Source organism: Carya illinoinensis, chromosome 7 (assembly GCF_018687715.1).
Source record: "Carya illinoinensis cultivar Pawnee chromosome 7, C.illinoinensisPawnee_v1, whole genome shotgun sequence".
Taxonomy (NCBI): domain Eukaryota; kingdom Viridiplantae; phylum Streptophyta; class Magnoliopsida; order Fagales; family Juglandaceae; genus Carya; species Carya illinoinensis.
Window position 1 is genome coordinate 17,578,211 of NC_056758.1, and position 72,089 is coordinate 17,650,299.

General features: G+C 37.3%; 3 protein-coding genes and 1 long non-coding RNA gene across 4 annotated transcripts; 2 read left to right on the forward strand and 2 right to left on the reverse strand.

Annotated features, from left to right (window-relative positions):
• The first annotated feature begins 6,952 nt into the window (after positions 1–6,952).
• Positions 6,953–8,383, forward strand: LOC122315528 (F-box protein At3g07870-like). Its single transcript, XM_043131477.1, has one exon. The coding sequence runs from the start codon at positions 7,069–7,071 to the stop codon at positions 8,254–8,256; it is 1,188 nt and encodes a 395-aa protein (XP_042987411.1). The 5' UTR covers positions 6,953–7,068; the 3' UTR covers positions 8,257–8,383.
• A 704-nt stretch (positions 8,384–9,087) lies between these two features.
• LOC122315529 (putative 4-hydroxy-4-methyl-2-oxoglutarate aldolase 2) lies at positions 9,088–12,864 on the reverse strand. Its single transcript, XM_043131478.1, has 2 exons — positions 12,688–12,864; positions 9,088–9,798 (listed from the first exon to the last, which is right to left on the reverse strand). The coding sequence occupies exon 2, from the start codon at positions 9,791–9,793 to the stop codon at positions 9,293–9,295; it is 501 nt and encodes a 166-aa protein (XP_042987412.1). The 5' UTR covers positions 9,794–9,798; positions 12,688–12,864; the 3' UTR covers positions 9,088–9,292.
• Positions 12,865–19,527: 6,663 nt separating this feature from the next.
• On the reverse strand, positions 19,528–25,312 carry LOC122316927 (isopentenyl-diphosphate Delta-isomerase I). The gene is made up of 6 exons (XM_043133788.1): positions 25,095–25,312; positions 21,591–21,646; positions 21,318–21,409; positions 20,470–20,572; positions 20,251–20,388; positions 19,528–19,980 (listed from the first exon to the last, which is right to left on the reverse strand). Exons 1-6 carry the CDS (start codon positions 25,154–25,156, stop codon positions 19,727–19,729), a joined length of 705 nt encoding a protein of 234 aa, XP_042989722.1. The 5' UTR covers positions 25,157–25,312; the 3' UTR covers positions 19,528–19,726.
• A 19,469-nt stretch (positions 25,313–44,781) lies between these two features.
• LOC122316770 lies at positions 44,782–54,155 on the forward strand. The gene is made up of 3 exons (XR_006244300.1): positions 44,782–45,013; positions 45,138–45,283; positions 53,904–54,155. It is a non-coding gene; the product is annotated as an uncharacterized LOC122316770 (long non-coding RNA).
• The last annotated feature ends 17,934 nt before the right edge of the window (positions 54,156–72,089 follow it).

Consider the following 72,089-nt stretch of genomic DNA (forward strand, 5'->3'; position numbering starts at 1 on the left):
ATAGGGCAATGTGGAGAGTCTGGGAGCGATAAGCATCCGACCCATTCAACAGCAGCTATGTAGGGCCCTAAGGGATGGTTCGTATGACCAAGCATAGGGGCACATATCCGCCTAATCCTGACGAATTCCAAGTGACAGAGGGGAAATGTGGTAAGAACTGCTTCAAACCACCCGTGCACACTAAACGAATGGGGTCTCGGCATGTACAAGAAAAGAGCTATCTAGACGTTCCATTATAGGGGTAGGCGAACTACCAGCCCGTCCACTCACAGGTTCGGCCACATGAGGGACCCAACACAACTAATTTCAAGTACTCGACAGCAAGGGAGTGGGAGCGACCCTAGCCAGTTTGTGCCAGGAGCCAGGAAGGCAAGGGCCATTGGAATTCCTATCAAAATCTTCCGATAGGAATTGGCAGGATAACTGTTGGGGAGATTTTTTCCAAAAGTATCAGCCCAACCCAAGTGGATGCAGCATCTAGCCCAAAGCCAGGCTGGGACCCATTTGACTCAAGATAGCCTATCTGCGGGATTCCCAACCCCAGGAGAATAAGGGACAAGCTGACGAACCAGGTGGGCAGTGACCCAGAGAGCACCTAGTCCCCATTTACCATGGAAGGAGCAACATGCCACCTTGATGGGACTCCACGACCTGGCGTCCCCTCCCGGAGACCATGCCACATTAAATGGGTTATGGTAGGAGGCACTCCTAGGCTAGGGGGCAGGGCATGGGTCTCCAACCCCAAGGGCAGGTATAAAGACCACTGGACCTCGGAGTGACTTTGCATGTGCAAGTAACAAGGAAGGCCCGAGCCCTTAAGGAGTCCAACCCAAAGGCAGACAAAACACGAAGTTAACACAAATAATATTTTATTCAACTTTCAACGTTTATCTCATCTCATTTTATCTGTGTAACCAAACAAGACCTTATGTTCCTTATAGATTGTTATAAACATTGTTTGAAGTCTCAAACCCATTTTTGGGCCTTTGTTTTTGTATCTTATAGTTAATTGATGGTCCAATATCATATTTAGCCTATTGTTAGCTCAATCTTTCAGCCTGTTGTTAACTTTATTGTTGGGGAGATTTTTTCCTGGGCCTTAGGCCCAAGAGGACCTGCTCAAATAAGGCATCAGGGGGGTCCCCCACACACTAAAGGGACCGAAAAGCTAGGCTAGGCCAACATGGCCCCTTAGTGACACAACCAGGACCCACAATCCATGTTAGTCGGGCATGAGGATCCGGATTGGGAGATGGGACACTACATAGGGAGTGCAAGTAGCAACGCCAACAAAAGGAAGAATGAAGCATGTCAGATGGAGAGGACTAGACTCTAAAGCAACACCAGGGAATCGCACTACATTAAAAGCACTCACCAAAATATAACGTTGCATTAATTACTTCATCTAGAGGGTTACGCCACATTAAAGAATGCATGGGGGAAGGGACTCTAAGAGGAGACCCCTCAACCTAGGCCACAAGGTATGGCCGCTTGGCTCTCAGAGTAGGGTATAAAAGGACCCACAGCCATCAGGTAAAAGGTGGGGATTTCATTCATTACATAGAACTAGCTTGCTAAACCCTTGCTTTCCACTATTATCTGAAGATCATCGCTAAATTAAGCATTAGAGGCTTCCCCGACCACCATAAGGCCTCTTTTGGCTAACCTTTTTTCTGTGATTGCAGGCCCACAAGAGCAAAGATCTGAATGACTGATAGCCCGGCCCTTAGGTGTACAAAACACGCCCTTAGCCCATTATCTATTTGTTATCAGCCAATTCACTAAATTTGATGTTATTTATGCCAATCACTTCACCACTGCTACTTTCATCAACTCATCAATGATCAATCAATTAATATGAAAACTATACTCTAAATTCAAATTTTAAATTTCAAAATTCTCCAAATTGAGTTTGAGAAATGATGTTAGAAATAATATCAAATCAAAAATCTGAGTTGATTATGTTTTAATTTGATTTTCATAATTATCAAATCAAGTGATTTAATTGGTTAAAAAAGATCAAGTGATTTAATTCTCATAATTATCAAATCAAAAGATTTGATTTTCAAAATGATCAAAATATTTACCTTATCCTATCTTCATATAATTTTTCAATAATTAGAAACCTATGCTCTAATTCAAACACAATTAATTTTTTTTTTTATTGCTTTTGAACTAGTTGAAAAAAGCCAAGAGCGAGAAGCTCCTCCCTCTCTCTAAGGAAAAGCTAGCGCTGTCCAATGGGGAGGTGGGATCCCTCCTCCCTCCCCCCCTCCCCCCTCTCTCTTGTGTTCTGGTTTACTTTCTATTTTGCTAACTAGTTTATTTTCTGGTTTCCTGGTTTTTGGAATAAGATTGCTTGGTGAGGGTCTGTGGTGTTTCCGTGACTTATGCGCATAGCCCAAATCCCCGATGGCTCATTCCCCTCTCTCTTCTTTTTTCGATTATCATAAGAGTTGTTAAGTAGTTATGGCCATGCATGAGAAGTGGTCGGAGAAGTGAACGGAGAAAGAAAGGGAATGAGGTTCTTGGTCGGTTGCTCCCGGTCGGTTGTTTTATTTTTTTTAAATGCTCTAGTTTCAGAGCATAAAACAGAGTATATAAAATGCTCTTGTTGTAGATGCGACCAGCCTGCCCAGTACAAGGCAACCCCATGGTGGACATTACTGAAAAGTAAGACGATCTCAAAAGTGGAGGCATGCGGTGCTGGGTGGTATGGGACCTCGGCCTGGGGGGGGGAGGGGGGGGGGGGGTGGTGACCTGCATGAGGGATAGATGTAGAAATGGTTGACTTGTGGATGTGCAGAAGCCGGTGCTCTTGCCGAAGTGCAGCTCCAGTGAACGTCTGTGGAAGCTGGTGTCCGTGCGCTGGTGAACCTGTTTGAAGAGAGGGCGGCGGCAGCAAAGTTTTGTGATGAAACCCTAGCTCCTCTTGCAATCAGACTTGGGCTTAGTTGTTTAATGGGCTCATGTATTTAGACTGGGCCCATATGCTTTTGTTTTAGATTGGATCATGTATTTTGTTTTTTAGGTACTTGGTTTGTTTTACTTTATAAATAAAAAGAAATAGGCCATTGGACTTGAGGTCCATAGCAATGGAGTCTCACTCCTCTTTGGAGGAAGGTGGATGGCTGTCTCACTCCTTCTTTGAATGAAGGTGGGTGTTTGTACTTCTCCTCTTAGGGAGGGTGGAGCGTGATAGTATCTCTCTTTTCGGAAGAGATGTCGTTTTTCAATTCTGTTTTTTAACAGAACACTCTCTTAATTGATTGTTGTCAATTGAGAGTAGATAGAAATTAAGACAATGTCCGCCATAAAGAAATTTATGGGTGGGGAAGCTCCTCACAATTGAGCAATTTGGCTAGTAATCTAGATTTTCCTGTATTGATTAGTCACAATTGTAACTTCAGTTTTATTGGTTGGAATGAAGTCTATTTCAAAAAAAAAAAAAAAAAAATCAATCACAATTAAAAATGTAGCCTCAAAATTTCCTCTCTTCCTCCTTCCTCTTCTTTCTCTTATTATTTATATTTCTATTTATTTTAACTTTTGTGTGTTGGGAATATAATAAAGGATGAGAATGGTGCAACATGGGGATGACAAACGTAGTGACTCCGGATTACTTGGAATAGATTGCCGTTTCTCGTAGATTTTTGTCAATACGTTCCCAACTTTTGACAATATTTGGATTGGGAATACCTTCCCCACTTGGTACGTTAGTAGAAATTTTTTTTTTTTTTTTTTGGGTAAGGTTTAGTTTGGATCAAATACTTTCAACTTATCTCATCATTACAACTTTTTTAAATTCTTACACAAAATATAAAAAATAATTTAATTTTTTAAAATTTTAAAATAATAATAATATTATAAAAAAATATTTTATTCAATTTTTAATTTTCATCTAAAATCATGTCATTTCATCTTATTGTTTAGACTAGAGGTAAGTTTCAATAATTGTGATGTTTTGGAAGGTACGAATAGTATTCCTTTAAAGAAAAAAAGAAAACTTTCACATGACATTTCCTTCGAAGGCCATTCCCTTTACTCTATTGGTCCTTCGACAGGCCGGCATCAAGAAAATGATATCTCGACTTTAACCTTGGGCTAATACTGCCACCAATCCTTAGCTTTCATTGGGATGCAATTCCTTCCTTCTTTTTTTGAAGCTAAAAGTTAAAGAAACAATATAAAAATGAATACTTTTTTTAAGTCAAAAAACTAAGAGAAATTAAAAAAATAAAATAAATAATAAATAACTTTTATTTTTAAACTATATTAATTAATTTTTAAAAAATTAAATCTATATTGAAAAATATTATTTATTTTCCTGAATAATATTTTAACATTTTTAAATAAAAAAAATCATTTTATTTTTACTAAAGGTATTTTTAGTTTTTAAATGAGAAATGATATTTGCAGTCATGGTTGTGCAAGCGGCGTACAGTCATTTTGAAAAAAATAAATCAATATAGGACCCACATGAAAAAAAAAACTAACTTTTTAATCGTGGACTTTACTTTTTTTCAAAGCGATTGTGCAGCGTTTGCAATTCTACGACTGTATGTAGCATTACTATTTTTAAATAATTAGTATTAATTTGTCTTTTTAAGGGCAAAAGGGATACATTGCAATTTTTTTATAGTGTCGGGGTGAGAATTGCAAATTAAATGATAGTTTAAGGAGTTTCATATAGTTTCCTAACTTATTTTACAATGTATATGATATAATTATATATATGCTGTTATTTTATCATTTTCTTGTCTAATTTAAGGATAGTTATGTATTCCAAACGCCCCTTCTCCCCCGCTCTCATAATCTACCAAATCGTAAAGAAACATTTACACGAACTCTTTTGTTGGTTGATTTAACACAAGTTTCACTTGTGCTTTGAAAGGACTAACAATTATTATTATTATTATTATTATTATTATTATTATTATTATTATTATTATGTATTCATCATCCAACATTTTGAATGATTCTTTATTTACAGTCAATATTTATATATAAAAAAAATCTAGTTACCAGCACATATTCTACCACGTCCTTGAGTAAAACTCGAGGTGTTAAAGTATTAGTTACACATATTCTACCCTTTTCTTATTTAAAAATGATGGACATAAAATTATTTTTTACAATCATTTATAAAATTATGTTTTAAACGAGAGGTATTTTTATTAATAACTTACAAAAACAACATCACTTTACATAAGTATGCTCATTTTAAAATATAGTTGTAAGAAAATTATGCATGGATCATTGTTCTTTTTATTTATGTGTCTTATTCATTTTTTAAAAGTAAACCATCATCATTCATTCATTAAGAAATTTGCATTTATGATAGGATATATTATGGGATGTTCCATATCAAACTTGACGTCATAAACCAAAAAATATATTTGGAGCTTTACCAGTATGTTATTTCTTTTTGTGTTGGTCTGGTTTTTACTATTGTTGATACTTTTTACAAATAAATTTTTAAAAAATAACTCTTTGTCTAAATAAAGACTCAACATCATTTTTTACAGAAAGAGATGACTCAATCTCTATAAACAAAAGTCTGAGAAACAAACTATTTTCTTATTTTAGTTAACAATAAGGAAATTAAAAAAAAAAAGTAAGATTTATGCGAAAAAGAATGGATTGTGCTTTGGACCAACTCCTATAGAATTTGGAATCTGTGACGATGCATGAAGGCAACACACTTATCTTTTTCAGCTTCAAAAGTTAAATCTGAAAGATTTGGTGGTAACGAGTTTGATGATCTAGCATGTGTGACGAGAAGAGTTACCGGAAGGAGTAACACATGAGGATCGTGAGTAGATGTGGGCAGCACGGGAGGACCACCCACGATGATTTTTACAAAACCACAACTTTCCTTCTAACGATCTGCAGCTTGAGAATCTGCTTGTACTATGTGTTACTCAGAAGTTGATGGAAAGTTATAAATTTATTGTTTGACCTTGAATGAAATAAAATAAAATTAAGCAAAAGAACTACCTTTATAAATAAGATAGATGGATGGAGGAATGGGAGAAAAGAAAAGAAAAAGGAGGTGAATTTTTACCCTTGAATTTTTACTCGAGTTGTCTTAACTCTTATTTATTTTGAACTTAAAAGTCTCAACTACACGAGGGGAAGTAGGTGAGTAGAGTCGTTGAAGAGCTTGATGGTCGTATTACACCTTTGCCATTATTTAGATGTAAAACATTAATAAATTATAATTATTATTGAGAAATCTTTTTCATATTTATTTATTTTTATTTACAATTATATCTGCAAATGTAATATTTTTCAAAATCAATATTTATTTTTAACTGTTTAACTTATAAAACTACTTTTAAAACTTGCACATGTGCGTAGATAGACATAACAATATTAGGCCTGGTTTGATTATTTTAATGAGATAAAATAAGATAAAAATTGAAGGTTAATTCAAATATTATTATAATTTAATTTTTAATATTATATTTATTTTGAGATTTAAAAAAATTAAATTATTTTTATATTTTGTGTGAAAATTTTAAAAAAATTATAATAATTATATAAAATAAAATGAGATAATTTAAACTATGTAACCAAACCAAACCTTACTTTTTTATACTAGATTTTTAAATCCTCAATCATATTGATTGATGTGATATATTTTTAAGTGATTATCTAACTATTTAAATAAAAATTTATATGAAATGTGATGCATAAAATGATGCTCACGCTGATTTTTAATCACACATAATTTTAAAATGATTGTATAATAAATTAATTATTTAAATTAAAAGATTTGACATAAAATGACGTGACCAAAGAGGATAAAATTCAGAAAATAGATTATGGCTTTACATATATATTGGTGTAAGTGATTGCATTAATTATGTCATTATTGAAATAAAAGTAGGAAAACGAAAGAAACTCTTTTGGTATTTTGATATTAGAATATTCTAACCATGCGTAAATCATACAACTTTGCCATTAAAAAGTCATTGATTCTTGGCTGAGGACCTAGCGCCACGGGCAAGCCCTCAGACAAACACAAGGCTGTGTCTCCACGAGGAGATAGCACCCACCTCCATGGAAAGCAAGCACAGTAGCAGCAAAGCAAAGAATGTTGTTCTCGAAGACGAAGGTAACCAAAAAACCACGGACGGCGCCGGCGGCCGTGGCAGATGCTATTTTTCAGAATTGCCGTGGCATATCATGCTGGAAATCTTGCTCAAGCTCCACATCGAAGCAGTAATTCGATGCAGGTACGTATGTAAGGCATGGCGGGAACTATTTCTAGATCCTAGTTTTGCCAAGCTGCACTGTGCAAGCACACCCATGGGTGTTGTGCTTCAATCCAGCTTATTTCCCCATGGCAATTCCGGAGGGCTCTACTTGCTTGAGCCTCAAGAACAAGAGCCTTCTTCTATAATTGCCAAGTTCAATCAATTCCCATACCTTGAATCCACTCTTGTGAATTCATGCCATGGATTGATTTGCTCGTGTGATATTCTGATGGCCGATCCCATTTACATATCAAATCCCATCACGGGTGAGTACTTAATCCTGCCAAAAGGTGAAACAAAGCCTGATTTTGGTCAATTTGTATCTGGGTTTGGGTTCAGCCCCAAGACTAAGCAGTACAAAGTGGTTAAATATTCCGAGTCTTTAGAGATCTACACTCTAGGAAGTGGCACCACTTGGAGAAGAACTGAGCATGTTCCTCCCGCACGCCATCGGAGTTTGTTTGGGACTTTTGTGAATGGAGCTCTTCACTGGCTTGTTAAGCTTCCCAATGGTTCTGTTCTTATCCGTTCTTTTGATCTGGATGATGAGAAATTCCGAACAATCCCACTACCTCTATCTAGATGTTCTGATGCCAGCTTTAAAAGCTCAAACCTTGGGATATTAGGAGACTGTCTTTCTTTGAGCTCCATTGTTATGGACGCGTCTGGATGGGATATTGAAATTTGGGTGATGAAGGAATATGGCGTTAGGGAGTCTTGGATCAGAGAGCTTGTGATTAAATCTACAAGTCCATGGGAACAAGGGTGGAATCCTGAACACGTTCAAGTCATCAATGTCTTGAAAAACGGAGAAATTGTCATAAATTGTGCAGGCTGTCTGGTCATTTATAATATGGGACAAGAAAGCTTCAGGTTGTTGAAGCCTAATGGTATATTGTTGACACACGTTAACGCAATTGCTCATGCTTCAAGCTTTGTTTCTCTCAAAGATATTGCATTGGGAGATGGCTCAGAAGTGGGGGAGTTTTAGTTGGGTGGCATGTAATTCTGATTATTGGTTTCAACCAATGTGAATACATATATTTAATGCGATTTCTTGTGTAAATTGGGTTACATCATGTTCACTTGAAATTATATCAAAAGAGAATTTGAGCCAATGCTTTGTTTCAACAATCAACAATGAAGTCTAGAAATTGATTTGTATTCCAAGCTTTGACAATCCTCCTTTGTGGGGAGGAAAACCACACATTCCAATTTTCTAGATGAAACCCAATTTTCCACGAAAGCAATTCATGCAGTGATTCCTAAAAGCATGATACATAGTTAAGTCTTTGGTCCTTGGCAACCATTATTCTATAAAATTTATTCCGAAGACGTTTCAGCTTGACGGCTGAAACCCTTCGAAAGTTGGAAAGTATCTTCAATATTCCATGCTATTCTATGGATAAACGGGAGTTTTGAAATAGTCTTTCTTTTGTTCCTTTTTTTTTTTTTCCCTGATATTTTTTTTTTTTTTTTTTTGATATCCTTGGGCGTCCGGGCCAGCTTACACGCACCTCGACTAATCCCACGGGACCCTGAAGTTAACTGCTAGGTAAACCTCCAGTGGCCCTGAGGGAACTCGAACTAGTGACTATTGAGGAGTAAACCCAAGGCCTGACCAATTGAGCTACCCATCAGGGTTAAAGTTACAAAGCGGGATTAAAAAAAAAAAAGGATTTTTTCTCTGATATTTGAAGCAATGTCACCATCTTTGAGGTTTTCTCATTGTCTTTGTTTTCTCTTTTTTTTTACTCTGTCTTTGCTAACAATTGCATAGAACCTGATGATCGCAAATGAGATTTGAAGATGGTGAAGTTGATTTCAGACGGGCAAAGACATAAGCATACATTGACTAATGTTCATTGAACACCACACAGTCTAGGCAAAAGTCCAAAACTGAGCTCCAGAACAGCTTACAGTAAGAAGCAATACAACATAAATTTATTTTTATAGGTGAAGCAATAGAACAGAACTTAACCAACACAAATATCATCCTGCACATACTGTCTTTCAAGGAAATGCCTTTAGACAGATAACTCAGTTCGGGAAATCAAAATTCCATCGGTGTCAGCATAAAGCCATTCCCCATCAGAGATCCTAGTCCCAGAAATTGTGATTGGAACGTGCTTCTCTCCCATACCTTTCTTATTGGCTTTCATTGGATGAGAGGCTAGAGCCCTCACCCCAATGTCACAACCATTGATCTCATCAACATCTCTTATACAACCGTTCACAACTATTCCTGCCCATCCATTATTCTGGGCTTGTACCACAGGATTGCCCCCCAATATTGCACACCGCAAACTTCCACCACCATCTACCACAAGAACTCGACCATTACCCTTCTCCTCAAGAAATTCACGAACCAAAACATTGTCTTCAAACACCTTGAGGGTAACTATCGGTCCGGAGAAGACCTGGCGACGGCCATATATTTGAAAAATTGGCTGGAGTGCCCGAAGCTCACCACTTGAAATCAGCTGTGGGTTTGCATCACAAACTTCAGCAGTTGTAACCAGGGCCATCGATCCTGAACACATTCAGGTTAAGACCAGCATCATATATAGACAGATGGGTGTAGGAAATTTACCCTACAAAATTTCGGGAAAATAGGCTCGACAAAAAAAAAATCAGCAAATTAGTGATGATATTTTCAAATTCTTCATTAGGCTAGTTGGCAGGGAACATTTGGATCGAAGGAGATGATAGGAAAGAGGTTTACCCAGCATCCTGTTCAGGATGTTATTTTATGCTTCTAGGGAATAATACCACCTAAAACCCCTTATTTCAATTTCTTCAAATTGGGGAAATCAGAGAATGTCTAGTTCTAATGGGTTGTTCCCTATTTCCTTTTTATACCTTAAAAGTTATTAACAACATCTAAACTAACTTTTATCGTTTACCTCAATCTAGTTTCAAAAAAAAAAAAAAATTTAAAAAAGAAGCTCATAATAACATCTGCTTTTCCTTCAGCCAAACAACCAGGTGAAGGAAGGGGGTAATTCCGATTCTTGTCTCCCATACTATTATTTGTTTGAACATCCAAACAAACAGAAAGATAACTATTCCATCTCCTCTCCTCTCTTCTTTACTCTTCAACCAATGGCTGAACCATCCACCCTATTCTTGGAATGGGAGAAGGTGCTACCAACTCCCAACATAGATTTGAATACTAAAAATGCTCAATCACAGATAAATAATCCAAGCAAAGCAACCAAAGGTTCATATTCCTAAGAATTGAAATAAACTAAAAAGTCCCATTACAGTGGCTAGCATGGAAGAAACAAGGTATGTGTCAGGTATGTTTCGTTCCAAAAAGAAGGATTGGGAATATACCAGAACCGCACACACAAACATGCTACCCCAGGAAGCAAAAACACACTCTCCATAACCTCATACCACCCCTTTCAACTTACCACTACATACGTTATTTCACAATTTTGCCACTGGGCTATGCGACACTAAATAAAAGAAATGAAAACAAATCACTATTATCCATTCAATAACTCGCATGACCAAACTTTCTCAATTTTTTTCTTGCCTGATATCCATTCAGTGCCACCTGAAATTTCTAAAGAATGCATACATCCAAGAACAATGAAAATTGTTAATACAGTGCCAAGAAAGTTATATAACAAAAGGATAAATAATATAATTCCATATCATCCAAAAGGATTTTAATCAAACACTAAGGCTTGTCCTGGTAAAGATGATTGAATCAAAGCATGGGGGAGGATTAACTTTTAGGGATAATTGATTGAATACAGCAAAAGTGTGACTTGTATATATATATATATATATATTTGATATTAGTAGGTGTCCGGGCCAGCTTGCACGCACCTCGCCTAATCCCATGGGGCTCTAAAGTTAACGGCCAGGTAAACCTCCAGTGGCCCTGAGAGGACTAGAACTAGTGACCATTGAGGAGGAAACCCAAGATGTGACCAACTGAACTACCCCTCAGGGTTGTGTGACTTGTATTTAAGAAGACGTAGAAATCTACACTAAATTAGAAATATGAGCCTTATTTAAAGATTCTATCAAAAATGAAAATTCCTTGTTTTGAGAACATTAGGGATTTTGCCTAGCATCCGATCTACACTTAACTAAACCTTGGACTCGTCTATATCTTTTTGTCTGGTTCATAAGGCTATTTAACAAGTTCATATATTTGATAAAATAGACTGACAGAAGAATAAAACCAGATGCAGACTATCTTTGTTTGTAAAAGAGATGAGTGATCAGAAACGCAGGAGTGAAGGAGAAATCCGACCATGTCCAATTCATCACAATGATGGCAAAGCTTGAGGTACAGCTTACAGGGGCTGAAATTTTAAGGCAAGATGTGAACCATTCATTAACGAAAAAGCAAGCATTGTACTGGTACACCACAATTCCAGAAGCCAATCACATATAGTAGGGAAAAGGCTTCAGTCAATAACAAAGCAAAAAAGAAAAACATTCATTTAATCCAAAAAAGTCCTGATAACGATCACAGCACACATATAACCAATCTGAAAGCTTTCCTTAAACTGGTGAAGAAGATGAAGCATTCAACCAAGTAAGAAAATGCACAAAATACTTTCATGTCAAACTGAAGTTGATTTCTTTGATTTCTCTAGCCCATGATTAGTAGTAGGTCAAGCAAGGGAGTAAGATGGCATATTTAGATTTGAGATTCATATCTTCAGAACCACCGCATACACCAAACATTGAGAATAGCCACAAATCCCTGGCAGGCAGGCAAAATAAATTCACCGTTTATCATCACTTAATCCTAGCAGACATTTACGCATGATCTGTACATATAACATATGCTACTCTGGAATAATCCTTGTTAGAACAGCATAAATTCAAAACTAAAATGCGGTGAAGTATTGAGCATACAGAATTCGTCGCCATGTCACAGTGGCAGATGAAAAGACCGTAAAATTTCACCCAAATCTCTAGTTTGGATCCAGACCCCTCACTGCATTTTTATTGACTGACACAGGTTTACTTATGTTGGATAATAACTATGGTTAAAAGCTAGTCCCAAAACATAAGCGCATATAATGTTTAGTTTGATTCCTTTAACGTCAACAAGCTCAGAAAGTACGAAAACAATGCATAATTCAGCATTACGGGATTACGTACTGAACCAAATATCACAAAGCTCAGGAAGAGTGCTTCCTACATCAAGATTTTTGGACGAGTCTAAAGTTAGATCAGTAAGAATTGACGACGTAAGATCAGAGAAATAGATAAGAAGTTACAGTTTCAAAGGCTTGGGTTTGTCTACTCGATTTTCTCAGCAACCAAACAGACAGAAATGGAGAAAATTGAAAAGTTCAGATCCATAAAAGGAATAGATGGATAATAGCGGCAAGGTGAGGAAATCGAAAGAGATGAGAAACATCAAACAAGATCATGACTGTACCTCCGATTGAATCCGAACAACAGACCACGAAGCTCTGCGATTCAAGAATATGCAGAGTCTGCAGAACACATAAAAATTGCGATTCACAAGTGGGTTTTCCCACTCGCAAAATATATACGCGTAGACTTTCACAGTCTGACAGAGAATCAATTCTTATTTATTTTTTTTTTTTTTTCCTTAATTTTTGGACCGTGGAGAATGTTGAAGAACTAATTTTCAAAAAAAAAAAATATAGTGACAACGCGGAATCCCACTAACAGAGCCTGAAAAGCGAAGATCACTTCGTCGGAATTTCAATTAGAAAAAATCTGTTAATTATTCATTTACACGTCATCTTCTTATCATGTTATAATATAATATTAAATGATATTATCAGCAGCACCTTCCATCCCTTTTAGATTTTTCTATTGTAAAATTAAATTAAATTCAAAGTTTGATCTTCTTTCTTATCATATATAGAATAATGATTCAAAAATGAGTTTTACTTACAAGTTTAATGTATCACATATTACTAGTAGTGAAATTTATTATAATTATAAAAAAAATTAAAATACTAATATTTTTTTATTTATTGTAGAATCCACTTTAATAAAATGCGTAGAAAATATCAAAAATATCATATTATATTATATCTATTAATTAATTTCATTAAAGTATGATTTTTTGTACATTTTAAACTTGTTATAAATATTCCAATGGAAGAAACATTGAAAATATTCTTAAGAACAATGTGAAAAAGAAGATAATAGAAACGGTACCCTTACAAAATAATTTTAATCTAAGGACTGGTATAGTTACATAAAAATAAAATCATCTCATATCATCTCATATAATCATTATAATTTTTTTAAATTTTTATACAAGATATAATAAACAATTCAAAATTTTCAAATCTCAAAATAAAAGTAATATTAAAAAAATTATATTATAATAATATTTTATTCAATTTTCAACAAAATATTTAATCTTATTTTATCCGAACTGTGTAATTAAACGAGACCTAAAAATCATTATTAGGGATGTAAATTAATCGAATTTGAGTTAAGGCCCCATTTGGTTGTAAGACTCAGTTGATATCCACTCAATTCAGTCTAATTTTAAACTGAATCTAATATCCAAATACTCAACTCTTAAATTACTAAAATTATTTCAACTCAAAATCTCTTTACATATAAAACTTTTTTTCAACTTAATTCATTTTTATCTAAAAGTAATTTTAGATAATTTTAAATAAATGGATCTCAAATGTTAACTCTAGGTAAATGCTTTTTTAATTTTTCTAATCTTTTAGGTAAATGCTTTTGAGTGCGGGAGACAAGGACTTTTACATCACATTACACGACCTAGGCCGAAACAAAAGAAAGTCCAAACGATGTTGGACGGGCAAGTGGTGACTAGTGAGTGGGTGATGGGACACCACATGCCTCCCATAATAATTCCAAATAACTCATTGTTATCTTGAAAAGAAAAATATTATATTTATGAGAGTAGACTTTCGATATGTTATAATTCTTTTATTTAATAATTAAAGTAATATTTTTTTTAATGATGTTATGACTTTTTTTATATATATATTTAAGATGATTAAAAAGATATATAAAAAATAAAAATAAAAATATACTTATGGAGGCATTATTTCAAGACATTCAATCGATATTGTGGTGCCACTCTCTTGAAAATCAACTAATAAATTATCGTCTCTAAAAGTCCTCACTGCATCATACGACAGCCCTAAGATTGTCGTGTTTTTTATCAAATAATGTGACTAAAATTTCTAATGGATGGGTCTAATTCAATGCGGTATATACATTGCTCTTTCCTCGATTACATAAGAGTAGCTTGGAGCGGTTGCTGTAGGACAAAAACCAATGTTTGGAGCACCAACGCTTTCTCAACTAATGAAAAATAGCATTATTCTTACTAAGAAAATGCAAAGCATATTTTCGTTGGTTGAGAAAGTGTCATCTAGTTAACCTGCAACTTCTAGTCCCAAAGAAATTATAGATAGTGCTTGGACAAGGGCAAATCGATATCTATATACACTCATTGCTTCAAAAAGTGGTGTAAGAAACAACTCTACATAGTTTTATCCATCATAAAGGTCTAGGCATTAGTAGCAGTACATCAGGCTATTTGATTGAGGAAGTTACCTCTGCACTTATATTTGGATCACACGGTTATTGGCCATTTGATAACGCTTAGAAATGATTTCAACGTCAGAGGTAGCTGCTCTACATGAGTATAACTATGATAGCACCCTATACACTGGAAGCCAGACCGGAGGGGCCTAGACGGCAGGAAGCCATAGACGCTATCTCTAGTCGAATTTGAGTCATAGCATAAACCCTAGTTATACTTGAAAATTCAATGAATCTCAAGGAATTAAGCTAATACTAACAGTTTAATATGAATTTATAATCGAATTCGAATCCAAAATTTAGTACATTTGAAACCACATGAGAGTAACCCCATGACTCGAGTCACCGCCATAATGGAACTTGAGAAAAGCATTGTGAGCTGCAATAAAACTGAAACTCAACACTTGTAATATATTTTTTAGAAAAATGCTATTTATAAGCCAGTGTGTAAAGCACATTATCCATACTGTTGACATAGCAACACTTGATTTGCAAGAAAAATCTCTTATATATCAAGTCTTACCATCTCAACAGCATGGAGATTGTGATTCATACACCAACTTATAAGTAGAAGAACTCTAATTTTTATTGACAACTATGATGTATCATAGATGAATAATTATGTATATAGTCCCAAGTCAGGGACTGCATGCGCACGTCCAAAAATGAATCATTTCATCATAAATGAAATAATTCATTTCGAAATTCAAACCAACCATCGAAGTCTAAATTAACCCATCTCCCCTTCCCCCTCCCTACCAATTGAGGTTCAACCATCATATGCTCCTGATCTTCGCGCTTCGACCATCATATGCTACTGAGCTCCATTTGTCTCCTTGCTCTCAAGCCCTAACTTCATCCCCTTCCTACAAGCGCCTGAGACACCCATATCGAAATCTCCCAAATCTAAAATCCCTTTCTCTCAAGTTCATCCTCCCCTTCATCCTGAGCCCTACTTCATTCCTTTCATGTGAAAGTCCCCTTCCATCTGAGCCTTAAGCAAGTCTCCTTTGTGCTGAAAGTTTTTACATTGCTTTTACACTTTATTTTGTTTTTGCAATGCCATGCATGGGTTGGTTTTGCTTCTAAAACTTGAATATTTCTTTGTGTCCTTGATTGATAGCCGTAGCTGAGAGTTTTGCTCTTGGATTTTATACTCTTTTGTTTTTTTTTATACGATTTCTTCGTAATAATATTTAGTTTATATTTTTGGATGTTGATAGCCGTAGCTAAGAGTATATGTTGCTAATTTATAGCTTCTTATAAATATTTCAGAGCTAGATGTTGTTAATTTATTTCAAAACTATATGTTGCTATATGTAAGAGCTATATGCTTCCTATGAAGCTTTTATTCAAGTTAATCGTTCTGACAATACACATGATTTGCTCATACATAGGTACATAGCAATAGGATTGTTAATTTACAAATTGTTATTTTGCCCCTTGCGTTCTCAAATGTATTTTTTATTGATAGTCTCAATGCATTTGGAGGTTACTCTTGTGCATGCTAGTGAGACATTCTCAAAGAGAATACTGTATCCATTTCCTAACCCTCATTTGAAGCTACAGTGTGTAGGACATTAATTTCCTAACAACAACTCGGATGTTGGGTTCTTGATAGAATGAAACTTGTTTGTCTGGCTTTATCTTACAACATCTCAGATATTTGGTACTTGATGAGATGAAACTTTTTTGTCTGGCTTTATATTTGAGCTTATCAAAGTGTCTGCCTTTATTTTCTAAAAGAGTGTAGAGAAGCATATGATTTTTCACTTTCTATTCTTTCATTGTTATATTACCCCCTAGCCTATAAATTAATTCATATATTCTTGAGTAGATACTTGTACTATATGTTTACTTACCCAATTCATTGGTTGCCAGATGATCTTTATAAATCAACTAGGATAGTGTTCTAACAATATTAAAAAATAATATTCTAATAATATTTTATTCAATTTTTAATATTTATCTCAACTCATCTTATCTCAACTCACTATCCAAACAACATCTAAGTCTTTAAGTATGTAAGGTGATTGAGCTATAATATTGTGATTATTTTGCACTTAAATTCGAATCAATCACACTTTTCTTACTAGTAATTGAATGGATTATGCCTAGATAAATCAATTTTAACTCAATTGATAACAGCTTAATTTTATGATCTTAATCTCTAATTTATTATATAAAATTGAGAATATTAATTATTGTGCAAATATGTAAGTGAGCCACACAGAAATTTTCAAGACTTTACGGATGGACGCAATTCACGCCATGCCCTTATAGACTCACACACAAAAGTGTTGCAACTTCAACAACACGGAAATGGGCTTTTCGTATTGATGAAAAGTATTGATTTTGCTACACCAATGTGAAAGCATGCTTTAAAAGCATTAATGTGAAAGCATTAACTTTACACGGAAATAGACTTTTCAACGCCAGTGTGAAAGCATGCTTTGAAAGCATTAATGTGAAAGCATTAGTTTTGCCCATGCTAAAGCCTTCCTTTTCTCTCCTCAGCACTTTTAGCGTGCTTTTCACTCTGCAAATCCCAGCCAATCCGCTCGTAGCAGAAACAGGGAAGAAGACTTTTCAGTAGGGACATTTCTCGTAGCAGAAACAGGGAAGAAGACTTTTCAGTAGGGACATTTCACACTCATGCTCTTGACACACTTGCTCTTCAATTAGATGGGAGTGGACCGCAGACGACCTTGACTCTTCAACTTAAATGGGAACCTGCTTTCAATCTCACACTTTTGCACCACACGAAAATTAGAATCATTGTAGCTTGCCCTGCTCGATCCATGCTTGCATCAAAAGCAAATTACGGAAGTAAATCACGCCGCACCTCACGGAGCCTCAGTTCCTTTATGGTACAGCCCCTGCACTTTCAAAGTTTAAGGAAAGCACTCCACAATCCAACCAACCTTTCACTTCACGCATTTTACTCCACGCTATAGCAGAGCATATTTTTGCTTGTCCAGGACATACGATTACTAAAGATAGAAAAGCTCTCAGCACAGTTGCTGCTAGAGGGAATTCACGATTACACAGTAGGAAAAAAAAATCACGCTTGCTCCATTTCGGGGGCTCTTGGTCTGTGTGCATAGAAAGGAAACTTTTGTTACCTCAAAGATGGGAGAAAATAGAAGGAGATGGGAGAAAATCGGTCGGTTTTGGTTGGAGAGTTCACTAGGACTTCCGAAGACCCATTTTTCTTTTCTATGTTTTCAGTTTTTACAGTTCCTTGCTTTGTGTTTGATTCAAGCCTTTGTTTCCATTGCACTTGCATTTGAATTGTTTTCACTTAGTTTGTTTTCAGTTTCAGCTGAATACTTTCAACAGTTATTGTGTTTGGGTTCATTTTCGGTAGTGTGCAATTTTTCTTCCAATGATTTTCAGTTACCTTCAAGCATATTCTTATTTGATTTACGTTAGTTGTTTGGGGTTGTTTGGACGTGCATTGGATTATTTCCATTAGTTTTGATTAGTCTAAGTGGTGAAATTTGTTTGGGGTTAGATTGAACTATGTTGAATGGAAAATAGTGACTTTTTTATTTGCACACATAGTGTTTGATGAAATGTCCCTTGGAGCGTAAGTCTCATGAACTTCTTTTTATTGCTTGAAAACATTGGATTAGATGACATTAATGAATGTGGTTTAGTTTATTAAGTGAGGATAATTACAATTTAATCAATACATGTTCACGAATCCACTTAATGTATGAAAGCGATTGAAGTAACGTCAAGGTACATTAGAGTAGAAATTTCTTACATGTTAGCTAAATATTTCATATTCCCCACTCGTGTTTAATACATCATTTTATTCATTTTTCTTGCATATTTTTAGCACTTATTCACCATCTTATGCAAAAAGAAATGAGGGTATTTTTGATAATATTCAAGAATCAATTCTTATTGTAAATATCATTGTAGATAGCCTTAGTTAATAATTTTATTTTATTTTCATTAGTGAATGAATTTGCATTTTAAACTAATCATTCCTTGAGGAAATGACTTAGAGATTTTCCTATTATTACTTAATAACTCTTATATTTGGGAGTAACTCTTAAAACAATTTTTAAGGTGAGTCATAAGGACTAAAAATCACACTAAGTGAAATTTAAGGTTTTAAGGGTCTCGACCTTGATGGGTTTCTCATATCGGATGCATGATTTCTTAATTTCTCAGTTAAAAAATGAATTTAGAATAGAAAATACATGGGGCTTGTAAAATTTGGTGAAATTTGGGGCCTGTTGCAATTACTGAAAGTTTAAAAGTTTATTTGTAAACTCTCAAAAGTTTAGGGGCAATTTTGCGAATAGTGCTCTAGCAGTATTAGATTATAAACATTTTCTTATTGAATGAGTTTCTTAACCTTAGTATATCTTTCGTTTCAGCCCGCTTGATTATTAAACACGAGCGTGCAAAGCCTTAATTGGACATTAAAATACAAAAAGTATGACTCGTTAATGGTGAGATGAAGGCTCCACTCACCCTTAATATGAACCTAAAAACAAAAACTCCGGAAAAATTTCTTAAGCATTCGTATGGTATAATGTTATAGAGTCACTCGAAAAAATTCTACTAAAAAGTCACTAAGTAGGAAGCATACACTGAGCTCACATCGTTGCATATTATATTTCGAACATATCCATAAAACAAATAAATTCGAGTTAACAACATATAAATCCCACCTCACCAATTAAACAACAGCACAGATTCTTATTGAGCTCTCTTAAATCGTGACAGATTGCAACTCCTGTCTCAGCCAGTTCAATACAACACAAAAATAGCAATCTGTAAATTGTAACAAGATTTGGTTCAAAACAAGATAGAATTAAGCAAGACAACAAGGATATGCCTTATTATTTGGAATTTTATTCGTATATGCCCTGAAACTTTCAAGTCAGCTTATGAATGGTTTTCATGTCAGCAGCTTCCTTGACAGTTCCTTTCTCAACATGATCCCACCACTTGAACAAGAAATTGTCCACGACTAGCCTGAACCAAGGGGACAGCTTCAAACCTTCCTCACCAGCATCTGCTTTCCTCAACAGCTCTTTCAATTTATCTCGATTCACATATTTGACATCGGCTACTTCATCAGGGTTTGGATTGACAGTAACGTCTTGGACAATGAAAAGGAGGTAATCAACTGCAATTACAGAAGAGGAAAACAGAAGGTCAAGGTGACAAAACCCGGTAAATTTGCCAGCTATGTTGACCAGCTAGCTGAGTTACAGTTTCAAACAAGATTACGAGTGATGAGTAATAATGGTCAACTTATACGTGTAGTTTTTCCCCAACTTATGCATAAATTATTCCAACACTAGAATCAGGACATCATGGTCGCCAAAGAATAATAGAGACAAAAAAAAATTAAATTAGAACACAGGACAAATGAGTAACAAGTTGAAATCATTACGTTCGTGCTCCCCCCATTTGCCATCAGAAGGTGCCTTGTACAGTATGCGGCCCAGTGGGATGAACTGATCAACCGGCACATCTTCAGCAGGAATGCCCAGTTCATCCAAGAGCTTTCTTTGTGCAGCATTCCTTACACCTGGGGTGATAAAGGATTTTAGTCAAAATGAAAGGATACAAAAGGCGCCCATTAGATATGGAGCATATACACATTACATACCAAGGGCATTCTCCTGAATAAGCTCAGATTCACGGTATAATGGATGGCTGCAGCAGGTATTCGTCCACACAAGAGGGAATGTTACCTTTGTTGCAGACCGTTGCTGTATAGACAACAAACAGTGTAAAGCATGTCACCATCTATATTAACATTTACGACAATAAATCATGCATGCAATAACACCTACAAACTTTCAACCAATGTCCAGGCACAATAATGTAGAAAGAAGCGAAACAAAAAAAAATGTGGAAAGACATATAACCATCACTTAGATTATGTAATGTTGCGTGAAATATCCAATGACATTTCATCCTAAGCACAAAGAGACTTAATGGAGATAAATGCATTTGCAAATAACAAAGTCTAAGATCAAACCAAAGTAACTAAAACAGCTAAAGCTTCATATTCAATTCTCCGTTTGTGAAATTTTCTGCTAACCTCCCATTTGAAAGGCTTAAGAACTTTTTTTTTTTTGGGAGCTGAAAAGGCATGGCTGTATAAAAGCCACCCTTCGTTGCCTTTCCCAACCTTTTTCTTCAGTCTTGGATACTTTCTCTTTTATCTTCTTGCTCAGATATTATAAGAGGCACCATATCGAGCATAAAACAATTGCAATAACAGGCTCATAGCCAAGTTGCACATAATGGCTTCTAGCCTTGCTCTAATCATTGAACATCTTCAGATGCCATTCCATTGAAAGGATTTGTACACAGCCGTACAAAATGCTATCATTGTTGCTACATGCTTCATTTTTAACATAAATTGTACACTTTAGGTTCGAATTAACATTTGTACCCACAGCAAATAAGCCTGAGACTTCGCTTTCAAGCTCCTGTTCTATTGCATACCTGAAGAAGTAACTCATATTTTGAGTTAAAAAGAAATACACTGAAAGCTCTATGTAGCATATTTCCGGATTGAATTTTTTCCCACAAGTGACCTGCAGATTTGTAGAAATGCAAAACAATAAATAAACCAAGCTTATTGATCCAAAGAAGAAAAACACAACAGTAACATACACAAAGGATTCTACTAATTGTATATAACAGCAGTTTTTTAAGAAAAGTAAGGGATGGAAAGTACAATGAATACAAAAGAGGTAGCAGAAAAAAATTACTTACAATTGTATTTCGTATCATGACCAACAACACGATCATTCTCATCTACCAAGATGCATCTATAGAAAGTTGGAATATGACAACATCATCAGCTAAGCATGCACAAAAAAAAATTGATGAATGATAAGAGTACACATGAAGCTTGAATATTAAGAGAAGGAAAGAGGAAGGCAGCTCCAGTTGTGCTTTAAACATCTTCATAAAATAATATTGAATATAATATGAAAGTTAACAAAAGACAAATCTGAGCAAAAAATTACTATAAACCAACAGCAAAGAACAAACTCGTACAATCAACAGTTCACTCCAGTGAAATAATTTTCATGCACATTCATACTTTGTTATACACATCAATTTTTTACCCCTTCCCATCTTACTTAGAAGCATTAACATAAATCACGTATATTGAATTCAACTAGGGCTGCAAATGAACAGAGCCGCTCGTGAACAATTCGAGATCGACTCGTATAAACTCAACTCGGACTCGGTTCATTTAATAAATGAGTTGTTCGTGAACATTAATATTGGTTCGAATATTAAACGAGTAAAACTCGTATAATCTCGACTCGATTCGGTTTAGGCTCGTGAACAATATTCGTATAAACTCGATTCGACTCGTTTTGAACTCGTCACAATACTCGTAATATTTATATATATATATATATATATTTACATATATACTTACATGTATTCTTTTATTATATATATTTTATATGCTATGTATATTATTTTTTATACTTTGTATAAGTAATATATATAAAAAATAATATATGTTGTTATTTTAAGTTTATGTATAAGTAACATGTTTTATTATTTTACAATAATAATTTATCTAGTTCATAAAAGAATTATTGAGTCAAATATAAAAATTTTATAAAAATAAACAACTCTAATTGATTGCGACACTTTCTTAACTAATCATATTTTGATTATTTGGCCATATTTAATATTATATCAATGTAATCGAATATTTAATATTAAATTAATAGTTTAATTATGTAATTTTTTAAATGACTTTAATGTATTAGGCATTCTTGATGCCATATGTATTGCAAAGTGACAATGAATCAATGTTACATTGATATCTAGTTAAAATTGATTAAAAGAAATAATCTCATTTATTTATAAATAAATAAAAAAATCTCATTTGTGATTCAGCCAACCAAAAATAAAATAAAATTGTGGATCAGATTTTAACCGAGCTCGAGTCGAGCTACTCGAGCTCGTATAAACTCGTATATTTTTTGTACTCGAGTTCGAGTCGAGTTCGATCATCATTTATTTTATACGAGCCGAGCTCGATCAGAAATTTTCAATATTTTTCGAGTTCGAGTCGAGTTCGAGCGGATATATATGCTAAACGAGCTCTTGACCCCCTGCTCGAATTCGACTCGATTCGGTTCGTTTGCAGCCCTAAATTCAACTATAGATCCTCAGTAGCAGGAAAAAACACAAAGAAACAATACTAGCAGGGTGATCATGCATGGTGTGTCATACTTTCTCCTTTAGCATTAGAGTCATAATGCACTCCAATCTATGTATTGGTTTATTATTTACAATAACATCAACTAACATTCAGATAAGCAACTAATGGAAGTAAAATTTGAATACTAGTGAAGGGGAAAAAAACACAATTCCTCAATTGAGAAAAAAAAAATACGATTCCAAGACGCCAAGAGACATTCAGATAAGCAACTAATGGAAGTAAAATTTGAATACTAGTGAAGGGGAAAAAAACACAATTCCTCAATTGAGAAAAAAAATACGATTCCAAGACGCCAAGAGACATTCATAATCTAGCTCCCCAGCTACAATATAGCACATAACCAGTCCATCTAAGGAACAAATATTGTTTTAAGTCGACACTGCCATAATAGCTTCACCACTGCCATACACACTGTCACTATGAAAAGCTCTACCCAGGCTACCAAATTCCTTAGCACTCAGCCTGCTTTCTAAGCATTAGTCATAACAATAATTTGAATTCTAGTGATCATGCATGGTGTGTCATACTTTCTCCTTTAGCATTAGAGTCATAATGCACTCCAATCTATGTATTGGTTTATTATTTACAATAACATCAACTAACATTCAGATAAGCAACTAATGGAAGTAAAATTTGAATACTAGTGAAGGGGAAAAAAAAACACAATTCCTCAACTGAGAAAAAAAATACGATTCCAAGACACCAAGAGACATTCATAATCTAGCTCCCCAGCTACAATATAGCACATAACCAGTCCATCTAAGGAACAAATATTGTTTTAAGTCGACACTGCCATAATAGCTTCACCACTGCCATACACACTGTCACTATGAAAAGCTCTACCCAGGCTACCAAATTCCTTGGCACTCAGCCTGCTTTCTAAGCTCTTATCCTTTGACATGCCCTAATGCTGAGAGGCAGATTAAGAAAGTCAAAAGCTCGGCAAGCCAATTTTGATCCTTACCAACCCCATCTGGCCTATGTTCAGTTAGGGACACCAACAGAATTAGTTTTCAACATAATGGTCAGGACCCGTCAGAAATGCTAATCTAAATCCAGAAAGGCTAACAATACTGGCCAGCCTGTACAAGAAAAAGTATACACATAGCTCACCCAGTTTATGAATTCTCAAAACAAAGCTTTTAAAAAAACAACTAAAAGTGGATTATGACGTTAGTCTGAAACCCACAGCACAAAAAAAAGGGCTGAGATATTTTTTAATCTATTTTAATTGAAACAGTAAGGACTAGAAATATGTAGCCATAGATATCCATAATATGCATTGAACCTGGTCAATTGCATGAACATTTAACTATTATCATACTAAAGTCTCTCAGCCATGCAACAAAACCTTGGATAACAATTGTTTCAATCAGTTTCTTGTAGTAATTTTTTATTCCTGTAATAAACCCAATTAAATTGAAACGATAAATCAAGTGCTAGGAAAAAGTGAGCTAAAAAGTGAAACTACCATGAGAAATCTAGAGAAGTAAATTATCCTTGTATCTTTTTATTGAGCTAAAAATGAAAATAAATAAATAAATTTTGAATTGTGTATGCATTTACGTATAAGTATGGAGTGTATATGTGTGTGAGCATTCAATGTTTCGCTGTGCCTAGTTATGGATGATTTATGCATGCACATGTAATTATGTGTGTGCGTTTGTATCCATCCGTGCAAGCGTATAAATAGACAGCAAATCTGGAATGAATAATCTTTGAAACCGTAGGTAGAGAGAACAGAATTTCAATGAAAATGACAGGAATTGGTTCCAAGCATCCCCACAGCAACCGAAATCACGTTTGGTAGTCAGGAAACCAAACAGACGACAACGTTATCCGCACAACAAAAAAGAATCAAATAAGAATGAAACTTAAACAAATAAACAAACAAAAAAGATCTCGTTGTCCCCTTTCCACCATTTACTGAGCAACCAAAACAGAACAAATCGAAGAAAAGCTAAGAGATATCAAATTGAGGCGTAAACAAGGAAAAAAAAAACGGAGAGAGAGGAATATACTCGTCCTCGAACATGAGGCGTCGCTGGACGGCGTCCATGCCGGCGTCAGGAGCGTCCCCCATGGCTATATGAAAAGTGAAGTGAGGGATGGGGAAAGGGGGAGGAGAGGAAGAGAGGATGAAAAGTGGAAGAGGAGAAAATGAAGCAAAATGATGAAAGGGAGAGTCTCTTATGAGTCTCTATGACCGCGGCAGCGGCACTTGTAAAAATGTGGTAGGAAGGAGTCGCTGACTTTTTGGGACTCCCTCTCTCTTGTATGGGACTGTCCGCCTTCTTTGAATGCAATTTATTATTATTTTTTATTTCTCCTTTTTTGGCCAACCATCGAGTAGTGTCAGAGTTGGGAATCTTGGGATTATAGGTACGTCACATATTACCTTAAACGAATACTTTATTCCTAAGTTATTAAATTTACATATAAATTTTAGAAAAATTGTATATTCACAAATAAATTATATAAAAATAATAATATAAATTAATATGAATTTATCAGATTATAAAATTATTTTTATTATAAAATAAATTTAATAAATCAGATAAAATCACATCAATTTATAAAATTATTTTATGTAATTTTTTTATGAATGTAACAATAATTCTAAATTTTATGTATAAAAAATATATGTTAATATTATTTAATATAATATATTATATCTATTTTATAATAAAAATATATTTTTAATCTAATAGATTATCAAAACATGTCAACCTATAAATTTCTTTGTATAAAATTTGTGTTTACGCAAAACATTTTTCTTTATTACGTGATAACACGTGATGTTTTCATTTTAAAAAATATTCAAGTCTCAATTTCTTAGGGGAAAAAAAAAAAAAAAAAAATCATCTTTATTTTTTAATTTTCACCGTAAATGTTAAATATAAATAATTAAATAGGATAGCCAACCACTTTGGAAATGGTGGAGGCATGTTGTAATTAAATAATGTTACATATTACAGTATTAATTTTGAAAAAATAGAAAATAATATTTTAATAGTTATTAGATATGGTGTTTGTCACCCATGATATTAAGGGATTCATTGCACGTGATTCAGGCTATCAAAAAGAAAGAGGAAGGGTTTAAAAATGATAGAGCTCTTGAAAAAGTGTACATCTATTTTGTATATTGATTTTATTTTTTTATTTTTATTTAATAATTAAGTAAGTATTTTTTAATAATTTTGTATTTTTTTATTTTTAAAAATGTTTAAATGGGTTTAAAAAAATATTTAAAAAATAGAAACAAAAATAAAATAAAACAAATTTACACTATTCAGTAGAAAAAATTTGTAAAAATTTATGTGGCCCTAGCATCACTCATGTGACATTAAGCAGAAGCTTAAGAATTTTCCTCAATGGACTGTGAACCACATCATAAGGGAGATCAATATAGCACATACTAGGTCTGCAACCCAATCAATTCAATTAGATTTATGGACCGACCCGACCTGTAGTAACCTTTGGACGAGCTAACCCGACCCAACCAATTCGGGTTGGGCTAACCTGTTTTCATCCTATTACAAAGGTTCCATCCAACTAGAAAAACTATGGTTTTACAAACACTCCGCCTCCTCCAAGTAGAAGTAGTCAAACATTATCATAGTCTTAAAAATACTCCAAAATCATAAACACACATAACTCTGATATAATTTTCTCAAGTGACCAAATAAGTTGGGTTATTTCAGACAAGACAAAGACTAAAAGGAACATAAATACGTTTACATGCAATTAAAAAAATTGATACTGCTTTTGTAAATGAAACCGTCGAAACTGGAGAAACATGGCCTGCTGTTAAGCCAAATATCCACCGGACTCCTCTGATGGGTTCCTTGTAAAACAGATGCTTACCATCACTACTCTGGTTTCTCATGCGTCGACAATGCATTTGTGCCACCCTTGGGACCCTGCCCTCTCGATTATGCTTTCCCAGCACCGGTCGAGACCCTCACCTTCTCAATGTTGCCGTTTTTTCTACTCGCAATCATTTCATTTGTTGGCTTTACGCCTTCAAATGGGTGGGTGAGAAACACGAACGCGTCGTGGCTGTCGCTATTGCTTCACAGGACCAATCTGTCATGGCAGTTTGGGAACCTTCGCAACTTGGAGAACCCCACGGAGTTGCTCTTCTTGGAGAGCTCTTGTCGTGACACCTTAGTAGATGAGATGATGAAGTGGAGGGCTAACAGCTAGGGTTGATATGAGAAGGCTCAAGTGGTTTTTTGTTTTAAAGTCAGGTTGAAATCGGTGTTTATCGAACCTGAAAGCCAATTTAACCATCTTTTTGTCAGGTGGGTCGGGTCAGGTCATTCAGGTCGGACCGTTATTTGATTTTCATGCACAAACATAACACATACTTGGCTAAAAATAATTTACATGTAATTGTAGATATAGAGGATTGCCCATCGTGCATTCTTTCTTTGTAATAAAGCATATGATCAATAAAAGTCTTTTTCTAAAAAAAAAAAAAAAATCTCACTCTGTATCTATTATCCCCCAACTTAAAAAAATGTGAAAGCAAGTATTCTTTAGTTATACGAAAAAAAAAAAAAAAAAAACTAGGAATGCAAATATAAAAGGTGTACAGCGGTTGGATTGTTTATTTATTTAATAGTTAAGGAAGTGTTTCTTTTAATGAATTTGTGATTTTTTTAAATATATATATTAAGGGAGTTTAAAAGATATTTTAAAATAATAAAAAATAAAAATTTATAGGTTCGGCACCCACTCCAGACTATAGCAACATGCTTCTTTCAAGTTTCAAGGAAAGAATTATACTTATCATTCCTATACTACACACCATACATGATTTTTATTTTTATTTTTTTGTTATTAAATATATGGTATATGAATGATGAATAGAAGAATTCAATTAGTTTAGTAGGAATAAAAATAAAAAATAAAATAAAATAGAGATTTACTACTCACCATCTACACACACCACACTAATTTTAATTTTTTTTTTTTAATTCTTTCTAAACTAGTTGAGTTCTTCTACTCATCAGATATACGCTACATATTTGGTAAGAGAAAAAAATAAAAACTAAATAAAAAATTATGTGTAATGTGTGATGTGAAGATGATTAGTAGAATTTTTCATTTTATATATGTATTTATTGTTTTGTTAAATGAAGATGTTTCAACCGTTTCAAATGGCTCCCGTGACTAGGGATGTCAAAAAAATAAATTGAAAAACAGGTTCAATTGGATTAGACCAAATCGGCAGGTTCAATCCAGTTTGCAAGTGAACCGGTGCGGTACCTACTCTAAACAACCAAAATTGATGAGGTATGGGTTTTTATATTTTGAAATTTTAGTTTAAATCGAACCAAACGTGTATATATATTTATAACTTTTTATATTATATTATTATATAATTATATTTTATGTTAAATTGCTAATTCATATAACAAGAAATTCTAATCTTATTATCTGTTAAGCTATTAATCTTATATTATAAAATTAATATAACATGCGATAAAACATAAAATTTTAATCTTAAATATAAACGTTAATATTAAATTATTAATATAAACTTTCTTTTGATATATATATCTATATCTATATCAATAATAAATACATTTTTGGTACGTACAATAAATTATAATATATTTATATATATTTGATCATATATATTTAGATAAAAAGTCTAAAACTTATCTAGACTATAGTTAAATTCAATTCTATATTAGTATGCTTTAATTATTATAAAATAATGTACTTAAACTATAATATAAATAGACTAATAATTTAGTTTATGTAAACATTAAACTATTACTGATATAAATAATCGGTAAAATTGGAAGAATCAGACTGAAACCGAAAACATCGAAAGTTTTATAGTAAATCCCTAGCCATGACCAAAAGCTCCACGGGACCTCCCATATGACTTGCACTGCATGTGTATTATTATTTAAAAAATAAAAAATTGTTTTAAAACCAATAAAAAAGAGAGAGAATGAGAGAGAAGTTCTTGTTATTCCATATCTTGAACCTAGAAATATACCCATATATTTAGGGGTATAAGAGTCTTAATTGACGGCTAAGTGATTGAGCTGAATTTTTGCATCCTTAATGATTTTAGAACCAATATATCTTAATTCTTTCATTACTTTATCATTGGTTTTATATGAAAAAATGAATAAATCAAAGTTGTAATTTTAATTGATTAAAAGCATGAATTTCTGCTTTAATTTTATCAACTGTTGATTACTATGGATTATGGTACATATCGCTTGAGCGGCGGTTTTTTGCCGCTCGAGCGAATTCAGGCAGATTCAAACGCTCAACTTCCGCTCGACAGTGGGCTCGAGCGGGTGTGCGGGAAAGGAGATCGCTCGAGCGGAGGCATTTGGCCGCTCGAGCGAAGTCAGGCAGAGTGGAACGCTCGATGTTCGCTCGACCCTCCGCTCGAGCCCACTGTCGAGCGGAAGTCGAGCGTTTGAATCTGTCTGAATTCGCTCGAGCGGCAAAAAGCCGCCGCTCGATGTTCACTTGACACTCTGCTCGACCGAATATCGCATTTTACAGATTAGTGTTTATTCCGCCGTCAGAGTATATAAATGATTTTTTACATCTTATGGCCAATTTTTGGCTGGAAAACTCGGTTTTGATTAGAGAAACACTTAGAATTCATTTTTCCTTTGATTTTCGTTCAGATTCGGAGAGGAAGATTCATACAATCGATCATTCACGTAGCTACACAATTTCTACTGGATCATTTACTCACACTGCAGCAGATTGAAAAACTCCTTGAGGGGTCCAATTGCCACTGCAGCTCAGCCTCCTCCACCGTTTCGAATCTTCATCTCCATTCAATTGGCTTAATCTTTTCTATTCCCTACTTGCTATTTCATTTCAGTTTTGAGTTTCTGAATTATTTTGGAGAATTTTGATTTAGACGTTTGAGTAATTTATTTGTTATTCATTTAATTCATGTTATTTATTTTTATCGTTTCGTTAAGCTTTCATTTTAATAGTGATTACAATTACGGTGGTTTAATTTGAGAATTTGTTTTGAATACAATGATGAACCCTAGAACATTGATTTAGGGGCTTTTCAATTTTCAGTGCATGTTTTGTCAATTACTTTCTAATTTAGTTTAATTCTTAATTTAGTTTTATTAATTTTTGAGTTTAATCTATTAGTCCTTTACATTCTAATCCGACAATTAAAATCTAAAAACATGAATTTAGTCCATGACTAGTACCTTTTTCCATCCATTGCACATACTATCATTTTATTTTCTCTTTGTGAAGTTTTTCACCCTTTTCAATGAGTTTGATTTTTAAGTAACTTTTCCTGAGGAAACGATCTAGGAATTTATTCCTAATTATTACACGACATCCTCCTGCACTTGGGATAGCTTTAGTGCTACTCATTTTTGAGTGAGTCACTAAGACATTGTCAATTATGACTACTAAATGTGGTTATACAATACAAGTTGGTTTATAATACTCCCCCTTTAGATGACCATATTTAAAGAATATATCTCGTTAAAACTTTGTGGGAAAAAACCAATGACGAAGGAAAAAAAGTACAGTATTCATGTGTACCGTTAAACGCTTTAGGATTACCTCATTAAAACCTTGCAAAGGAAAACCCAATAGGATAAAATCTTAGTGAAGGAAAAAGAGTACAATCAGCACAAGTCTTCAAAACATTACTCCCCCTGAAAAGTGCATGCTAATATGTCTTCAAGTCTCTGCATTCCAATATTCTACATAATCTTCTTAAATGTTGCAATTGGTAATGCTTTAGTGAATTACCCCTTTGGAGACCGTATTTGCTTGACGTCAATTTCACATTTCTCCTCATGAATTGCAATGATTTTCTTGTGTGGATCTGAAAGATAACCAAGTGTAATTTGTAAGATACATCAGGGCTCCAATTGCATTGAGATAAGGTATTTCAGGACCAAGAAGTTTTTCATCGTCTTCACAAGGATGAAATGGGTCTTTTTGTTCATCAAATGATCGAGCAACCTTTGGAGTACTCAGGGATGAACTTTGTCCATATAAAAGAGTTTCAAGACTTTATAGTGAAATGTCTTTACGTTGATGCATCTCAATATTGTATACCAACTCTTTAAATGATGCAGTTGATAATGTTTTGGTAAACAAATTCACCATATTGACTCAAGATCATTAAATTCACTACTCTTCTGGATTTGTACTCTTCTGAAGATCTTGTAAATAACATAGTTAGTGGAGAAGTTATCAAAATTTACTCGCTAACCTTATACAAGCCCAGCTACTCTTTCCACCCAGCGAGTCCGTCTCACTTGACTCGTCCTTTTTCAACAAAAACAGTGGCCATCTTTTTAGACCAAACAAGCACCGCAAGATTTTACAGCTCTTATGTAGCTGTCAGGCGCCGCAGAGCTATGATGCTACATCTCTTGTCTCTTGTAGAGAGATGCTTCACAAGAGATGCTGTGAAGTAATAGAGATGCTTTGTCATAATTTTTTCTATAAAAGAAATATTCAGCTCATTTTCATTCGCATGTCATTTTCTTCAATTTTCTTTAATTAGTCTGCATTCTTACTCTGCAATCTCTTTATGCATTCTTACTCTGCACTGGCTTAGCAATCTTTTCATGACCAATATATGAGGTATTCTGTATCTCATTCACCAGTTGTTTCTGTTTCTACCGTAGGTGCTATAATACAATATAATAATGATCTGACTAATAAGTCAGATAATGAAGTTATCTACGAGCTTGTGAGTTTTGGTACCCGATACTCATCAACCATTTTTGTATTTTCTCAGCGACTACAATTCAAAACTTGTGGGGTTGACAAACTCAACCAGAATATTTCTATCCTTCAGCGACTTCTTTTGGAGTCTAACATGAAGATAGGAGCAATAAAATAAGAGAATATGAATTTAAAATCATTGCTTAAATCTTCTTTTCGATTGCTTACTCCTTTAAATAGGGATGCTATGCAAATTTTTGAATAGCAAGAGCGTCTAAAGAATGAGGCAAAGAGCATCAAATTTCTGTAATTTTGTTTCAAGATAATAAAATAATATTTCACAAATATTCATATTTGTGTTTCTATCTTCTGGTAGATGTTATGTGTGCTGCATTTTATTTCTCCTTTAACAATGCACACTTCTTACAAAACCGTAATATGAATCTGAAATACTAATTGCTTTTAAGAGATGGTATTTTAGAATTAATAATATAATTCATCTCCCCCTTGAAGCCGCAAGGGTTTCAGATTTATATTTCACATATGTGCAATTTTTATGAGCTATTCTAAAGCCTCAATGACATTTAAATCATCTATATAAACTGCAATAAGTTAATATAGATACGGAAAATATATAGAAAATAGCTTGTTTCACGTGCGTTTGGATTGTTTTAGATCATATAAGGATTTTTGAAACTTAATAGAGTACATATTTCTGGATATATTCAGATTAAAAAATTCAGGCATTTTATATCCTTCAGGAATTTTCATATATATGTTATGATCCAATGATCCATATAAATATATGTAGTTAATCATGCATATCCAAACTCTTGGTAACTTTTAAGCTAATAAAAACCTCAATAAAAACCACTTTAAAAGCATATCAATATTATTTCTACGAGAAACCGACTCGTGATTTATATATCACATTTTCAGATTAGAAGTTTCAGGTATTTTATATCTTTTATATAAATATCCACTGATATTCAACAAGCATCACCTCTTTAGGTGTTTGGATTACGAGTCCATATGTATCACATTTTACTAGTGATATCAATTCTGCAGGAATTATCTGCGAGAAACTGACTCGTGATTTATATATCACATTTTCAGATTAAAAGCTTCAGGCATTTTATATCCTTTATATAAATATCCACTGATATTCAACAAGCATCACCTCTTTAGGTGTTTAGACTACGAGTCCATATGTATCACATTTTACGAGTGATATCAATTTTGCATGAATTGTCTGCGAGAAATTGACTCGTGATTTATATATCATATTTTCATTTTCTTTATATAAATACCCACTGATATTCAAGAAGCATTAACTCTTTAGGTGTTTAGACTACGAGTTCATATGTATCACATTTTACTAGTGATATCAATTCTGCAGAAATTGTTTCTTACTATTTTGGCCAATACTTTTATGTCTGTATTCTTCGATGGTTCTTGGTTCACTTTCTTCATTACTTCTGGTAATGTCAATTTTCATCTTATATGAAAATACATTGTCGACAACGGTTTTATTTCTATTAAGAATTTCTTCAATATTCATGAAATGTATCGAGATTTCGTTATTTTTAGGTACCTGTCTCTCTTCAAAGGAAGACATTTCATGAAAAACCTCTTCATGATGCACTCTTCAGAAGGATTATACTCTTCAGGAGTTTTTATGAGAGAATTTTGTATAAAAAGTTTGGATGGATCTTATTGTTTGTTATGTGGGTACGGCCTCTTCAGGAGCACCAATTCATTTTATTTGTGTTTTTCTCTTTCAAGATACTTTATCTTATGTATTAATAGGTCTCACATACTTTTAGACATGTCTTATGTTCATTAGATTGCTAAATTTCTTAATTGTCCTACGGAGACTTCAATCCTTGCTGAAATTTTAGCAGCTAGAATATGAGATCTTTTTATCTTATTACATCCATAAATTAATTATCATTTGAACTTCCAGTTCACCTATGATAATCAAGATAACGTCGAATTATTTCATTTTATTTGCTCCTAGAAAATTTTTATTTCTACTCATAGTAGGAAAACTTTATAGTAAAAGAATCTTCTGGTTCTTTTATGGACGTCCATATGAAAATTTATTCGACTTATCGTAATTGATTTTGGATGATCAAGATAATCATGAAAAACATACAAATATTTTGAATCATATCACTTTTAATGCATCATAATATTTGATTCAATATTTGTATAATATCATCTCAAAGAGAAAGCTGGTAATTTTTCCAATACGATTTCTGACCCGAAATCATAGAAGTATTATAAAGATATTCATTATAACGTCCAATCTCTTAGTTTCTTTGAATAAAAATGCATCATTCTCTTCACTTCAGGGAATAAAATGATATAAATCTAATATCATGCACTTCAGAGAATGATGTGGAACTATTAGGACGTGACTAATGATTTCTTAACAAAAACTCATTATTTTGCTTAGCCACTAGAAGACCAAATATAAATTTAGAATATATTGTGAACTTTTGTATTCAATATTGCTATTTCAGAAGCACATTCGAGGTATTCATTTAAACATATATACTTTAGTGGATGTTCTCTACACAATTTCAATTATACAACTTTATGTATATTAATCATAATGAGCGTTTGGTACACGTATCACTCATTTAAACTATGAGATACTCAATAAAATTATTGGTTTAGGACGATCCTTCAGGGATGCTCCATTTCTATTCCAAAATGAATCATATCATCAATAATTCATAACAAATATAAAAAATAAATAAAACCTGTATATAAACTATGTGAATAAAAATTGACCACAGATATAATTGAAATGTAAATTATAGAAATTTTAATTCACCATAGATATAACTGAAATGTAAACTATGTGAATAAATATAGAATTTTATCAAGTAATAATAAGGAATATAATCTTTAATACTCACATTGGGGATTGCAAATAATATATTGAAAAACTTGAAGTAGAAGACCACTAGTTTCACAATTATCAGAACTTTTGTGCAACTCGGATAAACAAATCTTTTTGTGGTTGGTATGTCATGTTTGACTAATGGTTTCCATCAATTTTTCTAACCCGAGCTACGGCTCCTTTCTCTTCAACAGATGGGACGCACCATACTTCTTGATCAACGAGTCTGGGAACTTGTCGGTGCGCCCATATGGAACGGCTACGCCCATATATCCCCGCCTCCTCTGCCAATTCCTCCTAGTTGGAAAAGAAGGAGCCAGGCACCTCGTCTCCCCATCGAACTCCGCTCTCTCCGGCACCATTCCCTGGCCCGAGCAAGCAGCAGATCCACAATATATGAGTCTGTAATCTCTCAAACTATGATAAAAGAAATTATAGGTGAATCCATTGTAGGAGAAGTGGAGATATCCTCCTTGTAGCCTTCATTTTCTCAATCTGCTATGCTCCTGCAGGTATCAAAGCTGCTGCTGCTACTGTGCTGGGCGTAGAGGAGGAGATCGTGGGTCTGGCGGACGACGTCGGGAGGGGTGCGAGGCTTAGACTTGAAGAGGCCCTTCATATTAGCAGTCTTCGAAGGAAGCACGGGCTTCTCTAATTGCTTCTGCGATGGGGGCAGCTGGGCGGATAGGCTTGGGAGTCGCAACTTACCCTTGAATTTGCAGCTTCCATGAAACTTCAGATCTTCCGTGGCTGAGGAGATCGACGGTGAAAATTGTGGAGTCGGAGACCAGTAAGGTTCTACTGGTCAATCAGACCGGTGAGCTTTGGATTAGAGGTCCATCGATCATGAATCTTCAAATGGAGCGCCTACAATCAGAGAATTTAATAATTTAATAAATATTGGTCTTTTGCAGAGACAAAGCAAAACAAAAAGAGAGAAATTGGAGCTGCTGCTGCTACTGCGTTGGGCGTAGAGAAGGAGATCGAGGGTCTGGCAGACGACATCTGGAGGGGTACGAGGCTTAGACTTGAAGAGGCCCTTCATATTAGCAGTCTCCGAAGGAAGCACGGGCTTCTCTAGCTGCTTCTGAGATGAGGGCAGCTGGGCGGCCAGGCCTGGGAGCCTCAACTTACCCTTGAATTTGCAGCTTCATGAAACTTCAGATCTTCCGTGGCCGAGGAGATCGACGGTGAAAATTGTGGAGTCGGAGACCGGTAAGGTTCTACTAGTCAATCGGACCGGCGAGCTTTGGATTAGAGGTCCATCAATCATGAATCATCAAAGGGAGCGCCTATGATCAGAGAATTTAATAATTCAATAAATATTGGTCTTTCACAGAGACAAAGAAAAACAGAAAGAGAGAAATCGGAGCTGCCACTGCTACTGCCCTGGGCGTAGAGGAGGAGATCGCGGGTCTGGCGGACGACGTCGAGAGGGGTACGAGGCTTAGACTTGAAGAGGCCCTTCATATTAGCAGTCTCCGAAGGAAGCACAGGCTTCTCTAGCTGCTTCTGCTATGAGGGCAGCTGGGCGGCCAGGCCTGGGAGCCGTAACTTACCCTTGAATTTGCAGCTTCCGTGAAACTTCAGATCTTCCGTGGCCGAGGAGATCGGCGGTGAAAATTGTGGAGCCGGAGACCGGTAAGGTTCTACTGGTCAATCGGACCGGCGAGCTTTGGATTAGAGGTCCATCAATCATGAATCGTCAAAGGGAGCGCCTACGATTAGAGAATTTAATAATTCAATAAATATTGGTCTTTCACAGAGACAAAGAAAAATAGAAAGAGAGAAATCAGAGCTGCCGCTGCTACTGCTCTGGGCGTAGAGGAGGAGATTGCAGGTTTGGCAGACGACGTCGGGAGGGATGCGAGGCTTAGACTTGAAGAGGCCCTTCACATTAGCAGTCTCCGAAGGAAGCACGACCTTCTCTAGCTGCTTCTACAATGGGGGCAGCTGGGCGAATAGGCTTGGGAGCCACAACTTACCCTTGAATTTGCAGCTTCCATGAAACTTCAGATATTCCATGCCCGAGGAGATCGGTGGCGAAAATTGTGGAGCCGGTGACCAGTAAGGCTCTACTGGTCAATCGGACCGGCGAGCTTTGGATTAGAGGTCCATCGATCATGAATCGTCAAAGGGAGCGCCTACGATCAAAGAATTTAATTTAATAATTCAATAAATATTGTTCTTTTGTAGAGACAGAGAAAAACAGAAAGAGAGAAATCGGAGCTGGGAGGTGGAGGATTTTTCCAATCGTGCTGATAACGTGTTGTAAAACCAATAAAAAAGAGAGAGAATGAGAGAGAAGTTCTTGTTATTCCATATCTTGAACCTAGAAATATACCCATATATATAAGGGTACAAAGGTATTAATTGACGGTTAAGACCTGGTCAATTATAACGGTTAAATATGGTCATACAATACAACTTAGTTTATAATAAAAATAAATTTTTCTGATTTTATAATAAATTATACTCTTTTTTAATTTAAAAAGAAAAAAATAGAGTAACAATGTTCCCACCTACAAGGTGTTAAGCCCGGCCTCATGCAGAAGGCAAAAATCAAAGAAAAAAATATCAAATAGAAGAATAAATGAGGTTATTGTTCGTATTATGGTTTCAAGGGAAGACATACAAAGAAAAGGATAACAAATGTTTATCGAATGATTTTCTAAGAAGTAATATTAGACTCCCACAAATTATTTAGAATTTCTCATTTCCATGTTGCTATAAAATAAACTATCAGTGTAGTACGTTTTTATTTGCTTCTTCTATCTGTGTATTACTCGAAAGGCAAAATTGAAAGGTGGATCAAGAATTTGAGATACATTTTCCATTCGGTTTTGAGGGCTTTCTGTCACAGAAATGTCATCGCCTTTGGGGGAAGTCTCTACAGATGTTCAATCGACAAATTTGAAGAAACCGAACCTCCGTAAGGCATTCAACCTCCTTAAAACCCAAGCCGCTGCCATTTCCAACTTCACTCTTCAATGGCAGGACCTGGAATCTTTGTCGCACGGGTTGGGTATGGGAATTTCTAGGATTGGAACTTTGGGGCTTCGGTCAAAGGGAAAAGAAGAAAAGGAGATGACCACTGGTTGGGAAGGAAGCATGTGACGCCCCCAAATCCCCACGCACGGATATGGGGAAATCGAGACATCCGGATGATGATATCACGGGTCACCACCCTATCGACAAGTGCCAAGTGTGTGTACAAGTAACAAATATATACGAAGGAACACGCAGCGGATAGCAAAGTCATAAACTAAGTACCAGAATTTTTATTGTTTAATACAAAGCTATTCAAAACATACATAATAAAATATTATAAAACACAAATATTGTTCGAACCAACAACAAGCTTAAACTTCAACTCAATACTCCGGCGGAGCCGCATCCTCGGGCTCAGTCTCCTCCTCTTCCTCCAACTCTGCACCAAAATCTACGGTACCAAAAATGGTGCCGCAGGTAAGTAAGATCCAAACACTACTAGATAAAAACATATTAACTCAAACAACATGCATGAAAGAAAAGCCAATACACATGTCCCGTAAAACCATATTTTTCCACGCATGCCAAAATCACATTTGGCCCAAAAACATTACCATTAAAACCATTCCTCGCCATTATTCCAAATAATGGCCCAAACAAAAAACCACCATTTTTCCAGAAAATGGATCACATAGCCTCAAAACAAACCTCGCCATTTTTTCAGAAAATGGCTCGTAACCAAAACCATAAAACCAATCCAATTATGCATGCACCATGATCTCCCCTAGGGATCATCCGCACACTCTGGCTCTGTGCCACACCACAGGTAACGTCTACGCGTGTGACACCTAAACGAAAGATGCCCAGAACTCACGCCCAGCGCGTCCCTGGCCAGGCCATCCTCTAGTCTCCGCCACTCTAGGGACCACGGAGTCGACACGACAGCGTTACCGTATCGTGCGATCCGATCGTCGCCCTGCGACAATTCAGGGGATGTCACTCAGTATTATCCACTCCCGAGTGACCAGAGGAGCTCCACCGAGATAATAACCCATCCCGGCTTGGGCTCGTGAGACATACGCACCCGAATTCCATTTACGCCAACAAAACATGATTTTTCTCAATTAAAATAAAATATAGGTGCATGCACCATGTAAATGCAACCACAAGGCACAAACCAACCAACCAATCACAAATCAACAAACCAAACAACTCCGTCCTCAATCCATCCGACCCCCGAACTCCTCGGACTCAGTCCGGAATCAACCAACCAACAGCAAATATTGTAAAAGTAAAATATATTTAAATCTAAAAGTAGAGTTTGGAAAATACTTACAGTGCTATTCGGTATTTTTTGAAAGCTCGCGGCGTTACAAATGGCGGAAAAAAAGTAACGTAACAATGTATTTCACATTGTGGCTGTGGGTAATAAATTACCCACTTTCAAATGAAGACAAACTAAGACATGAAATTGACAAGGAATGGTCTTAAGATGTTTATGAATCTAAAGGAAGTGAGCTTTGGCCGTGGGTGGCGGTGGAAATGGCGGAGGAAGAGCTTAAAGGGGTTGAACAGAGTTGAGCTCGTGGAAGCACCTCCGGCAACGAATCGAGGCCGGAAATGGGTGGGTTAGGTCGGCAAGAGGTAGGGGAAGAAGCTGTGAAGAGGTGGTGGCCGGAGGTGGAATGATGGCGCCGGAAAAGCTCAAAAACCGTGTGGCTTGGAGGAGCTCGTGAAGGCTAACGGTGGCTCGGATGGAGGTGAAACTTGGTGGGGATGTTCACCGGTGGAAGGGGAAGAAAACTGGGTGGGTGCTGTAGGCCACGCCGCCAGCGAGCGGCGGTTCTGGGCTGAGAAAGCAACCGGTGACAAAGAGAAAAATGAGGGCTGGTGCCATGACTTCCAGCTGTGCGTGGCGGCTAACGGCTAGTAGGATGGCCCTGAAAATTGGTGGGGGTGATCACCGGTGGGAGGGGAAGATTTTGGTGGGGGTGGTGTACTACACGGCGGCCGAACGGCGGTAGTTTGGACTGGTCAACGGGCGGCGATGGGAAGGGGAGAAAATGGGAGTTCGGGCGTGCGGGGAGAGAAGAGAAAAAAGAAGAAGAAAAAGAAAGAAAGAAGAAGGAAAGAAAAGGGAGAAGGGAAAAAGAAAAAAAAAAAGAAAAAGAAATGAAAAGAAATGAGGTCCAATCCTCACTCCGGAATCCAAAAACTGATCCGCCGAAAACGATTTTAAAATCTGTAAAACGACTAAAATAAATTAAGCACAACATCAAATAAATTAAAAATCAATTAAAATACAATAATTTAAAATAATAGAACTATTATATTAATTAAATTAAAAACAACCCTTCAGTGAAAATACACGTAAAAGCGGGTCATCACAAAGCACAACACCTTATCAGCTGTAGTTAGGTGCATAAGATTTAAAATGGAGGAGCTACGTTGCAATATTTTATTAGACGTAGCTCCGATACTTTATTGGAGGGCAGTTATTAATTAGGTATTGACAGTTGAACTGGTACGAAGGTTTTTCTTTATGAAAAGTCTTACGTGTAAAGAAGTTTTAAATTTAGATAAATTTAATAATTTGAAAGTTAGATGTTTAAATATTAAACTCAACTTAAAATTATATCAACTCAATTTAATTTAAATTTCAAACGGGATATAACGTGCCACCAACTTCAAATATATATGAAATATTAATAAAACTGCATGCACATTGCATGCGAGTCCCTTTCACATTAAAAAAAACTAACAAATATGAACAAACTAAGAAGTCAAAATTCAAATATGCTGCATCCACGTTGTATCCTAACGTTGAAAATTTCGGTGCTGACTTTTATGTTCAAGTCGGCACTTCATTATTATCTTTGGACTCAAATTCTCTGAACAAAATAATTTACTGATCTCTCCAAATTTAATGAAATTCTAAGTATTTTATTTTTATATATAGTTCAAAAAATAAAATAAAAAAGAGTTCCTTTAAAACAAATTCGAGATTCATTTAAAAAAAATACAAAAATAAAAAGAGGATATATTTCTAACATCTCAAAAATCTCATTCCCAGAAATCAATTTGTTTTTCACAATCCAATAGTTTATATGAATTATAGCTGTTGGTATCTCTAAATCTATTGCATCTCTAAGAGACTGTTTGGATTGAGAAACACCCTCAGCCCATCACATTATTACAATTTTTTTAAATTCATACACAAAATATAATAAACAATTCAACTTTTTCAAATATAAAAACAATAACGATATTAAAAATAATAATATTCTAACAATATTTTATTCAACTATCAATATTAATCTAAATCCATTTCATTTCATCTTACTATTCAAACAATACTTTAATGTAATGTACTGTGTATCATTAAGCTCTATGATATAGAATCATAGATGAATGACTCTAGGGGTGTGCATCTGGACCGGTTATGGCCGGATACCCGGATCCGGATCCGGATCCGGTTGAACACCCCTAAATGACTCTAACATTGATTCCTTATTAGATGAGACTAGAACTTACAATGATGTCAAGGAATTTTGATGGCAATATTACAATCTCTCTTTTATTTGGTTTAGGTTTTATAATTACACATGGTATCAGAGTCAACGTAATAACTAATAAAGATCGATTAAGGTTAAGTTCCACATTAATTCGTTACTAGGCGGGACCAATCTACGTAATGATTTTAAGGAATTCGAATTAATATAACATTGACTTATAATTTTGGAATAAAATTTGTTACACTAAACTACCACTATTTTTAAGTAAAAAGCAAATCAATTTTTATTTTTATTTAAAAGAATTCGATTTTTTTTATTAGCTAATTTTTCAAAATTTTCAATGAAATGAAAATAACACAAATATATGAGAGATTAGTGTCACTCTTTTTTTTTTTTTTTTTTTGAATTATTCTGTTTTTAAGCTATGTGTAAAATATTTAAAATTTATATTTTAAATTAAATTATGTCACGTGAACGTTAAAATAAAGGAGTCTTACATGTTATTAATAAAAATAAAAAAAAGTGTCAAGAAGATGATGAATATAAATTATTGAAATTGATCCTTTTTATTGTTTTACAAGATTGGATTACATTAAGGTCAATAAGAGTCGGATGCCGTAGATGTTAAGGTGTTAAGAGGCATAGAGATTCACGCCCACCATCCTCTAGTCTTCGATATCCACTAAAGTCACATATGAAACACATTAGATGCTAGTAACATAAAGTCTAGCATACGTAAGAATTCTTTTCCTATTTTGCCCCCTTGGTGGGCCCTCCAAATCTTTCCTTGTCCACCTCATCCAACCACTCCACCCATATTCTCAGTTCTCGTTGGCGGGCCCTAGTTCCCTGTTTCTCAACTAAAGATAATTCTCTTAGGTTATATTTGGGCCATGGGCCGATAATTTCCTGCTTAAGGGCCTCAGCCCACCATAAGGGATCATCTAAAATGGAATAGTTGGTTGGTGATGTTATCCCCTACACTAATGGTGATTGAAGAAGCATGTAGCATAAGCTGTAGAAAACATTGCCCTCTGACCATTTTCTAAACTGTTTGGGACAAGAGCAAAGTGTAAGATTTTCAAACTCCTACTCATATTCTAGATAATGAAAGGATGAAGGGAGAGATAAACAGTTAATTTAAAATAACCCTCATACTTTCAATTGAGAATACAGCATGTTAAAATGTCTCTTATTTTAACTTTAAACCAGTGTGAATATTGTTGAGGATAATATGTAATAGGTGAGACGATAAGTATAGGGATTTTAAACCTAACCTCAAGAATAGATGTATAAACGAGTCGAGTTCGAGTAAGTGCATTGGTAAAGTTCTATTTGTTTAATTTTATTCAAACACAAGTTAAACTCAAACTTATTATCAAATTACATGTTCTGCTCATTGACAACTCGTTTATTGTTTGAGCGATCTCAAACTTGTTCCCAGACAACTTAATTTTAACAAAATAAATCATTTATATATTATATCTTATAACTATATTTATAGAAATAAACTTTTATATTTTTTGTAATAAAATCATGGGAATAGTAGATTTTCTTTGTTAGACAAAATTACCTTTTTGTCCTCAGGGTTTTTAATAGTTTATGTTTGATGGAAAATCACCTTTTTGTCCTTGATAGAAAAAATTAATTTTTTGTCATTGACGTTTGTGTTTGGTGAGCAAAATTACCTTTTTGTCCATGAGGCTCTAAAATATTCTTTGTTTCGCATGCAAAATTACCAAGGTTTCATTTATATGATTAGTGTCTCTTTTTTTTTTTTTCTCATCTTTTTCTTACTATTTATTTTGCCTTAATTACATTGTATTGTCTCTTAAATGAAATTACATTTTTATCCCTGAATTTTTTTGGAGACAGATTTTAGGTAAATTTGATCATCCCTTGTGCCATGTCACGCTTAGGATTATGTTCATGTGTGGTTATTTTTAGGAATAAAACCATATGGTATGAGACTGAGTTATTTAGAAATAAGACCATCTAATAATTTTTTTTATCCATTAATTAGTATCTACAAGGACGTGGTTCAATAAGGGTTAGCATATTAAAGAATATCAAACTAACGTTATATTATTGTTCCTTTCCATTTTACATTTTCACTAGTTTAGTTCAAAACATTAACCTTTAAAACGATCTTCATGTATATAAATTGGGAAAGATCAATTATATAAAAGTTCTTCTTTGTATAGGCAAGTTGCAAACTGACTTGTGCACTACCCGTTGACGTGGCAGGCCAAATTATTTAAAAAAAAAAAACACACACACACACACAGAAGAAGAGGGTAACAAAATCCAGAAACGCTCTAGCCATTTTCATCCTGCCATTTTTATCTCTCCCATCCGCAGCTCCTCTACGACCACCTCCTCCGCAATCACCACCATCACGGATCTGCTCCACCAGTTTCATCTCTTCTCGTCAACTCCTTTCTCAGTTTCTTTATTTTCATCTCTCAATTCCTCTATTTCTTTTTATCTCTTATTAGTTCCTATTCCGCTCCATTTTCTGTTGATATATATATACCCAATTCAAAACACATAAAGAGAAGTTATAGAAAGATTGAGAAGAACGAGATGTTAATTAGAACCAAAAGCAAAAAGAATATTCAGTCAGAACAATGATTCGAAACAGAGCACCACCCAAACACTGCTCTTCTATTCCAAGCATGCGAAAATAGGGTTTCCTACCTGTGAGCCACTTCCTTCATCAACCACCATCACTGTTGAGCCCTTCCACCGCCTCGGTAAGTATACGCCGAGCTCTCTCTCTCTCTCTCTCTCTCTCTCTCTCTCTCTCTCTCTCCCTCCAATCTCTCTTTCTCTCTCATCACTCTCTCACTCCCATGTTCAATCATTTAGATGGACAGTAGTATCACCGCACCACCACCATTCGCTACCGCACACTCACCATCGTCGATCCACAGCTTCGTTATGTCTTGCTTTGCCGACTCTCTCCAATCTCTCTTTCTCTCATCAATCTCTCTCACTCACATGCTCAGATCCACAGCTCCGTAATGCTCTACTTTGCCACCTCTCTCCAACCTCTCTTTCTCTCTCATCACTTTGCATTTCATAGAAAGGAAAATGCACAGATCCACAAAAGGAAAATGCATGAAAAGACAAGGAAGAGGAAATGAATTTGGAAAAATATAGTCGCAAGCATAATTGTGCACTAATCTATGCACCAATATGATGTGATTGGTCAAAAAGTAGATTTTATTGAAAACAATATTAATTTAAATTTTAAGTATAAATAAATCAGTATTGGTACACAGATTAGTGTACAACTGTATTTATATGTAGCAAAACTCAATGAATTTTCGCTCTAGATAAAACATTGCATTTCATTTTATCCATATTAGCAATGGTGCACAAGTCGGTCCGCTTTATACCTGCAAGAAGAGTTTTCCATTATATAAACAAAACTAATTCCATTGGGAATAGGAGAATTCATTCAGAAAAAGAGAGATCCCAAAAATATTGGGCTTTACAGTTTAGAGACCTACGGCCCAAGCAAATCTATGAGGGCGTTGGTGAAAAACCTCTTCAGGCTTTTTCGGGGGGTGCTCGTTGGCAAAGCCTCCCCAAAGGAACAGCCTTCCTCTGCACCGCTTCGGACATCAATATTCGGCAGTGGCAAGCCAATTAGAAGTGACAGAACATCCACCTATTCGGCTAGTTCCATTTGCATCTTGGCACTCTGGAACTGTTTCTGTATCATCGTAAGAAATGCCAAGAGAGAAGAGCCCCGGCTTGAAAATCCTGTGGCTCTGGACCCTCGGCACTGCCGCCAGTATTGTCTCTCTCTCTCTCTCTCTCTCGTGCGCGCGCGCTCACATATGCTAACATATACTTGCACATACATAAATGCTAACATCTACTCAGACACACATTTATAAGAGCAATTCTTCTTGCAGTACTCGTCACGAGTGTTGTTCGGAATAGGCTGCGAGATATGGAGAGCCTCATGAATGCTCAACAACCGGAACCCATTCCCTCTGATACGCTTCTGGTTGACACGGTGCCGGGGTCTGAGGATGTTGTGCGAGAAGACACATAATAGGTTTGGATCAATCCCCTTTCTTTGTAACTGGGTTCTTTTGTTAAATTCTTGGAGTTGGAGGTTTGGTTTTATTTTTTGATGGGATCGTAGGGTTTTGAGAACACTGTGTGCGGCCTGTTTGTTGAATGTTCTGAATGCGACTGCGAATTTCCGTTCTGGTTTTGTTCATAAGTTTGGCTTGCTTTCGAAGGATTTCATTCCGGTAGTTTGTGTGTTTTTGGTAGTCGTAGATGGAACTGTGGATAAATGAGTATTTCTTTCTAGGGTTAAGCTGCTTTGCCACAGATTAGAAACGGAGCCTAATGGTAGAGTTGGCTCGTGAGGGTGCATATTGAAAATCGAATTTAAACCCCCAAGCGTTGTGTTATAAATCATCTTAATTTTGTTTTGTACTTGTTGAAGCTTTAAAACTGTAATTGTCAGTTGGTTCCAACTGTTTTTTTCTTTTCTTTGGATATTGTAAATTCAATTACATGGCCACAAAACTGTAATGCCTATATTAGTTGTTTTGTTTGATGTTCTAATCATATTTCCATTATTATTGACATCTGAGTAAATATTTGGAGCTTCTACAATTCTCTTAAACTGCATCTGTTTTGTCAGTCGGTGTATATATCAGAAAAAACCTGTAGTAGTAGCACCTGGCAGCAAAACTGTTATGCCTGTGTTAGTTTTGTTTGATTTCTCATCACATTTTCATTATTATTAGCATCTAGTCAATATTTGGAGTTACTTCTAGTTTGGTGAACTGCAACTGATTGGTCATCCATGCATATGTATCAGAAAAATGAAAGTCTCGAATAACAATTTATGTACCAAAATTGAAAGTGTTGGGGTTTCTTGGTGCTGCGGAAAAAAATTTCATTTTCACCCTCTACCTACCAGGCATTTTCTCCAAACTACCAAAAATGACATTGGACGTTCAAATTTACGAAAACTGATAAATGGCACTCTCATCCAAATCTTTTTTTAGTCTGTTTATAGACAATCTCTAAGTCTGGTAGATTTCATTGGATCATTTTGGTGCATTGGGGTTTCATGGTCCTCTAGAACTTGATATAAATAAAATGTGGTTTCTTTGTACCTTCAAGGGAAGGTTCTGGTTTCTTTAGGTAATAGGTAAGAAACATGGTGCTTTTGGAGAAAAAGGCTTGCACTATTTGGGTGCTCAGAACCTGTAGATAATTTATTCAGTGGCAGAATACTTCTGGTCCTCTAGGGACTATTTACATTGTCTACATTTGTTTCCGCTACGTGTAGATGGTTGGTTAGACGTGATTTGATCATGCTATGTTTCAAGATCCATATGATGATCAAGGAAGAATCTCATGTTGGTAAAAATGCTCTTGATAGATTTAATTTGTTCAAATGGTAAAGGCCTTGATCTTAAGGTTATGCTTCTCCCAGGTCTAAGGTTTGAACCCTTGGATACAAATAATTTCTCAGGGCCATGTCTCATTGGTGAAATCCAATGATTTACGTGATTTCATGTGATGTGGTCATGTTACATGGGTCCAGAGTTTCACTGGGTAAAAGATACATCTTGTTTGCACGATTGTCGAAGTTCCTCATCATAAAAAAAAAAATTTAATTTTCTCAATGCGACTTTTTATATCTATAAGTTACCTTTGAACATTTGACTAGCTTTCAGAACAGTGGGTTCATGCTTTTTGGAGACAACTCGACCTTGCATGGTTCTTATGATAAATGAAGCTTAGATAATCAGAAGAATCCCTTTTGATTTGAAAATTTTGAGAGAGAAGCATTATGGAAAGGAGTGATTGACATAAAGTTTGGCAGCGAATGTGGGGGTTGGTGTTCAAAAGAGGGAAGGGGGACTTATGGAGTGGGGCTATGGAAGTATATAAGGAAGAGGTGGGGTTCTTTCCAGTGTAATACCCCGGTTGTGTTTGGGGGATGGTAGTAGGATCAGATTTTGGATGGATAGTTATGTGGGAGATATGATTCTAAAAGATGCCTATCCCACAATCTTTGCTATCGCACGGGAAAAAGTAGCTAGAGTGGCTGATTTGAGGGTGATTAATCAAGACACACAGGAGTGGAACATTAGCCTAATCAGGGATGCAAATGATTGGGAAGTAAATGACTTGATGGAATTTATGAATCTATTGTATAGTGTGCCTATTGCTGCCAGAAATGAAGATGTGATGGTATGGTGTCCTAATAGAAAGGGGAAATTCTCGGTACGTTCCTTCTATGAAGCCAATACCATGCAACAAAGGCCCAATTTTCTGTGGAAGAATATCTGGAGAAGTAAAGCACCCACCAAGGCTGCATTCTTTGTGTGGACAGCAGCACTAGGGAAGATTTTGACCACTGACAATCTTAGAAGAAGTGGCCTCACAATTGTGGAATGGTGCTGTTTGTGTAGAAACAATAGTGAGACAGTGGACCACATACTCCTACACTGCAAGTTCGCAGGTGAGATATGGAACTACTTCTTCAACAGAGTGAGATTAGCATGGGTAATGCTAGGTCGGGTGGTGGAGCTTATAGCAAGCTGGAGAGGAATCGCCGGGACTCCGCAAATTGCAGCTTTGTGGAGGATGGCTCCAGTCTGTATTTGTTAGTGTATTTGGAGAGAAAGGAATGAGAGAATTTTCGAGGATCATAAACGATCATTGGAAGAGTTTCGGAGTTTCTTCTGGAAGACCTTATTTCTGTGGGCCATTGCTCTAGATTTTAATGGCCTAAGCTTCCATGATTTTCTTATTTCTGTTTCTAGTACTTAAATAGGTATATGCTCATGTATACCTCCAGTGTACCTGGGCTATGCCCATCTTTTATTAATAAAGCTTACTTATTACCTATCAAAAAAAATATATCCTTCTGTTTGAAATTTTTAAGTCTTTTAGGATCCTATGCATTGCTTGAAAGATTTTGCTTGATGCCATGCCAGTTGTTTTCACATGATTGTGAAGTTGCTACTCATAAATGGAATTTAGAAATACCAAGAATCTGTTGGATTGAGAAACTTGGCATCCAGAAATGTTGGAAATCCCAAAATTCTATATGATTGAGAAATTTGGTACTCTTATGTTCAAAGAATGGATGATTATGTAGGAGCGCCTTGCTTCACCTTAAAGTTTCTCTAGGAAGCATCATAAGGATATTGGATATGGGACAATTTGACATAGGTAAATTCAAGGTTATATTTTTTAGAAAGTAGGATATTACAGTCTACAGATTTGTTAATAATAAATCTCTTCTATTTATATATGCCATTTTTTTTATTTTAAGTTTCTCTTCTATTCAATAGTTAGGAGTTGTAATTAAGGTGCAATTGAGTCAAGTAGTAAATATGCGAGCTCAGCTCAATTAACATATATAGTTGGCTGTATAATATTAATTAATTTTGAGTTAAACAAAACAAATGCGCTTGAGCCTGACTTGAAATTGAGTTTTTCTTTTCTTGCAAAAGTCTTGAGTACTATTAATTATTATAAATAAAATATAAACTACATTAAATTTAATTAATCCTAAAAAAGTTATATTTCTAATAACATAAATAAATTACAGATTATACAATAAACTCTAAAAATCAAGTTAAAGTTGGTAATAGATACAATTATTTATACTACATTATATGCATGTATGAATATAGCATCTATAAGTTATACCAATGGTAACTATATTATAGTATGCAATGTATATTATAATATATATTCTACCATTCTAATATAAGTTACACGCATTGTTAAGTTATATATGTTGTACCGCTCACTTACCAAAAAATATGTTGTACCACTCAATGTTACATGAGTGTGTTAAATTAAGAAACAAGAGCACAGCAGTAGGTATGATTTCTTAAAAAAATTATAATACGCACTACCATAAATTGGTGCATATTGTATTTTTTTATGACATATATTAAACATAGTACAGATTTATTGCGTAACTAGATATATCATACATTATAAGTCATAAAAAAATAATATAAATAGATCAATTTTAATTTATATATTAAGCATATATCCTGTAACCAAATATATAAACATATATAGCATTTACCCCTTTTGCTTTTGCCTTCTGTCATGGAAACTTTGATCATAATGTTATGTGCAAGGTTGGATACGGGATTGCTTATCAGGTTTTTTAGTGGGACAAAGAAATAATGATGAGCTACTAGTGTCTCATCTTCCTTTCGTGGATGATACTGATATTCTGTAAGGATGACCCAGAGCACTTTTGTTAGTTGTGGTGTTTGTTTCTTTGCTTTGAAGCTGTGTCAGAGCTAGGGGGAAAACTGGACCGGACTGATAACCTTACCAGTTGGTCTTGGTCTCCTAGCTTTGGGATTTTCAGGTTTTGGTCCAGTCCCAGGGTATGGTTTTTCACCCTGGACCAACCGAACTACATAAATAGTTTTTTTAATAATATTTTATATGGTATTTTATATAGTAGTTCTATAACTTAATTATGTAATTTTCATCTAACCTATGACCATTGACCATATAAAATGTCAAATATACTATTAAATGTTAACTACTCTGCTATTGACAATTAACAAATATATTATATGATAAATCATAATATTATATGCAATGATACATACTCTAGCATCTACTCCTAATTAAAATAGTTAGCTACATTTTTTGTAAGATACCTAAATTACAAGTATGAAGTCTATCCATGGACCAATTATGCATTAACCATATATAAAATATTAAAATTTTAATATAGGCCAGGTATTAACTATCATAATTCATATACATACTATTGAGTACTAAGTTTGTAACTATTTTTTTTTTTTATAGGCAATAAGAGATTTTATTCCAAGTAAATAGGCATATATTTATAAAAAAAAAAAAAAAAAAGTAAATAGGCATAGCCCAAGTACACAGAAAGTATACAAGATAATACACCTAATTACAAACTAAAGCAAAACACTACTAAGGTAAAGCATTACAAATGTTGATATCCCTCACGAGATTATTCACCCAAAAATTTAAAGTGCTAAAGAAAAAGTCCCTAGATTCTGTCATTGTGCGTTCATGATCATCAAAGCACCTCTCATTTCTCTCAAGCCATAGACATCAAAACAAACACGAGGGAATCATCCTCCACTCAACTGTATTGCCTCCTCTTCCTGCTGCACCTTGCCAACTAGCCAAAAATTCCACCACATGATAAGGCATCACCCAAGCGATGCCAACTGTTCAAATAACTCATTCCACAAGGCCGTCACCATTTGGCAATGAAGAAACAGGTAGTTAACAGATTCAGCATCTTTTTTACACATGAAGCACCAATCCATCACATATAAGTCCTTTTCCTCAAATTATAGTTAAGACTTTCTGTAACGCCCCAATGGAAGACCCAAACCACATGGCCTATACTTCAAAAGGACTAGTTAATGATACAATTGGAGCTCCATTGGAATCTTATAAAGAGCACAAACTTTTCTTTCCCAAGCAATGTGAGATCCCATACACCACCTACCCATATCCTTATCATATGGGGTATTACAATCTACCCCCCTTAAATTCCTGACGTCCTCGTCGAGCCTATCCGTTTTAGGTGGTACGGTTCAAGTCCCATATTTCTGGTTGGGATAAGATCTGATACCATTTATAACGCCCCAATGGAAGGCCCAAACCACATGGCCTATACTCCAAAAGGACTAGTCAATGATACAATTGGATCCCCATTGGAATCTTATAAAGAGCACAAACTTTTCATTCTCAAGCAATGTGGGATCCCATACACCACCTACCCATATTCTTATCATATGGGGTATTACACTTTCTCAAGCAACGCCAACCAGCAAAAAAATGCAATTTTACCAGGCACTCTAGCTTTCCAAATACATTTCCAAGGGTATGTTAAATTACCATGACTATTAACATAAAAAATAAAAATAAATAATGATTTTATTAAATAATATTACTTATAAAAAAACTATTAAAATCATTAATATAATTATAATTAATGATTTTATTAATGAGTTAGTTAGATAATCCACATTAAAGAGCTCACTTAATTTTAATTTTATTATTTTATATAATTTTTATTTTTTAATTTTATTATTTTTGGGCTCATATTTTAGTTGGGCTGAAATAAATAGTGTTTATTGGTAAGTTGGGCCTTTAAAAAAAAAGTGGCCATGTAGCACAAGCCCGGACCAAATGGACCGATTGGACCAACCATAGATAATGGTCTCGGGATGGAAAATGGGTGGACTGAAAGTTTTGGTCAGGTCAAAAAAGACCATTTTGGACTGACCGGACTGAACCAATTACACCCCTAGTTAGAGCAAAGAGTCAATTTGGCCAAGTTAATCCTGGTTGGCAATCCGGGTGGCATTGGGGCATTGACTAGTACACTCACAGGTAGGGTGCCATCTTTTCCCGTGAAGTATTTGGGTCTAGCCCTGGGTGTTTCATATAAGACAATCAATTTGGGATGGCATTTTTGTTTATTGGCATCGGGCATCTGGAAATTTGAGATGGCATTTTTGAGAATTGAAAAGGCAACTAGCCGATTGCAAGCATCTATATTTGATATAAGGGGTCATATCACCTTATGAATAGCATTTTGTCAAACCTACCTGCTTATTTCATATCTCTTTTTCCAATTCCGGTAGGTGTGGCAAGGTATCTTGAGAAGTTCCAGAGGGACATTCTATGGGTTGATGTGGAGGGTGTGCCTAAATGTCACATAGTGAGTTGGTCATCGATTTGTACCATGGTTTATTATGTTGGTTTGGGGTTAAAAACTTTGCTTTGTTGGGCTAATAGTTGTGGTGCTATGTGACGAAGAGAAAGGCTTGATAGTGGAGTATCTAGTGGCGATGATGTGTAAAAAAATATAGGACCATGTGGGATGGATGGTAGACTAACTTGGTCAATGGACCATTTGGAGTTGGGGTGTTGACAAACATTTTCCATGGATGGGGAGATTTTTCGATAGCCATCATATATGAGATTGGAAACAGGTCAAGAGTTGGTTTTGGCATGTTGTGTAGTGTGAAGACAGGCCTTGAGGTAAACCTATCAAGGTTTATATAGTATCTCCTCTCACAGAGAGGCCTCAATGGCTTAGTTTTTTTGGAGGTTATGAATTGCAGACCACAATGGAGTATCTATTTCATCAGATTTGTGTCACTACTCAGCACTGTTGTATTCAATAAGGTTGAGAGGAGACTGTGTGGACAACATGGGGTGGATCCATGCCAAAAGAAGACAATTTGAGTCAAATCATTTTAATGTTTCCTACACCCCTTGGATGCATCATTCCTTGGAGAAGTATATGGGGAAGCAAGGCTACCTCAAAAGTGTCATACTTTGTATGGATGGCTACGCTGGGGAAGATTCTAATGAGGGATAATCTAAGGGCTTGGTGTGTAATGGTGATGAATTTGTGTTGCATGTGTATGAAGAGCATGGAAATCATCGATTGCATGTTGCTTCACTGTGAAGTGGCTAGTATCTTGTGTGCAGAAGCCCTCTTAACTTCATGGGACAAAATGATTAATACCATTTTGAGTGGTGGAGCTAATGGTGGCTTGGCAACTGGGGAAGGTGATGCATACAGACCATATCTGACGCTACAAATGCAGAGGGATAGACAAAATGCAGATCTGCGTCACAAAAACGAAGCAACTCTTCTGTAAATAACAGGAAATAGAATAAAACCTCTTAAAAGAGTTCTCAAATTGAATAATGAAATACAGAACTGATAATGAATGCTGTTGCCCCTCATTAAACATGATAATTTAGTTTAACTAGAATCCAAAAAAAGGGTCTTAAGACAACAAAGCTTGAAAAAAAAAAACAGAAACTCTATTGTTTGCTCAACTGAAATGTAGCCCGTGTGTCAAGCCAGCTCTAATAGCACGCCTCACTCAATTGAGAGACTTGAGCAAGGTCTTGAGCGAACTCTGTGGAAGGATCTAGCTCAGCCAAACGTTGAGCAAGTTGTCCAGCGAACTCTCGGGTTGATCCACATTGAGAGCCCTAGATCGGCCTTTGCTCAACCAAGATTTGAGCAAAAAAAAAGTGTCAAGTGAACTCTCAGTCAGTGCATTTCCTCATTCCTTTGCTTGTTTTTATTCCTCCTGGAACCCTTATTGCCTTCTAAGGTCTCAATGTACTTGAGGCCATGCGATCTTTATTAGAAGTTGGTAGAGTCATGGGTATAGCTGGAAGGATGGCTCCTCTGTGCTTGATGTTAAGTATTTGGAATGATTGTAGTGCCAAAAACTTCAAAGATTGTGGAACGATCTGATGAGAGATTATTTAAGAAAAAAAAAAAAGCACAGGTATCGGATCTTAACATGGACAAAGCACAAGGGCAATAATTGATTGATAAAAAAATTCCTAAAAACACTATATGTAGCATAACTGCAAACGGATAAAATACTATAATATATCTTAATATGCTTTATAACTAAATATATGCTTACCTATATAACATTCTTAAATATATAAATTAATAAACCCCTAGGGATTGTTGACTCAAGTTGTAAAGGCTTGGGGGTACATACTTGGGAGGACATACCAATTTGTATCCTATGTATCCTTGTACTACTCTTTTGTTGTTTGCCCTCTTTCTCTCTCACATTATGCATATCACTATCTTTTGCTCTCATTGTCAGTTGTGTTTGTGATAAGAAAACGTGGAGAAGAGCATACAGACATGTTAGGAGAAGGTACTTGGACCAATTTTATTCTATTGGACTACTTGCTGGAATCTGAGGAAGTTTCAGAGTTATTGGATGTTTCGATGTCATCTCTTACCAGTCTTTTGTTGATTTTTTTTTTAATAATTATTTCTCAAAAATTTGATTCTTGTTGGACAGGAATAATGTAAAAAGGGATGTCCTAGGGGATTTTTCTCTTTTCTGATACTTTTTTTTTTTCACATTTCTGTCTTGCAATTGGTGAAATTATTCTGAAAACTAATGTGTAAGTGGTTGGGAGTAATTTATGCTTAATAATGGTTATGAAGCATATATTCAATTCGATTCTTGGATGTGCTCGTGCTCGTGCCCGTCAAATCTTCGAATCAGAAATAGTTGCTTCTACTCATTCCAATCTAACAAAAATAGTTATCTTTACTTATCTAAAGAGCAAAAGACATCAAGCATTTGGATGATTTTTCATAGAACGCTGTAATACCTATCACGATTCAAAATGATGTAGTATGTCAGCTTGTAAAGATATTTTTATTATATAGTATAGATTTAATGAATTTTATGAAATTACATTAGTTTGTAGATTTATTTTATGTAATCTCTTTGTATTTGTAAAAGTTCTAGTCATGATTCATTTTAAAAGGTAAAAACTGACCGAAACTTATATTGATAAAAGCCTATTCAAGTTATATTCACTAAAATGAACTTTATCGGTTGATTTGATTCTGAAATGCCAAAGGGTCCATACGCTAAAAATTGTAGAAATATCTAACGTGCCCCTTCAGCATTTTACAAGTAGATGGTAAATGCGGTTTGAAAATTTTCGGACAAAAAAAATCTAAAATAAACTTTTGACATTTTTCATTAAAAACAAATTGACATTTTTCATTAAAAACAAATGCTTCGTGCATTTTATAGATTAAAAAGTAGTGTAACTTAAAAGAAAAAATGAATCAAGTCTATCATCCATAACTCATCATCCGTATGAGAGCCTCTTTAGGCCGGACGGTGTAAAACTGAGATTTATACCTACGAATAGAACACAGTCGTGAGAAAGCTCGTATTGTTACAATAGATGCAAATGTAGCAGAGCAAATGGATTCATTTCACTCGAGCGTCATCCCCCCCTCTCTCTCTCTCTCTCAAAATCATAGGCCAATTCAGAATCCGTTATTTGTTTGTCCCTAATTGTTCACCCTTCCATCAAGCAAATGGATACTTCCGCGCACATGGGGAGCAATACGTAAATGTGAAGTACAGATTCGGAATGGAAAATGATCATTTATATTTTTTCTACAACTTCTCTTGCAATAGAAGAAATGATATGCTCACAAATGGCCATGATGGGAGGGGTTATGACAACAACAAAAAATAAATATAGTGAAGAGCTTCTAAGTTGTCAATATCAAGAAGCTAGTGACTAGGGGGAAGTTTGGTTCTGTCCGGTTTGGTCTCGGGAGGTTTTGTGGACCGAACGTGACCTATTCGATCCAGGATTTTCCACCTTGGACCGGACCGAACACCCTAAGGACCGGTTCGGTTCGCTCCTGTTCGGGATGGTCCGGTCCGATTAGTTTGTTCGGTCTACCCTAGACTTTTTATTATTATTTTTTATTCAATGGCATTTTGTTTAATATTTATATAATTATATTATGATATATTTAATATATATACATGTAGTATACTATTATATATATATTAGTAATACGCTAATACTATTAGTCTATTAGTATATAGTAAATTAATATATGGTATCAAAAAAATGTATTATGATAGTAATAAATATACTTTATATCTAATCTAATTGTTGGTTGTTAGCATCTAATCTAAATTAGTATATAGAGTATATCAATGTATTATGATAGTTATTAGTTAATGCATAATGAAGATTTTTTTTTGAATACTTATATAATTATATTGTGATATATTAAATAATTTAATATATATACATGTTATTAACTTATTTACTATAACTAATGATACACTATTACACTAGTACTAATACCAGAACTATATTAACTAATAAATATGCTAGACTACTAGTTGTATTACTAAAATACTATATGTTAGTAATAAATTGATAATACTATATTAAATAATAGTAATACTCTTATTTTTTTTGAATGGAAACATGTATATCTTTATTGAAATCAGAGTAACAGTTAATCGTTACAATATTTCTCCTTGAGAACCGTATTCATCACCTGTATAGGTCCTTCTTCAATCCAGACCTTTTCCTCTATACCTGTTAATGCTAACTTTGCAAGTATATGTGCTACAGTATTTGCTTCCCTAAACACAAACTTAACGCTCCAATCTGTTTTATCAACAAGTATCCTCTTCGTGTCTTCTATCAAAACACCATAGTCTGTCAGTATTGCCTTACCACCATTCATTGCCGTCACCACTATTTGCGAATCACCCTCTAGTACAACTTTTCCTAGGCTCAGTTCCAAACACAGTATTGCAGCTCTTCTGAGGGCCATTGTGATGACCCGCTTTTGAGTGTATTTTCGCTGAAATAATTGTTTTTATTTTAATTAATATTTTAGTTATTTATTTTAATTTATTTGCGTTTTAAAATTGTTTTTAATTTAATTGATGTTGTGTTTTATTTCTTTTAGTTGTTTTGTGAGTTTTAATCTCTTTTTGGCAGTTTAGTTTCGTTTCTTGGAATGAGGATCAGACCTCATCTTTTCCCTACATCTCTTTTCCTTTTTCTCTTCTTTTTCCTTTTTCTTTTTTCTTTTTCCTTCTTTCTTTTTCCTTTCTTTTATTTTTTTTCCTTTTCTTTCTTTTTCCTCTCCCCCGCGTCGAGCACCCCCCCCGGTTTCTCTCTCTCTTCTCTCTCCCTCACGTTGGAACTTCTTACCCCCGGTGTACCGCCGTCCGGCCACCGTGTGGCTCACCGCCGGCACCATCCTCTTCATCTCCCTCCGGCGCACCACCCCACCGATTTCCACCCCCATCCGGCCGGCCGTTTGGCCGGAAAAGCTCTCCAAAGGCTGCACGGATTTTGCTCCGATCCGCCGCCGTCGCTCCACCTCCGGCCACCATTTCTTCACCACTTCATCACCGGTCCCTTGCCGTCCTAACCCACCCATTTCCGGCCTCCAACGACCACCGGAACAGCTCCCACGAGCTAGCTTTCCTTTTTGGGAAATCCGGCCTCTTTCCAGCGATTCCGCCGCCACCCACGGCCAACCACCACTTCCAATAGCTTCACAACCATCCCTAGACCATTCCCTATCAATCCCAAGCCCTAGTTTGTCCCCGTTCAAAAGTAGGTTTTTCACAACCCAAAACCACAGTGAATTTTCACTGTGACGTTGCTTTTTCGCCGCCGTTTGCAACGCCTCGTGTTTTCTAAAATTGCCATATAGCGCTGTAAGTATTTTTTCCAAACCCTATTTTCAGATTTAAATATATATTGCTCTTTCAATTAATTAATCTGCTGGTTGGTTGATTCCGGACTGAGTCCGAGGAGTTCAGGGGTCGGGTGGATGGAGGACGGAGTTGCTTGATTTATTGTTTTATGGTTGGTTGTTTGTTTTGTGCATTGATAATTGCATTTGCATGGTGCATGCACGTGTATTTTATTTTATTTGAGAAACCCTGTTTTGCTGGCGTGATTGGATTTTCGGGTGCGTGTGTCTCACGAGCCCAAGCCGGGATGGGTTATTATCTCGGTGGAGCTCCTCTGGTCACTCGGGAGTGGATAATACTGAGTGACGTCCCCTGAGTTGTCGCTGGGCGACGACGGGAGCGGGGCTAGAGGATGGCCCGGCCAGGTACGCACGGGGCGCGAGTCTGGGCATCGCTCTACTCACCGACTCCGTGGCCCTTCGCTGGCGAGGGCTAGAGGATGGCCTGGCCAGGTACGCGCAGGGCGCGAGTCTGGGCATCGCTCGTTTAGGTGTCACATGCGTAGTCATTACCTGCGGTGTGGCACGGAGCTAGGGTGTGCGGATGATCCCTAGGGGAGATCATGGTGCATGCATAACCGGTTTGTTTTTATGGTTTTCGGATGCGGGCCATTTTCTGGGAAAATGGCGAGTTTTGGTTTTGAGGCTTTTGATCCATTTTCTGGGAAAATGGTGGTTTGGGCCATTATCTGGGATAATGGCGAGGCGTGGTTTTTAAGAATATGTTTTTATTGGGCCAAATGGGTTTTTGGCGTGCGTGGAAAAAATGTGGTTTTGCGGGGCATGTGCGTTGGTTTTTCTTGCATCCATGTTGTTTGAGTTCTATGTGTTTTTATCTGGTGGTGTTTGGGTTTACTTACCTGCGGCATCATTTTTGGTTCCGTAGCTTTTGGTGCAGAGTTCGAGGAGGAGGAGGAGGAGGCTGAGCCCGAGGATGCGGCTCCGCCGGGTTGCTGAAGTTATGCTTTGTATTTGATATTTTATTATATGCGTGTTTTGTAATATTTTATTTATGTACGTTTTGGAATAGCTTTGTATTAAACAAGAAAAAATTTTGGTACTTATTTATTGACTTGCTTATCCGCTGCGTGTCTCTTCGTGCACATCTGTTGCCTTTGCACACACTTGGCACGCGTCGATGGGATGGTGACCTGGGTTGTCACCATCCGGACGTCTCGATTTTCCCGTGTTCGGGCGCAGGGATTTGGGGGCGTCACAGGTGGTATCAGAGCGGTTTGGCTCTGGGTAAAACCACATGTCCCGTAGGCAGTACCAGAATGCTTTTTAAAGTTGTGTTAAAAAAAAAAAAATTATGTTAAGTACAGTTGTTTTATTTGTTTTATTTGTTTGAACTTGTTTGTTTGTTTGTATTTATTTGGTTATGTTTTTGCAAGCTGGTTTCTTTTGTTTCTTGCTGTGTGGTGTGGTTTTGTTTTTGTTGGTTTTATGATGGTTTTATTTGTTTTCTTAAAGGAGGGTCAAGAGTGGTGTTGTGGCAGGAATATGGGGAGACCAAGGAAATCTACCCAGGAACCACGGGACAATACCTCCAGGGATGACTCCCTAGCCGTAGCAATACGGCAGATGACGGAATTTATGCAGCAGAGTGCGAGGTCTCAACAGACAGGGCCTTGGCCACAACAAGGACCTTGGCCACAACAAGGGGGTCCTTGGCCACCATCAGGAGGACCTTATCCACCATCAGGAGAGCCTTGTCCGCAACAAGGAGGGTTTTGGCCACAACCAGGAGGTCCTTGGCCATATCAGGGAGGGCCTTGGATGTATCCAGGAGGATCCAGTAGCATGGTGCAAGCCGGATGCACCTATGAGCGCTTCCTGGCGCATAGGACTCCACACTTCACTGGAAATGAGGATCCACTTCAGGCTGGAAAATGGATCAAAGATTTGGAGAAAACCTTTGAGGTGTGTGGATGCACTGAGGCGCAACAAGTACTCTACGCCAGCTATCTCTTGCAAGGTACCGCTTCGATTGGTGGGATACCAAGAGGGTGTTGTTGGAATCTGAATTGGGATCTTTCGCTGCGGTGACCTGGCAGCGTTTCAAGAAGGAGTTCAATGACCGCTTCTTTCCCGCATCGGTAAGGAAGCGAAAGGCAAGAGAGTTCTCCAATATGGTCCAAGGGGGCGCGACAGTGGAACAATACGCTCGGAGGTTCATCGAACTTGAGCGATTTGCTCCTCACCTTATCGCCACAGAGGAGATGCGAGCTGATCGTTTTCAGGAGGGACTGCGCCCTGATATACGCCGTATGGTGGTCAGCCATCGGATATCCACTTTTCAGGAATTAGTGGATGTGGCCACCCTGGTGGAACGAGAAAACAATCTGAGTATGGGCTCCCCTCCAGGGCATAAGAGGCGGAGTTTTTCTGGTGAAGGAAGCAGCTCGGGTTCACCTCAGAAATTTGTTCAGCGGACCGGGACTCGACCGCAAGCATCCTCAAGTGTTCGCATGGGAGGACGTGTGCCTGTATGCGGAGTTTGTAATAGAGCCCATGTGGGTGAGTGCCCTTCTGGTGGGGCTCGATGTTATAATTGTGGCCAGCAGGGTCACTTTGCCCGAGAATGTCCAAGAGCAGTTCAAGGAAACCGTGGAGGTAGACGCGGTGGAAGAACAAACCCGAGACAAACAGTGCAAGCCCGGGTTTATGCTGTCACACCCGGAGAGGTGGATGATGAGGCACCAGCGACCCATGATGCTGGAGTAATCACAGGTATAGATTAATATAATTTTAAGTTGGATTTATTTCTTTTGGTGTTTTTGGTTTATTCTTTGCTTTTTGAATTTCATGGGTTGTGTGTTTGGTTCAGGAAGAGTCCGTTTGTATGAGTTTTATGCTTGTACCTTGTTTGATTCCGGTGCTTCACAATCGTTTGTATCTTCCACGTTTGCACGGGTGTGTGATTTGGTCACGGAAGCGTTGCCGAAGGCTATGGTAGTGGCTCTACCCGATGGTGAGATGGTGTGGTGTTCCAAGGTTGCTTTGGGATGCCCGTTAAACTTTGAGGGAAGATTCCTGGATGCTGATTTGGTGGTGTTCAAACTGTTGGGTTTTGATATCATCCTCGGGATGGATTGGCTATACCAATATTCTGCGAGTATTAATTGCAGAAGTCGGATAATTAGCTTTCAGCTTCCAGATGGTGATTGTCTGGAATTTGCGGGGAGTAGATTAAAAGAAAAGCCGATGATTATATCGGCGATTCAGGCAAGGAGAGAGATTGCATGGGGAGCGGATGCATTCTTGGTTCAGATGGTGTCCACGCCGTCTGAGAAGAAGTCCTTGGCAGACATTCCAGTTGTGGAAGAATTCCCCGATGTGTTTGTGGATGACTTGCCCGGACTACCCCCTGTGCGAGAGATGGAGTTTGTTATAGACTTGGAACCTGGAGCGGCTCCTGTGCATAAAGCTCCTTATCGCATGGCCCCGGCTGAATTGAAAGAGTTGAAGACTCAGTTGCAAGAACTGGTAGAGAAGGGATTTATTCAGCCTAGTACGTCGCCGTGGGGTGCACCAGTTTTATTTGTTAAAAAGAAGGATGAAACCCTTCGTATGTGCATTGACTATCGGGAATTGAACAAGGTGACCATAAAAAATAAATACCCTCTCCCGCGGATTGATGATTTGTTTGATCAGCTTCAAGGAGCAGCCGTGTTCTCTAAAATTGATCTGAGGTCGGGATACTACCAGCTGAGAATCAGAGACCAGGACGTGCCTAAAACTGCTTTCAGGTCGAGGTATGGGCATTATGAATTTAAGGTGATGCCGTTTGGGTTAGCTAATGCCCCTGCAGCTTTCATGGATTTGATGAATCGAGTGTTTCGACCTTATCTGGATTCCTTTGTGGTAGTATTTATTGATGATATATTGATTTATTCCCGAGATGTTGAAGAGCATGTGTATCATCTTAGTCTGGTACTTGAGAGATTGAGAGAACACCAGCTATACGCCAAGCTCAGCAAGTGTGAATTCTGGTTGGAAGAAGTTAAATTCCTTGGGCACGTAATTTCCCGGGGCGGAGTGGCAGTTGATCCTAGTAAGGTAGAAGCCATTTTGTCATGGCAGCGCCCGACAACAGTGCGCGAGGTCAGGAGTTTCTTGGGGCTCGCCGGTTACTACCGAAGATTTGTAGAGGGTTTTGCTCGCCTATCCGGACCTCTCACAGCTTTGACTCGGAAGAATACAGAATTTGTTTGGTCAGAGAAATGTGAGAGAAGCTTCCAGGAATTAAAGAACAGGTTGGCAACGGCACCAGTGTTAGCACTCCCAGAACCGCATAAGCCATTCGTAGTCTTCAGTGATGCGTCTAAGTTCGGTTTGGGTTGTGTCCTTATGCAAGAAGGACGGGTTGTAGCCTATGCATCTCGTCAGCTAAAGGACCATGAGAAGAATTATCCGACGCACGATCTAGAATTGGCTGCGATTGTTTTTGCCCTTAAGATCTGGCGGCACTTCTTGTATGGGGAAGCTTGCGAGGTATTTACTGATCACAAGAGCTTGAAACATTTGTTTTCCCAGAAAATTTTGAATATGAGGCAGAGGCGATGGCTGGAGCTAATCAGTGACTATCAGTGTGAGATCAAGTACCATCCGGGGAAGGCTAATATAGTTGCTGATGCTTTGAGCCGGAAGTCGCATTTGGAAGATGAAGCCGAGCCGTCAGAATTGGAGTCGTTGCTTTGTGGGATGAGAAGGCTCCTTATAGAGAGTTCGCAGCAAGTAGAGATTTTGTCTTCAGTTCTTGATATTCGGGTAACTGATTTTGAAGAATTGAAAACTCTCCAAAGAAAGGATCCGAAGCTGCTGAACATCAGGAAAAGAGTCAGAAAATCTCGAGGGTCGTTGCATTATAGCATGGATAATGATGGGATACTTCGGTTCCGAGATCGCAGAGTGGTCCCAAAGGACTCAGATTTCAAAGAACGGATCATGGCGGAAGCTCATGCGGCCCCGTATTCAGTTCATCCCAGCAGTACAAAGATGTATCGAGACTTGAAGAAAAATTACTGGTGGGATGGAATGAAGAAGGACGTTGCCTTATATGTGGAGAAATGCCACACATGCCGTCAAGTGAAGGCCGAGCATCAGAGACCTGCAGGTATGCTCCAACCCCTCCCTATTCCTGAGTGGAAGTGGGATGACATCACGATGGACTTCGTAGTGGGTTTGCCTAGAATGCCTAGTGGGAAGAATTCTGTTTGGGTGATTGTGGACCGGTTAACGAAGAGTGCTCATTTTCTGCCTGTTAATAACACCGACTCTTTAGGTAAGTTGACCCGTTTGTATGTCAAAGAGATAGTACGGCTACACGGCGTACCAAAGAGTATAGTGTCGGATCGAGATCCGAGGTTTACGTCGCAGTTCTGGAAGAGTTTGCAGGCAGCTTTGGGTACTAAGTTGAAGTTCAGTACTGCTTATCACCTGCAGACAGACGGCCAGTCAGAGCGCACCATTCAGACCCTGGAAGACATGTTGCGGGCATGTGTCATGGAATTCCAAGGAAGTTGGGAAAACCATTTGCCGCTCATCGAGTTTGCATACAATAACAGCTTCCATGCGACCATTCAGATGGCTCCCTATGAAGCTCTTTATGGGAGAAAGTGCAGGTCGCCCTTGTGTTGGGATGAAGTTGGGGAGAGTAGGGTAATTGGACCCGAAATAATTCAAGAGATGCAAAGCCAAGTCCGGATCATTAGAGATAAAATGGCGGTAGCTCAGAGTCGTCAGAAAAGTTATGTTGACACCAGGAGGAGAGAGTTATCTTTTGGAGTTGGTGATTGGGTTTACCTTAAAGTCTCTCCCATGAGAGGTGTTAAGCGTTTTGGTAAGAAAAGGAAGCTAGATCCGAGGTACGTCGGCCCTTTTCAGATTCTGGAGAGAGTAGGGTCCGTCGCCTATAGAGTTGCTTTGCCAGATTATTTTGGGGATGTTCATGATGTCTTCCACGTATCATCCCTGAAGAAGAGCTTTGGACAGCAAGAACCACGCTTCGTAGACCCAGCGGGTATTCAGTTGCAACCGGATCTCACTTATGAAGTTGTTCCGTCGCAGATTTTGGATTGGAAGGAGTAACAGTTGAGGTCCAAGACGATACCTTTGGTTAAAGTGGCTTGGGGAGATCCGTTAGCTCAAGACTTCTCTTGGGAGTGAGCAGCGGACATGAGGGAGCAGTACCCGTATTTGTTCGAATAGAGAAGGTATGTGTCTTAATCTTAATCACAGTTGGTTTATGTGCTTACTTGTGGCTTGCTTTAAGTTGGTGGTTGATCTGCAATTTCGAGGACGAAATTGTTTTTAAGGAGGGGAGGATGTGATGACCCGCTTTTGAGTGTATTTTCGCTGAAATAATTGTTTTTATTTTAATTAATATTTTAGTTATTTATTTTAATTTATTTGTGTTTTAAAATTGTTTTTAATTTAATTGATGTTGTGTTTTATTTCTTTTAGTTGTTTTGTGAGTTTTAATCTCTTTTTGGCGGTTTAGTTTCGTTTCCCGGAATGAGGATCAGACCTCATCTTTTCCCTACATCTCTTTTCCTTTTTCTCTTCTTTTTCCTTTTTCTTTTTTTTCTTTTTCCTTCTTTCTTTTTCCTTTCTTTTCTTTTTTTTTTCCTTTTCTTTCTTTTTCCTCTCCCCCGCGTCGAGCACCCCCCCGGTTTCTCTCTCTCTTCTCTCTCCCTCACGTCGGAACTTCTTACCCCCGGTGTACCGCCGTCCGGCCACCGTGTGGCTCACCGCTGGCACCATCCTCTTCGTCTCCCTCCGGCGCACCACCCCACCGATTTCCACCCCTATCCGGCCGGCCGTTTGCCGGAAAAGCTCTCCAAAGGCTGCACGGATTTTGCTCCGATCCGCCGCCGTCGCTCCACCTCCGGCCACCATTTCTTCACCACTTCATCACCGGTCCCTTGCCGTCCTAACCCACCCATTTCCGGCTTCCAACGACCACCGGAACAGCTCCCACGAGCTAGTTTTCCTTTTTGGGAAATCCGGCCTCTTTCCGGCGATTCCGCCGCCACCCACGGCCAACCACCACTTCCAATAGCTTCACAACCATCCCTAGACCATTCCCTATCAATCCCAAGCCCTAGTTTGTCTCCGTTCAAAAGTGAGTTTTTCACAACCCACGGCTATAGTGAATTTTCACTGTGACGTTGCTTTTTCGCTGCCGTTTGCAACGCCTCATGTTTTCTAAAATTGCCATATAGCGCTGTAAGTATTTTTTCCAAACCCTATTTTCAGATTTAAATATATATTGCTCTTTCAATTAATTAATCTGCTGGTTGGTTGATTCCGGACTGAGTCCGAGGAGTTCAGGGGTCGGGTGGATGGAGGACGGAGTTGCTTGATTTATTGTTTTATGGTTGGTTGTTTGTTTTGTGCATTGATAATTGCATTTGCATGGTGCATGCACGTGTATTTTATTTTATTTGAGAAACCCTGTTTTGCTGGCGTGATTGGATTTTCGGGTGCGTGTGTCTCACGAGCCCAAGCCGGGATGGGTTATTATCTCGGTGGAGCTCCTCTGGTCACTCGGGAGTGGATAATACTGAGTGACGTCCCCTGAGTTGTCGCTGGGCGACGACGGGAGCAGGGCTAGAGGATGGCCCGGCCAGGTACGCGCGGGGCGCGAGTCTGGGCATCGCTCTACTCACCGACTCCGTGGCCCTTCGCTGGCGAGGGCTAGAGGATGGCCTGGCCAGGTACGCGCAGGGCGCGAGTCTGGGCATCGCTCGTTTAGGTGTCATATGCGTAGTCGTTACCTGCGGTGTGGCACGGAGCCAGGGTGTGCGGATGATCCTTAGGGGAGATCATGGTGCATGCATAACCGGTTTGTTTTTATGGTTTTCGGATGCGGGCCATTTTCTGGGAAAATGGCGAGTTTTGGTTTTGAGGCTTTTGATCCATTTTCTGGGAAAATGGTGGTTTGGGCCATTATCTGGGATAATGGCGAGGCGTGGTTTTTAAGAATATGTTTTTATTGGGCCAAATGGATTTTTGGCGTGCGTGGAAAAAATGTGGTTTTGCGGGGCATGTGCGTTGGTTTTTCTTGCATCCATGTTGTTTGAGTTCTATGTGTTTTTATCTGGTGGTGTTTGGGTTTACTTACCTGCGGCACCATTTTTTGTTCCGTAGCTTTTGGTGCAGAGTTCGAGGAGGAAGCTGAGCCCGAGGATGCGGCTCCGCCGGGTTGCTGAAGTTATGCTTTGTATTTGATATTTTATTATATGCGTGTTTTGTAATATTTTATTTATGTACGTTTTGGAATAGCTTTGTATTAAACAAGAAAAAATTTTGGTACTTATTTATTGACTTGCTTATCCGCTGCGTGTCTCTTCGTGCACATCTGTTGCCTTTGCAAACACTTGGCACCCGTCGATGGGATGGTGACCCGGGTTGTCACCATCCGGACGTCTCGATTTCCCCGTGTTCGGGCGCGGGGATTTGGGGGCGTCACAGCCATGGCCTCTACCATGCATGTCGCACTCTGGTTTTTCACTACAGAACACAGACAGGCCAAAATTTCACCTTGATCATCCCTTACTACAACCCCAATCCCGACTATCTGCAGTTTATCATCTATTGCTGCGTCCCAATTTACTTTGAACTCCTCCCTTGCAGGCTTCTCCCATTTTGTACACTCCCTTCTCGGCTTACTGCAGTGTACTCCTTCTTGTAAGCACCTCTGATTAGCTTCTTCAACTTCAGTCTCCACCTGCTTAGCAGCTCTTATCACTTTTTTCGGCTCTTCAAATTTGTTTTCAAAGATCCAATAGTTCCGCCTTAGCCAGATCCTTCTCAGAATGTAAGCTACTGCTTCCACCTCATCCCTTCCCAGTTTTTTTTGCATATCACTCCATAGTTCAACAAAACTACTCACGTTATTATTCCACTTTTTTACTGGTCTACCCTCTTTGGCCCACACATCCGCAGCAGCAGGGCACCTCCATAGAGCATGAATGACTGTTTCATCTTCCCTCTCGCAAATGGGGCAAACCTTGGATTCAATTATCTGATTTTTGAACAGATTTACCTTGGTTGGTAATATTTCGTGAGCTGCTTTCCACAAAAAAAGTCTAACCACGTCCTGCACCTTCATGTTCCATATCTGCTTCCATATGTCAACCCCACTATTTCTGACCGAAGCTTCCCCTTCCATCCTCTTCACCCTTTCTTTTCCAAGGTAGTATGTAGACTTCATTGAGAATCTACCATTTTTTGCTGGGCCCCAGACCATTTTATCCTCCACCCCCCACCTGCTCAATGGTAAGTTACAAACCAAGTCAGCTTCTGCCTTATCAAATATATGGTAGACCAAAGATCTATCCCAGGAGACAGAACCAGCCTTAATGAGTTGATCTACACAGGCCTCTTTATCCAAAATCTTCACTAGAGACTGAACCATAAAAGAGCTAGGGGTAGGTAATCACCTATCTTTCCATACTTTTATCTTCTTGCCATCCCCTACCCTCTAAAAAATACCTTCTTTTAGGAGATCTATGGCCGACCATAAGCTCCTCCAAACATAAGAAGGAGCATATCCCAATTTTGCTTCAGTTAAAGGAACCCCTCGAAAATACTTCTCTCATTATCTGTGCCACCAATAGGGAAGGAGAGTTAAACATTCTCCAACATTGCTTTGCTAGCATGGCCACATTGAAAGTTTCAATATCCCTAAACCCCAAACCCCCATCCCTTTTTGAATCCCCCATTTTCTTCCAACTTCTCCATTTCACTTTATTCCCTTCCTGCTTGTGACCCCACCAAAATTTAGCTATTAGTGAAGACATCTCTTGGCAAATTCTTCTTGGGAGCTTGAAAACACTCATAGTGAAAGTAGAATAGCCTGGACCACAAATTTCAAGAGAACTTCTTTCCCTGTTTGCGTGAGAAGGCGATTCTTCCAATTATGCAACTTTGCCCAAACTCTCTCTTTGAGGATTCTAAAGGAGTTATACTTTGACCTACCAACCATAGCAGGTAGGCTAAGATATTTCTCATAGGATCCACACACAGGAACCCCTGCTGCTTGTTGTATACCTTGTCTCACATATCCTGCCGTGTTTGAGCTGAAAAAAATAGTTGTCTTTTGCAAATTAAGTTGCTACCCTGAAGCCTGTCCATACTTTTCCAGCAGACCATGTATTTTATACCATTCAACCATTCTTGCTCTTCCAAACATTACACAGTCGTTTGCAAAGAGCAAATGACTTACTCTTGTCCCACCTTTTGCAATAGCAACCCCTTGAATCTCAGATCTGGTCTCAGCCTCATTTATCATACTGGTCAGTCCCTCAGCACAAAGAATGAATAGATAAGGGGAAATAAGGTCCTCTTGTCTAATACCTCTTGTAGGTTTTATCACTCTGCCAGGCTGTCCATTTACCAAGACCGAATAGGTAACTGAAGATACACACTGCATTACCAAACCAATCCACCTTTCCCCAAAACCCATCTTCCTCATTATACTCTCTACAAACCTCCACTCAATCCTATCATATGCTTTTGCCATATCTAGCTTTAAAGCCATACTTCCCACCTTCCCCTTTTACCTTGTCTTCATTGAATGCAAAGCTTCATATGCAATCACCACGTTATCAGTTATCAATCTCCCTGGGATGAAAGCACTTTGATTGTTGGAAATCAGTAAAGGCAACACCTTCTTGAGTCTATTTGCCAGGACCTTTGAAATCAGCTTATACATGACGTTACATAGACTAATAGGTCTAAATTCAGTAGCCAATAATGGATCCTTAACCTTCGGAATCAGTGCTATATAAGTGTAGTTCATTCCATTTCCCAACCCTTCTTCCCCATTTAAGAAGCCAAGAATAGCCTTGCTCACCTCTTCCCCTATTGTTTCCCAATATGCATGATAAAAGCAAGCCCCATATCCATCAGGCCCCGAGGATTTTAGTGACGCCATTTGCTTCAAAGCAATCCTGACTTCTTCCTCAGCATAAGGTCTCTGCAGGTCTTCATTCATCACCAGTGTTACCCTCGGCCTGATACCTCTCAAGCATTCATCAATGGCCTCCATGGTAGGATTAGTAGAAGCAAACAGGTTATGAAAATACATAGAGAAAACCTTCTCCATTTCACCTTGTTCATTCACCATTTGACCATTAGCATCCTTTATTTCCTTAATCTGATTCTTAATTCTCCTCTGATTTGTATATGAGTAAAAGAATTTTGTGTTCTTATCCCCATTTTTATACCAATTTCGCTTGGCTCTCTGTTTCCATTTTATATCTTCTTGTGCTAATAGTAAACCCAACTCCCTTTGCAGAGATTTGATGATCTTAGCATTATGAGGGCCCTCCTCTTCTTGTTTCACTTTTAATCTTTCTGTTTTTTCTTTTATCTGTTTCTCAGCATCTTGCCTCTTCTGAAAACTCCATTTTAATAACTCTTTTTGGCACCTGGATAATTTTTGCTGCACCCGTCCCATTTGGTTTTGCACACTTACTCTTCTCTTCCATACATCTTCAATAACAGCCCCTCCATCTTCCTCAAGAGTCCATTTTGCCTCAAATCTAAACAGTCTTCTCCTCTTCATATGCAAAACCACCCCTTTATCCATGCTCAACAGGAGTGCTTTATGATCAGACTGGCTTGCTGTCAACACCTCCACCTCCCTATTTTTAAACATCTCTATCCATCTCCAGTTAGCCACTGCCCTGTCAAGTCTTTCCTTCGTGAAGGTTTGATCCTCATGTTTGTTGATCCATGTAAACTTGCATCTCTTCCATCCAAGATCAAACGGATAGTTTTCATCCAAAGCATGCCGAAATTCTCTCATTTGACTTACGGGTCTAGGCCTACCCCCCTCATTCTCATCTTGACAGCACACCTCATTGAAATCCCCACTAGTGCACCATGCTACCTGGTCAGATGGCTTTATTAACGACAACAACTTCCATGTATCCCTTCTCTTATTTACCTCTGGGTGTCCATAGAACCCAGTAAGCAACCACCGTTCCTCATTTCCAGCATAAGCACTAATATGATGTTATGAGTAGTTAACTATTTCTACCTCCCCTTCCTCTTTCCATAAAAGTGCCAATCCTCCTCTCCTTCCCATTGCTTCAACAACCAAACACCCATCCCACATCAGCCTCCTTTTAATACTTTCAAAATTCTTGGCCAGTAATTTAGTCTCAACAAGAAATACTACATCGGGACTCTTATCTCTCACCAAAAGGTGGAGATCCTGAACTGTCTGGGGGTTCCCAAGCTCCCTGCAGTTCCAACTTAGTATTTTCATAATGCTTGGCGGGGCTGATTATCAGCCTTTGCCAATACCATAGAAACTGTAATTGCATTTTCACCTTCCCCTTTCCTTCCCTTTTTTTCCACCCCAATCCTACCAACATCAGAGTCAACACTGGCTATGCTACGTTTACTACCAGACCCCACAAGACGAAGTCTAGAATTACCTACAACTTGTGCCCTCCTCTTCCATCTTCCCTTCACCGTCTTCACGCCACTTCCTTCTGTCACTAAAGTTTGATCCAGACCTTCTTCCCTCAATGCATCAGGCTCATCTTGAGACACTATCAAGCTATCCATTAGCTGCAGCTTAGGCCCATTCTCACCTTGGTCTCGACTTACTTCCTCTCTCCCCCCTACCTCAGTCTCTACCCGAGTTGGCATATGATCAAACACCTCATATGCATTTTCCTCCTCCACCCTCCCTATATTGTTTTTTTCATAGTCTTTCCTACCAGAGTTTTTTTCTTCACTAACCCCTCCTTCCTGCCCCTTTGGCCCTTCCACCTCCTGCTCTAAGGTTACAATAATGGCAACCTCATCCTGACTTACCCCTCCCTCCTCACTCCCCCTACCTCCCTCGGTTGCAGCCTGTCCCCGTTCATCTTCCATTCTACGTCGGGGCTTATAGGTAGCTCGGAGCCACGTGCCAAACTGACCACCGATGCCTTTCCCTCCAGATTCGATCCCCTCTATCCCCACACACCCACCCTCCTTGTGGCTAATAACACCACATTTGAAGCAAAGTTTAGGGAGCTTCTCATACTTCAATGGAATCCAGATTTTCTCCCCGAGCAAACTCGTTGTTCTGCCCCTCGCCAGTCTTCTTTTAGGTCGATTTCGATTTTTACTCTCAAACATTGTCCCCATCCAATGCCATTTGCACTCACCTCCACTTCTCGAACTTTGCCAATCGAATCACCTATTTGTTTCTCCACTTCAGCATTCATACAAGCAAGTGGCAGATTATACATTTGCACCCAAAATTTCTCTGTATCAAAATGCATCAGTTGAGGGGATACGAATCCGTCAAAAGACTTGAGCACTAACAGCCGATTGTCAAACAGCCAAGGCTTGCCTTCAAGCACTCTATCTTTATCCTTCCGATTTCCAAAGGTAATCACAAATAAATTCTCATCGATCTCGTGAAACTCAAAGGATCCCCCCGTTCTCCAGATTTTTCGCATTGTAGCCTGGATTACTTCCTTATTTATCTTTCTATCCGATAGTAACTTCCCTACCAAACTTCTATTTCCTTCCTCCAAAATCTTCCCTGTAATGTTCATATCCAGACTAATAACCTCATTTTACTCTTCAGTCAACTTTAACTTCTCCCATTGCTTCTTCAAGATCTCCATACCTCACTCCCACCGTTTACTTACAAACCTCACCTCTTCCTTACTCAAAAGAGTAAACTGAGACTCCGACTCCACCTAGGTCATTTGCTCTCTTTTTGCCTTTTTTGGGAAGACGACGAGAGAGAAAACGGTTAGAGGAGAGTTTTTTGAAAAAATATCAGTGCATTAGTAATACTCTTATTAAGTATTAGTTATAGTTGTATAGCCTATGTTAGAATTTAGACTATATAATAGACTATAGTATTAGTACAACTGTACAAGTATATTGTATAGCTATATATTAGTATTAATTAGAGTGATTAGTATTAATAGTATACTATTAGTATAGTTATATATTAGTATTACTTATAGTGATTTAATATAAATATGTTAATATAACTATAGTTTATATTATAATATTATTAGACTATTAGTATTTTTTTTAATACCATATTAGACTATTAGTATTAGTACAAATATTAGTATTAGTATATAATTATAAATATTAGTATTAGTTAATAGTTATATAAAAATTATATACTTAATTTATAAAATACTCACAGATTCACTATTCGTCTAACCACGAGCAATGACTTTATTGTTACATGGACAACATTCACCCTCAACAGTCTGGGAGGCCATCCCTTTTAGAAGAATTCGTCACCCAGTAGTGAAGCCTCTAACCTCTAGTAGAGCTAATCATTTTAGAGTTCTGCACCATTCCAATCTAGCATACACCTAGACAGCTGAGGACTTGCGAACCAACAGACCACTCCCGCGACCAGCTAGAGAGAACCCGTGAGAAATTTCATTTCCTTCCCTTTTTATTCTCTTCACTGGATGTCACCCTCACAAACTACAAATTAACTCTCTCTCTCTCTCTCTCTCTCTCTCTCTCTCTAGCCTGAACTTTCTATTGATGGAAGCCTAAGCACACGCTTGGATGTTAGAAGGTCATCATCGGATTTCCAACAACTCGATGACAACCATACTTAGGAAAGGTCTATGCTAAACAAGTAAGCATTTTCCATGCTAATACTTACAAAATGGGCGGTAAGCATTTGCCATGCCAATACTTACAAAATGGGCAA

What these genes read in the sequence shown, in the direction of transcription:
- LOC122315528 (XM_043131477.1), top strand. Translation starts at nt 7,069, where the DNA reads ATGGAAAGCAAGCACAGTAGCAGCAAAGCAAAGAATGTTGTTCTCGAA.
- LOC122315529 (XM_043131478.1), bottom strand. Translation starts at nt 9,793, where the DNA reads ATGGCCCTGGTTACAACTGCTGAAGTTTGTGATGCAAACCCACAGCTG.
- LOC122316927 (XM_043133788.1), bottom strand. Translation starts at nt 25,156, where the DNA reads ATGGGGGACGCTCCTGACGCCGGCATGGACGCCGTCCAGCGACGCCTC. An exon ending in CGCCTCATGTTCGAGGACGA is followed by an intron (nt 21,647 to 25,094) that starts GTATATTCCTCT and finishes AACTTTCTATAG; the next exon opens with ATGCATCTTGGTAGATGAGA. An exon ending in AATATGAGTTACTTCTTCAG is followed by an intron (nt 20,573 to 21,317) that starts GTATGCAATAGA and finishes TTGTCTATACAG; the next exon opens with CAACGGTCTGCAACAAAGGT.